At 35.0% G+C, this 72089-nt stretch overlaps 4 protein-coding genes, 1 long non-coding RNA gene and 1 pseudogene across 9 annotated transcripts in view; 2 read left to right on the top strand and 4 right to left on the bottom strand.

The window, feature by feature from the left end:
• Positions 1-1035, top strand: part of LOC132610737 (6,7,8-trihydroxycoumarin synthase-like) — a 2648-nt gene extending 1613 nt beyond the window's left edge. Inside the window, exon 2 of one of the 2 annotated variants that reach the window (XM_060325092.1) lies at positions 646-1035. In XM_060325092.1, the coding sequence (XP_060181075.1) occupies positions 646-836 (191 nt within the window). In that variant the 3' untranslated portion in view covers positions 837-1035. Of the gene's footprint in view, positions 1-618 lie in introns of both variants that reach the window. The other variant, XM_060325091.1, reaches the window with a different exon arrangement.
• Positions 1036-28033: 26998 nt separating this feature from the next.
• LOC132610815 (uncharacterized) lies at positions 28034-32248 on the bottom strand. Its single transcript, XR_009571320.1, has 2 exons — positions 32091-32248; positions 28034-30658 (listed from the first exon to the last, which is right to left on the bottom strand). It is a non-coding gene; the product is annotated as an uncharacterized LOC132610815 (long non-coding RNA).
• A 5364-nt stretch (positions 32249-37612) lies between these two features.
• Positions 37613-38518, bottom strand: LOC132610364 (uncharacterized). Its single transcript, XM_060324666.1, has one exon. The coding sequence runs from the start codon at positions 38516-38518 to the stop codon at positions 37613-37615; it is 906 nt and encodes a 301-aa protein (XP_060180649.1).
• A 2762-nt stretch (positions 38519-41280) lies between these two features.
• LOC132610795 (F-box protein At3g07870-like) lies at positions 41281-43915 on the bottom strand (annotated as a pseudogene).
• Positions 43916-46093: 2178 nt separating this feature from the next.
• On the bottom strand, positions 46094-49664 carry LOC132610563 (pentatricopeptide repeat-containing protein At5g18390, mitochondrial). Of its 4 annotated transcripts, none has more exons than XM_060324882.1 (3): positions 49511-49664; positions 46845-48422; positions 46094-46560 (listed from the first exon to the last, which is right to left on the bottom strand). In XM_060324882.1, the coding sequence occupies exon 2, from the start codon at positions 48302-48304 to the stop codon at positions 46913-46915; it is 1392 nt and encodes a 463-aa protein (XP_060180865.1). In that variant the 5' UTR covers positions 48305-48422; positions 49511-49664; the 3' UTR covers positions 46094-46560; positions 46845-46912. The 4 variants fall into 4 exon arrangements, with proteins under 4 accessions (XP_060180865.1, XP_060180867.1, XP_060180866.1 ...); XM_060324884.1 differs by having other exon boundaries at positions 46845-48329; XM_060324883.1 differs by lacking the exon at positions 49511-49664 and adding an exon at positions 49004-49431.
• A 3539-nt stretch (positions 49665-53203) lies between these two features.
• LOC132611248 (uncharacterized) lies at positions 53204-54310 on the top strand. The gene is made up of 2 exons (XM_060325671.1): positions 53204-53340; positions 53985-54310. Exons 1-2 carry the CDS (start codon positions 53232-53234, stop codon positions 54194-54196), a joined length of 321 nt encoding a protein of 106 aa, XP_060181654.1. The 5' UTR covers positions 53204-53231; the 3' UTR covers positions 54197-54310.
• The last annotated feature ends 17779 nt before the right edge of the window (positions 54311-72089 follow it).

The following is a 72089-nucleotide window of genomic DNA, read 5'->3' as shown; positions in this document are numbered from 1 at the left end:
AGGGGTGTACAAAGAAAACTGACGAACTGCACCAACCTGACAATTCGAACCAAATCGAGATAAAAGTCTGGCTCGTGGTTTGGTTTGACTTGGTTTGCTATTGAGAGAAAAAACCCGATCATATTTGGTTTTGTTTGGTTTTAGCTAAAAAAAGTCAAACCGAACTAAACCAACCCCATATTACATATATACAACTTTTAGAAATATTTATATGTAATGTAATTTATAAATATTTCTTAAGTTTTTTCATAGTTTTAATCTTTTAACATATTATTTCACGCGTGGACGTAAAATTTTGAATGGTTTAATAAGTTTATAGCATTTAGATGTTAGTAACTCAAATAAAGCCCACATCAATACTAATGCTAACAGAAGAAATTCAATTCTAGTGCGAATGACAATAACGTTCAATATCTATTCTTTAGTTTTGCATTGCTTTAGATCGTGACAAAACATAATTTTATTTTTTCTTTGTCATGTAATTAATACTATTAGATGTACTTATTTCAACATGACTTAGTATTTTTAAATTATGATCATTTTTATTATGGTTTATTTATTAACAACATTTATTGTTATGCGATTTCATTATCTTTTTTGTTGAATGTTTTATTACAGTGTCATCATTCATCTTACACGATGCAGCAAAGAATTCCAATAACAAGAATGAAGTACATGTAGACCACTCTGGCGGGTACAATGGCGGTGGATACTCCGGTCGCGGCGGATACCATGGCGGCGGTCACAGTGGTGGCGGTGGATATTCTGGCGGTGGACATGGCGGCCACGGTGGATACGGTGGACATGGTGGTGGCGGCCGCAAGTGCTGCTCCTAGATACAATGGTGAATAGTAATATAGTTACAATCACCTTGTACCAATTGGTGGCAAGATGTAACAGTACGTAATACTATTGCTGGCTATTTCTAGCTTCTTGTAAGAATTGAGAAATAAAAGCTATCATGTTATAAAAACTATCATGTTACGTTTGTTAATTAGATAATGGTACGTGCCATAACACTTTTCCGTTGGTGTTTCTTCTCATTTTTCTTTTTAATCAAACTCCTATGCTTTTCTCCATCTAATTAGGTATAAGTGAAAACAAAGATGAGATTTATATTAATCTGAAAAATTGATGAGTCAGGATCATATAGTTCACTGAGAATGAGATTATACAAGATTAGCTCAAACGGTTCAAGGTGTTCAAATTTATCTCTAGCATCATAGGTTTGATTTCTATAGATAATATTATTTTTTATATTTAGCTTCTTTTATCTTGGAACCTTCCGAATGAAAATTTTGGATTCGTCACTGGACCGAAAAAATATAAATAAGTGTGGTTAGGCTTTGTTTGTCCACTTTATAGTACTTGTCACTCCCATTTGTCCATTTCCAAGCACTCAATCATAACACTCTCATTTTCTCATGGCTGAGCAACAAGCTAGCACCACCGCAACTCCGCCGTGCCGTCCAGCGGGAACCACAGAGCACAGCTGGTGCAAGGCAGTTTCAGGTGGTACAGGTATAACAATATTAGCTCTCTTCTTATCAAAATCACTTGACATTTCACTTCTCCAAAATGCCCTTCATAAACTACAAAATTCCAATCCTATCCTCAAATCTCAACTCCACTATGAACCAGCAACTAACTCTTACAAAATTCCAATCCTATCCTCAACCGTTCGATCTCTCATCAACGGCTCAGATTCTACGACGCATCAAAACCCCTAATCTTAACTCAGTCTCCGATTTTCACCTCATTCTCGAACACGAAATCAACTGTAACTCATGGGCAAATACCGCCATGTCATCGTCTTCAGGTACAGGCAATAAAAGTGCCCGTAACTTTGACTAGTTTCTACAATCATGCAAATAAAATTCATTCATGCATTCGACAAGTTAAACTGTTTGTAAGTCCTATAATGTTCAATTGAAAACATTGGAATCTTTAAAAAGTTATTTACACATTTTATTAGAGAAAATTCAGAGAGTTCATAAAGTGGTCTGCGCAATTAAATCTAACACAAACATCACATATTACTTTTGACGACATGCTCGTATAGTCATAAGTCCATATAGTCATCAAAATGTCATATGACGTGTTTAATCCAACAAATGCTATAAGTACTTTTGATATGTGTCAAAAGTCTTTCTTTTTTAGTCAATCGAAAACAGATTAGACGAAAACACATTTTGCCAGTACTATCTGTACATCCGATCAGATTCTACCATATAAATTCAAACGTAACGATTAAGAAGAAAAAAACAGAACAAAGGACACTTGAAACATATGGATGCCAATTACATTCAAACGAAAAGAAAATCTTACATACTAATCAAGTTCTCACATACTAATGACATGACCTGATCCATAGCAAGTGATCTATGGTGATTTCGGATACATTTATTCATACTTTCCACCTACACAAGTAATAATACTTACTTAAACAGATATCATATAATTAAAACAATAGCCACTATATATGAATCCATGGCCACTTCCAGGATATCCTCTCGTGGCAATGGTATTATACCTCCTGCACCAGATCTCAATCCAGTTCCTGCATTAAATGCAAAACCGGGTCCTCCACATCCAGGTCCAAATTCTGGATATTTAGCGACATTTACCTCATATTTCGTCTCGGATATCTTTATTTGTAACAATAATCTCACATATGAACGTTAGGTGTAGATGTGGCAATTTGAGCCCATATTTAGTAAATTAGCCCATTTTACCCACATGTTAGTGAGTTGGGTCACTCATATTTTAGATGGTTAAATATGAGCTTCAAGCCTCTCTTTAACCCATAAAAATATGGGCAAATATGGGTATCCATTTAAGAACACACTAGACCCAAAAACAACTCATTTTGAAAATGAGAAATTTCTTTCGTACTTCCCACCCCAACACTTACCCCACCACCCACCCCGCCATGCCCCCCCACCCCACACATTTTTTTATTTCATATATTTTGTTTTTCTTTTATAAAATGCTTAATAAAAAATGAGAATTTTTTTCTTACCTCGCACTCCGATCCCTACCCCCACCATATCCCCCACCCCAAAATTCAATTTCATATATTTTACCTTTATAAAATTTTATAAAAAATGGAAAAAAAAAATCTTACCCCCACCCCACTCCTCCATGACCCCCACCCCACAAATTTCAATTTCAAATATTTTACTTTTATAAAACATTCACAAAAATTGAAAAAACAATTCTTACCCCACCCCACTCCTCTCCGACCCCCCACCCCCCCCCCCCCCCCCCAAAAAAAATCAATTTCAAAAAATTTAATTTTATAAAAAAATTATAAAAAAAATTATTACCCCGCTCCCCCCTCCCCTCCCCCCCCCCCCTCCCCCCCCCCCCCCCCCACAAAAAAAAACAATTTTCATATATATTACTTCTATAAAATATTTATAAATAATGGAAAAGAATTTCTAGTCCCCCCACCACCTCCCCTACCTCCACCCCCCCCCCCCCCCACCACCACACACACACAAAAAAAGTCAATTTCATATATTTTAATTTTATATAAAAATTATATAAAAAAATTTCATATATTTTACTTTTATTAAAAAAATATATAAAAAAATTCATACCCCCACCCTTCCCCCAGAAATTTATATGAAAAAAAAATAATTTAACTTGCCAAAAGAAAAAAATTATAAACATACACTTGAAATAATAGTCCACTTGTATAATAGGGGTTATCCATAACCAACCCAACCATTTATCACCCAACCCATACTTACCCACATAAAATATGGGCGGTTTGAAACCCAACCCATTTTTGTTCAAATCATTTTCAATCAAACCAAATCCACCCATTTGCCAGCCCAAGTTAGGTGGATAGTTATGATGATCCTTTTATCTTGGGATAATAGCAATAAATTCTAACTTTCGTTGAACCTTTTATAGAAAATATGTTACAGTTCGAAGGATCAAAAGTGCACATTTCAATTAATTGAAGGTTAAATTTGCTTAGATAGAAATTACAAGAACCAAAATAAGAATTTGTAAATATTTGAGGCATTAAATTATTTTATCTTACTGGAATATCTAATAGTTCATGTTAGAATATATGTCAATATATTCTGATTAGTGTAGATCTTCTATTTATGGACATTGTATATTTAGCTCCTGAATGACAAGTAATTAGGTCCTAGTTTAGAGCCTTACCTTATGTAGCTTAGCTTGTATATATCATTGGTAAGATTGTTGTGAATGGCAAGGAAAATAACTTCTTTCATGGTATCAAATTTCTAGCAAAAGATCCTACCTCTTCCACACCCTAGCCGCCCCTCTTCTTGCTTCATTCTTTCATCTTCTTCTCCACATTCTCCATCTCCATGGGTGACTCAAAGTCCTCTTTCCACCCTGCTCTTGCTGTTTCAAACATCAAGAATCTTGTTCCCATCACTCTTGAGATGGAGAACGTTCAATATGCGACATGGGCGGAGCTCTTCAAAATTCACGCAAGATCCCATAAGGTCCTTGATCATATTATTCCTCCGGCTTCGGGAAAGGAGAAAATGCCTAAGACCGACGAGGAGAAGGAAACACACCATTCTTGAACCCGACACCACGACAATGGAGGCTTGGAATAGGTTGCGTGATATATTCCATGATAACAAACACTCTCGTGCCGTTACACTTGAGTATGATTTCACTCACACACAAATGGACAATTTCCCAATTTTCTCTTTTCGAGAATTGGAAATTTCTTCTTCATGACTTAGCTCATTTTCTTCAAGTTGAACCATTTCTTCAATTTCACAACTCTCGTTGTGGTCACAAGAATTTCCGGGCTCATCTTGTAAATTTGAAATCTCTTCTTCAACTACTTCATTTTGAGGAATAGGCACATCCATGGAAATTGAAAATTTTTCATCCTCAAGTGATTTGTTCATTTCCAAAATGGATTGCCCGACGAGTTCTCGCTCCTCCTCCCTTTCCCGGTCAAAGTATGCTTGGAGCAATTCCATGATACCTTCATATTCGGTACTTTGCCCTTCGTTTGCCATATCATTGTTCCTATCAAACTCAAAAGCACAACTAGCATTTTCGTTAGAACAACTAGGGGGAGGGGAAGTGAAATAATTGGGACAATCACCCCAATGTCCACCTTGACCACCACATATATTACAAATACTCTCATCATAGGATTGAGACGGTGCACACATCTCTCTCCCGGGAGCATATTCACAATCTTGCCAAAAGTGGGGTCCTCCACAATATGGACATGGGTCATCAAAATATGGATTACAACCATCAAACCCATTTTCATTCCAAGATGCCATTTTTTTTTATATATATAATAAAACACAGAAAACACTTATACAAATATTTACGGGTTCGGTTCAAAGCAAGTTAGCTTATTTCCTAGATTAGCCAAAATACACCAATTGTTCCCCGGCAACGGCGCCATTTTTGATAACGTCCAAATCCACCCTATTAATTAGAATGGGCACGGTCGTATGCAAATATAATTTACCCAACTATGAGTCGGGGTCGAATCCCACAGAGAACAATATATAGGCGATTAGGAAAAGTAGGAATTTTCACCAACTACGCTAAAGCCAAACGATGGATAATGTTTTGGTTTTGTTTGAGAGAATTATAACTAATGCAAAAATGTAAACTAACCTAGAAAGCAAGTAAAATGATCAATGGCCACAAGCATGGATACAAGGGAAACTACGCTCAAGTAACGATCCAATGTACTTCATGATTTACAAATAATGGTGAGTTTATATTACTTAGCCTCGGATAATGACTCTAAATTAGCTTCTTCCGAAGACTAACTAGACTACCTAATTGAATATCCCTAAAGCAATTAGGAGCATTAAGAACACCCGAATATGGCTACAAGTGGTGTCGCCTATTCCTAGGTCGATTTCCATTAGATGAGGGTTAACGCCCCAAATTCTTGTTAATTAATCTTTCCCAATCCCGAGTTTGCCTCTTCCAAGTTTAAACCGAAATAAATGGGCAAGTCTTAGGGTTAGCTACTCCCTTAAGAATCATTCAAAATGAAATTAATTAAAGAAACAATAACTCACTTCATTAGGAATAAAATCATTGAACACATAAGCAAAACAAGAGATTCAATCCAAACTTTAATCAAGAATATTTCCATAAACGAAATTAAAGTATTGAAATGAAATACTACACACATAAATATTCAATACATAGCAAGAGTAGAAGAAATGGGTAAAGAATTTCTCATTGGTGTCTCCAAATCTTCTCTTCCAAGGTGTTGGTGATGAACCCTAGCCTCCAAGAACTTGTGTGTTGTGCCAAAGATAATCTGATATTTTGCCCTAGTTTTCTATTTATATGAACTGGAATGGAAGAAATCGTCAAATCCCAGGTTCTGGTTGAAAATTGCCGAAAATCCTTCATCGCGATCGCGCCATGTGTATGCGCGATCGCGTGGATGACGTCAGCTTCCCCTGCTCCCTTAATCGCGATCGCGTGTAGATCCTGCGCGACCGCGTGGAATTAACAACGCGCGTAGGCGCGATCGCGTTACATTCCAGTGCGATCGCGTGGAGTACAATTCCCGCGTGGGCGCGATCGCGTGGGTACTCCGCGCGATCGCGTAGAGTATTTTTCCACGGCTCTTTTCCAGAACTTCCAGTTAATTCCAGTTTTGCAATTGTTTTGCTTGTTTTCCACACTTAGGCTCTAGGGACCTCGTATTACCTGAAACATGACAAAAACTACGTAAAATGACATAGACTTGCTTAAAAACAAGTAAAACTTATAGTTAAAAAGCATTGATTGTGGTGTAAAATCACGCCACATCAACACCCCCAACTTAAAGTATTTGCTTGTCCTCAAGCAAGCCATACAAAACCATGACTCAATCTAACTTCTAGATATTATAGAATAACAATGTCTACATTGGTTTTGACTCTGAACTACCGGCATGCATGTTTTCCTTTAAACGACCACCCCCAACTCTCTACTTTAAAACAATATGCATAACTCAAGAACACTACGACTAACAATGAAGCTTCAATGAATGACATTACATTATCGAACATATTATGGTGCACACAAACGCTACTTTAGGTGGTCACTTTATTTTGTTCAATTCTCATCCTTATGCCCTCACATAGACCAAAGAATGTCCCAACACACATATATACGACAAGAATGGGACGAAGACGAAAGAGAAGAGAAAAACACTCACACTCACAAAGAAATTCATATCTACACATGCAAATACCATATGCTTGCCCTTATTTTCTATGTTTTCATCCTAGGCTCGTTCGGTTGTGATCACATTAGGACTTGTTTCGGCTTGTAATGTAGGTTTAGGGACAGGTCGGATACTTTTTGGAAATTAGTGACTCACCCTCCTTGAACACTACAACATCTTGTCACCTTAATTCGCCTCTTTTCTTTCCACCCCTTTATTTTCTTTTAGTTTTCGACCTCGATGTGGTTTTACTTCTAACCAACTTACAATTCTTTTTGCGTTACAATTTTCTGATTTTTTATTTTTTTTTATTTTTTATTATATATATATATATATTTATACGCAACTACCACATCGAATCTCCACTAGCAAACTCCACCACCCCCCAACTTATGTTTTTAACATGTACTCCACATTAATTCACCCCCAACTTAGGCATTTTGCCTCATCTAACTAGTAGCATCAAGGAGGGAACGGGTGCGAAGATGGATTAATTTCACAAAGGGTAAGGTTTCATAATTTGCTAGCCAAGAAAAAGGTCAAAAAGGCTCAAAAGGGAAACTAAGGGTATTTAACACTTTTGGTAAGGCTTATTTAGGCAAAGTGACTATTTCAACAAAGAAAGCCTAAGATCATTTCACAACCAAACTAACTTTCGCATTTCAAACAAGACCAACCGGGCAAGTTCTAGATTATACATGCATAAACAGAATCAAACTAACACTTCACACACACATCGGCATAAGGACAATAATTTTTACACTTGTGACTTCCGAAGTAGTAATTCATCACACACAACACCCCAATAATCACAATGTCATATAAAGAATCAATCATGTCAGACAATAACTGTTCTAAGTATGCATTTTTGAAAATTTCGAGGGGTCCAAAAATTTCAACAAAACACAATACATGCCATTAGTTGCCAAGTAGTACCAAATAAAACAAAATTACTCTATTCAACCTAAGTAACATCCTAAACATGCCAGTTTCAACAAATTAAAACCCCCCTCAGGAAAAGAACTCTGGCAAAGAAAAGCCGAGGAGGTTCCTACCCCTAACTAAAAAACTTGCAGTGTCCTCACTGCAGTACATCAACACAGAATTTTTTTTTTTTTTTCATACCTCCTAGCACTGCGTGCTATGGTCATCTCTGCTCACCCTCTGAACTGGAGCTGCTGGGCTCTGGCAGGACAAAATCGTGAGCATTCTGTTTGGGCACTGCCATTTTTCCTTCAGCGCGATCGCGTAGCAACCAGGCGCGATCGCGCCAATTTGAGATATTCCTTTAGCGCGATCGCGCAAGGAACTAGCGCGATCGCGCAAATTTGAGCCATTTATTCAGCGCGATCGCGTCTATTATCCGCGCGATCGCGCTGAGTCATTTCAGATTCTCAGAAACATTTTCACAAACAGGTTATGGGCATCATTTTTGGGGCTTCAATTCAATGATTTTAAGCACGTATTTTGCCCCATTTTTTTTTTTTTATCAGCACCCATCTCTCAACTCACATCACTCAACAACAAACAACCATTTATATAACAAGAAATTCAACAATTTTATCATATATTCATGCTTAAACAAGTGGAAGAAAATTTTTCTTTCACAATTTCTAACATGGAAAGATGATAAAAACAACCCTAGGATCAAGACAATGAAAGAATCACATACCTTGTGGTTGCAAGTTGAAGAATTCTTCTTAAAAATTGAAGTCGAATTTGAGAGAAAATTGAGGGAATTTTTTAGAAAAAGTGAAGGAAATGATGGGTTTCTACCGTTTTGCCTTTCTTTACTCTGTTTTGAAAACTGAAAACGCGCCTCTGCGCGATAGCGTGGTGATGTGGCGCGATCGCGTAGAGTAATTTCTCTTCTTTTTTTTTTTTTTTTTTTTTTTTTTTTTACCACGATCGCGTGGGTTCTTTGCGCGATCACGAAGAGTAAAATTCGCCCAAATTTTTCCAGATTCAGAAAATAAGCACAGAAACCAGTCTAACAAATTACAGAAACCAGCAGCTACTGATTTGTGGCTGTTCTGAAAACTCCACCTATTCAAAACAACTCCAAAAATTGTGAAATTTTGCAGATTAGTCACAAATCATAAACTAAACAATTCTAAAAAATCAAATTTCAAAAATGATTAAAAAATTTAAAAACGATGGGTTGCATCCCACCAAGCGCTTAAGTTAACGTCGCGGCACGACGGATACCAACTTTACCGCTTTTCTCGCCATTTGGAGCTTATGAATTTGCGCCCCAACTTTGAATCAAGATTATGATGACGCTCATGGGGCGGTGGCAGAAAAACAAATAGGCCAACTCTCGGATGTCTCATTTTGCACTTTTTGGCCTTTGAGTGAGGAATGCCATTTTGTCTTCTTGGCATAGCAAACTTTAAAATAAAAACGCTTTCTTCTTCATATCCAAAATTCTCTATTGGCTCGGTTAGTTCAACTTTCATATCATCAACCAAGCACAATGTTGAAAAATGGCTCGAATGTGGTCCAACGCGCTCAAATTCCAAGTTTGCATGAATTTTGACATTCTTACCCATTAATGAACTAGAGTCTTCAAAAATGATTTCATGAACTTTTTTATGCAACTCTAGTATCATTTCTTCAATCTCGGCATCATTCACTACTCTAGGATTTGTTGGTTGGTAATTTATGATTAGCTCTTGAAAATCAATAGTGGCCACTTCTTCATTGGAAACCAACTTAAAACTACTATCCATGGCCTTTTGATATTGAGTGTTACATTCCTCAATCTTTGCATTCAATTCGGCCTCCAATTTTTGGATAGCAATTTCAAGTGACTCCATTTCTTGACTTTGCTCAACATGCATTTTTAGATATTCTTCCATCATCCGTGAAAAGCCTTCACGGTGATTTTCATAGGCTTCAAGTTGTTGAGCTTGATTCATTAGCCAATCTTGGCTCAAAATTTCCTCTTTGTCAAGTTTTTCTTCATGGTGAGAATCGTCCAAAGCTTGTAAAATCCTAACATGGAGAAATCCATGTTTTGGACAGTTTCATCATCTCCATGCTGAACTACTTCCCACCAATTGGCCACAATCTTCCCATATTTTTCATTTCTCGCCATAATGCCATTCAACATTTCCTCAATTTTCTCTTTTCGAGAATTGGAAATTTCTTCTTCATGACTTAGCTCATTTTCTTCAAGTTGAACCATTTCTTCAATTTCACAACTCTCGTTGTGGTCACAAGAATTTCCGGGCTCATCTTGTAAATTTGAAATCTCTTCTTCAACTACTTCATTTTGAGGAATAGGCACATCCATGGAAATTGAAAATTTTTCATCCTCAAGTGATTTGTTCATTTCCAAAATGGATTGCCCGACGAGTTCTCGCTCCTCCTCCCTTTCCCGGTCAAAGTATGCTTGGAGCAATTCCATGATACCTTCATATTCGGTACTTTGCCCTTCGTTTGCCATATCATTGTTCCTATCAAACTCAAAAGCACAACTAGCATTTTCGTTAGAACAACTAGGGGGAGGGGAAGTGAAATAATTGGGACAATCACCCCAATGTCCACCTTGACCACCACATATATTACAAATACTCTCATCATAGGATTGAGACGGTGCACACATCTCTCTCCCGGGAGCATATTCACAATCTTGCCAAAAGTGGGGTCCTCCACAATATGGACATGGGTCATCAAAATATGGATTACAACCATCAAACCCATTTTCATTCCAAGATGCCATTTTTTTTTTATATATATAATAAAACACAGAAAACACTTATACAAATATTTACGGGTTCGGTTCAAAGCAAGTTAGCTTATTTCCTAGATTAGCCAAAATACACCAATTGTTCCCCGGCAACGGCGCCATTTTTGATAACGTCCAAATCCACCCTATTAATTAGAATGGGCACGGTCGTATGCAAATATAATTTACCCAACTATGAGTCGGGGTCGAATCCCACAGAGAACAATATATAGGCGATTAGGAAAAGTAGGAATTTTCACCAACTACGCTAAAGCCAAACGATGGATAATGTTTTGGTTTTGTTTGAGAGAATTATAACTAATGCAAAAATGTAAACTAACCTAGAAAGCAAGTAAAATGATCAATGGCCACAAGCATGGATACAAGGGAAACTACGCTCAAGTAACGATCCAAGGTACTTCATGATTTACAAATAATGGTGAGTTTATATTACTTAGCCTCGGATAATGACTCTAAATTAGCTTCTTCCGAAGACTAACTAGACTACCTAATTGAATATCCCTAAAGCAATTAGGAGCATTAAGAACACCCGAATATGGCTACAAGTGGTGTCGCCTATTCCTAGGTCGATTTCCATTAGATGAGGGTTAACGCCCCAAATTCTTGTTAATTAATCTTTCCCAATCCCGAGTTTGCCTCTTCCAAGTTTAAACCGAAATAAATGGGCAAGTCTTAGGGTTAGCTACTCCCTTAAGAATCATTCAAAATGAAATTAATTAAAAAAACAATAACTCACTTCATTAGGAATAAAATCATTGAACACATAAGCAAAACAAGAGATTCAATCCAAACTTTAATCAAGAATATTTCCATAAACGAAATTAAAGTATTGAAATGAAATACTACACACATAAATATTCAATACATAGCAAGAGTAGAAGAAATGGGTAAAGAATTTCTCATTGGTGTCTCCAAATCTTCTCTTCCAAGGTGTTGGTGATGAACCCTAGCCTCCAAGAACTTGTGTGTTGTGCCAAAGATAATCTGATATTTTGCCCTAGTTTTCTATTTATATGAACTGGAATGGAAGAAATCGTCAAATCCCAGGTTCTGGTTGAAAATTGCCGAAAATCCTTCATCGCGATCGCGCCATGTGTATGCGCGATCGCGTGGATGACGTCAGCTTCCCCTGCTCCCTTAATCGCGATCGCGTGTAGATCCTGCGCGACCGCGTGGAATTAACAACGCGCGTAGGCGCGATCGCGTTACATTCCAGTGCGATCGCGTGGAGTACAATTCCCGCGTGGGCGCGATCGCGTGGGTACTCCGCGCGATCGCGTAGAGTATTTTTCCACGGCTCTTTTCCAGAACTTCCAGTTAATTCCAGTTTTGCAATTTTTTTGCTTGTTTTCCACACTTAGGCTCTAGGGACCTCGTATTACCTGAAACATGACAAAAACTACGTAAAATGACATAGACTTGCTTAAAAACAAGTAAAACTTATAGTTAAAAAGCATTGATTGTGGTGTAAAATCACGCCACATCATACATGGACACCGGTGCCACTTCTCATATGACATCCGGGCAAGGTAATCTCACGTCTTATTTTAATTTGAGCAATAACCGTGGTATAACTGTTGGTAATGGTCAGTCTATTCCAATTCGTGATTATGGTCATACACAATTAAAGCCCCCGCATCCTCCCTTAGCCCTTAAAAATGTTCTCCATGCCCCTCACCTTATCAAAAATTTAGTGTCAGTTAGAAAGTTTACAACTGATAACTATGTTTCCATTGAATTTGATCCGTTTGGGTTTTCTGTGAAGGATTTTCAGACGGGAATGCGTCTAATGAGATGTGACAGTCGGGGCGCGCTCTATCCCATCACCACGCCAAATGTCTCGTCTCATTCTACTTTTGTTGCTTTAGCTCCTTCCTTATGGCATGAACGTTTGGGTCACCTGGGCGCTAATATTTTAAGTTTTCTTAGGAAGAATAAAATTATTGACTGTAATAAATCTGGAGATTCTAGTATTTGTCATTCATGTCCCCTTGGGAAACATATTAAATTGCCTTTTCGATCTTCAAATTCTACTACTATTATGCCATTTGATATCGTTCATACTGATCTTTGGACATCGCCTGTTTTGAGTTCTTCTGGTCATAGATATTATATCTTGTTGTTGGATGATTTTTCTAATTTTTTATGGACTTTTCCGTTATCTAATAAATCTGATACTTATTCCACCATCTTAAATTTTAGAACTTTCATCTGAACTCAATTTTAACGGGAAATAAAGAACATACAATGTGATAATGGTAGGGAATTTGATAATAGGCCTTTCTGGGATTTTTGTAAAAAGCATGGGCTTTCTTTCCGTTTGTCTTGCCCTCATACTTCTCCTCAAAATGGAAAAGCCGAAAAAAAAAATTGTACGATCAACAATGTCGTTCGCACTTTACTTGCACATGCTTCGTTACCTCCCTCATTTTGGCATCATGCTTTGCAAATGGCAACTTACCTTCTCAATATTCTTCCTCATAAGCTATTGAACTATCAATCCCCTCTTCGGATTCTTTATCAAAAGGACCCGACCTATTTACATTTTCGGGTTTTTGGGTGTTTATGTTATCCTCTATTTCCTTCAACTACCATAAACAAACTCCAAGCCCGCTCAACTCCTTGTGTTTTTTTGGGATACCCGTCTAATCACCGGGGATATAAATGATATGACCTGTCTTCTCGGAAAATCATCATAAGCCGTCATGTGATTTTTGATGAAACACAATTCCCGTTTGCAAAGTTGCATATTCCCCAAACTAACACATATAGTTTCTTCGATGATGAACTACCCCCCTCGGTCATCCATTATCTTTCTACTGCTCACAAATCACACATTGAGCCCACTTCCCCACCTGCCCAAACCGCGCCCTGTTCTGTGTCCACCCTTCCTCCTGTCAGCATAAGCCAAGTGACGCCACCCTCCACTAGCGTCCATATTCCTCCAGCTGGGCTGCCAGCCTCCACCCCTCCCGTTTCACCTGCTGGGCCGTCTGCCCCAACCCCGTTCCAGGCCTCTACCCATTTCCCTAGCAGCCCATCTCCTCCAACTCTTCCCATACCAACTCCGCAAATTCCCTCACCTCCTCGGCCTGCTATTACCCGCAGCCAAAATGGGATCTTTAAGCCCAAAAAGAACTTCAATCTTCTTTCCACGGTCTCTAAATCTCCACTGCCCCGTAACCCAGTGTCGGACCTTCGTGACCCGAATTGGAAAAAGGCTATGGATGCCGAATATGATGCTCTTATTAAAAACAAGACGTGGGAGTTGGTGCCCCGTCCATATGATGTTAATGTAATTCGGTCTATGTGGATTTTTGCTCATAAAGAAAAATCTGATGGTTCTTTTGAGAGGCACAAAGCCCGTCATGTAGGAGATGGCAAAACTCAACAGGTTGGAGTGGATTGTGGTGAAACTTTTAGCCCGGTGGTCAAACCAGCTACTATTCGCACAGTTCTCAGCCTGGCTTTATGTAAAGCTTGGCCAATTCACCAACTTGATGTCAAGAATGCTTTCTTACATGGTGACCTTAAGGAGACTGTCTACATGCATCAACCTATGGGGTTTCGAGATCCTGAAAAACCCAATCATGTGTGTTTATTGAAGAAGTCTCTTTATGGGCTTAAACAGGCTCCACGGGCTTGGTACAAGAAATTTGCTGATTATGTTCATACTCTCGGGTTTTCTCACAGCACATCCGATCATTCTCTGTTTGTCTATCGGAAGGGTACATCTATGGCTTATCTTCTGTTATATGTGGACGACATTATTTTGACTACTTCATCTGATGAGCTTCGTAAGTCTATCATTACTCTTCTTAGCTCCGAATTCGCTATGAAGGACTTGGGTGAGCTTAGCTATTTTTTGGGTATAGTTGTGACCCGTCATGCAGGTGGTTTATTTTTGTCACAAAAGAAATATGCCATAGAAATTATTGATCGTGCCGGCATGTCTTCATGTAAGTCCTCACCTACTCCGGTTGATACTAAACCGAAGCTCAGTGCTACTTCTAGCACACCGTTCGAGGATCCATCCCTCTATAGGAGCCTTGCTGGGGCACTTCAGTATCTCACTTTCACGCGGCCTGACATTACATATGTTGTGCAACAGGTGTGCTTGTTCATGCACGACCCGAAGGATGAACACATGCACGCTCTTAAGCGCATTTTGCGCTATATTCAGGGTACTCTTGACCTTGGACTCCATCTTTATCCTTCTTCTACATAGACTCTTGTTTCTTATACAGATGCAGATTGGGGTGGATGTCCAGATACCAGGCGGTCTACTTCTAGTTATTGTGTTTTTCTTGGGGATAACTTGATCTCTTGGTCAGCTAAACGACAGGCAACCTTATCCCGTTCGAGTGCAGAAGCTGAGTACCGAGGGGTAGCCAATGTGGTTTCCGAATCTTGTTGGTTGCGGAATCTACTTTTGGAACTTCACTGTCCTATCCAAAAGGCTACATTGGTTTATTGTGATAATGTTAGCGCGATATATCTTGCCGGGAATCCTGTTCAGCATCAACGCACCAAACACATTGAGATGGATATTCATTTTGTTCGTGAAAAGGTTGCTCGTGGACAGGTTCGAGTGCTACATGTCCCATCCCGTTATCAGATTGCAGATATATTTACGAAGGGTCTCCCTTTGGTATTATTTGAGAATTTTCGGGACAGTCTAAGCGTTCGACGACCTCCCGCTTCGACTGCGGGGGAGTGTTAGAATATATGTCAATATATTCTGATTAGTGTAGATCTTCTATTTATGGACATTGTATATTTAGCTCCTGAATGGCAAGTAATTAGGTCCTAGTTTAGAGCCTTACCTTATGTAGCTTAGCTTGTAGATATCATTGGTAAGATTGTTGTGAATGGCAAGGAAAATAACTTCTTTCAGTTCAAAACAAAAGTAAATGTAAAAATAAACCGTGTCCATATCGCACAAAGATGTCGATCATAACCATAACTACATATTTCTTCTTTTTCATTTATATGACGATATCTGGTAGAAACAAATTAGTGTTTGAAGAATTGATGCTAACAGCGTAAAAAATATTTGATGTAGCATCTGATGTTATCACCAAAAGTAGCCAAAACAAGGCCTAGAAGCATCAATGCCTTTGATCCCATTTTTTCTTAGTTGAAACTAAAAATAAGCTATCACTATTACTTGAGTTGTGATAGTTGAGAATGTAATTTTGCTCTATTTATATCATCATTTTGTGATTTTTTTTGAGGCGAATATTGAAGATTACATTAATGCAATACCTGAAAAAGTTTTAAGTTAATTGGCAGCTACTTAAATAGATGAATTTTAGACTCAAGTTTTTTCATTAAGCACCTACAGATAGCGAACTTTATATGAAATAAATATTGCATTTTTCTCTAGGGCAATATATTATCTGGTTAAGAATTGAACATATCATTGCAGATTTTTTTTTTCATGGCAAAAGGAACAGAGAACCTGTGGAATTGTATAATCTAACCTAGTCTGTCCGAGTTATTTACAAAATAATATCATCCTATTATTAAACACATAATAATCAATGTAGCATCATTCATCACATAACAAATTTATTATTACTGTATAATAACCAAATGGCCGGTAAACGTACAGAATCCAACCTTCATGAGTTCGAAGACTCAGCGGATTCGTCTGCGAACAATCAGGTGTCTAACAGAGAATTAAACATGGGGTTCAAGTTCTTGATCAAATTTCGTTGAAAAATGAAAAAGAATGTTTTATTTCTTGATTGCTTGAGCAGTAATGAGAGGTGGTTGGGTGGCTGATCTAGGATGACTTTTTCAACTCTACTGATACGTGATAAGTCTTTGTCATGTTTTTAATTCATAGGCCAGAAAATACATACGTGTCTTTTCCAAGTTGTACTAGACTTTTCCACTTATGGATAACTAGACTTTTCCTCTTATGGATAATTATCTAATTTGCAACTTGGCGGACCTAACAGAGCTAGAATTAATAAAGTAATTTTTACTTGGCATAACTTATTATGTTACATATTTATGAAACATAACTATACTTTTTAATAATTAGGTTTAGTAATTATAATATTATATTTTTACAACTTATAGCTATCTACTTTTCTACCAATTAACTTACCACTCCCCACACCCCTATTTTTTAGCTGCACACTTTCTCTCTCTCTCTTTTTCCTAAATATACATGTTTCTAACTCCCTATCTCCCCTAATTTCGTGCTTTTCAAATTAGTTTCTGATTTCTTTCACTTCCTTTTTTACTTTGTATTAACTGCTCATTAATTTCAACCTTTTACCCTCAAAATTCAACTCTATTTCCTAAAATATGTAAGATTCTCTGTTATTTTTGCATTTTAAACGACGAATATATATTTGAATTCATTTGTTGAAATATCGAATTCAAGTTGAGTTCGTAATTGAGGTAACAACGTTTTCACTGCAATTTTTTTATTTTTTTTTATTTTTCTGAAATTTTGAAAAATATAGTCAAAATATATAAAAAGTATATCTGAAATATAGTCAACAGAAACCAGAATAAGTAATATTGAACATATTAATCAAAATATAATTAAAAAATATAGTCATAATTGAGTTCATAATTGAGGTTGCAGCGTTTTCACTGCAACTTTTTTCTTAGTTGAAATTAAAAATAAGCTATCACTATTATTTGAGTTGTGATAGTTGAGAATGTAATTTTGCTCTATTTATATCATCATTTTGTGAATTTTTTTGGAGGCGAATATTGAAGATTACTTTAATGCAATACCTGAAAAAGTTTTAAGTTAATTGGCAGCTACTTAAATAGATGGATTTTAGACTCGAGTTTTTTCATTAAGCACCTACATATAGTGAGCTTTATATGAAATAAATATTGTATTTTTCTGCAGGGCAATATATTATCTGGTTCAGAATTGAACATATCATTGCAGATTTTTTTTTTCATGGCAAAAGGAATTGGGAACCTGTGGAATTGTATAATCTAACCTAGTCTGTCCGAGTTATTAAATATTATCTCTTGAATATATTACTTTCTGTTCCAATTTATATGAAGGTGTTTGAACTATTTATATGAAGATGTTTGGACTATGAGGGTAATACTTAATTTTGACCAAAAATTCGGGTATAGATTCTTTAAATATTTAATAAAATTTACATATTGAAATATTACACAAAAAATACTATTAGTCAGAATACCTAATAATTCAAAATGTTTTTACAAAAGTTTAAAAAGATTATAATCAAAGAACAAACTGTTTGACTCTCCAAATAATAACACATTCACATAAAGTCTTGAGTTACTAGTGTTAGCAATTTACAAAATAATATCATCCTATTATTAAACGCATAATAATCAATGTAGCATCATTTATCACATAACAAATTTATTATTACTGTATAATAACCAAATGACCGGTTGATGAACAACTTATTAGAGTTGTTAAACGTACAGAATCCAACCTTCATGAATTCGAAGACTCAGCGAATTCGTCTGCGAACAATCATCAAGTACAATAATACAAATCATAAACTAATTACAAATCAGGTGTCTAACAGAGAATTAAACATGGGGTTCAAGTAATGAGAGGTGATTGGGTGGCTGATCTAAGATGACTTTTTCAACTCTACTGATACGTGATAAGTCTCTGTCATGTTTTTAATTCGTAGGCCAGAAAATACGTGCGTGTCTTTTCGAAGCTGTACTAGACTTTTCCACTTATGGATAACTAGACTTTTCCTCTTACGGAATTAAACATGGGGTTCAAGTAATGAGAGGTGATTGGGTGGCTGATCTAAGATGACTTTTCAACTCTACTGATACGTGATAAGTCTCTGTCATGTTTTTAATTCGTAGGCCAGAAAATACGTGCGTGTCTTTTCGAAGCTGTACTAGACTTTTCCACTTATGGATAACTAGACTTTTCCTCTTACGGATAATTATCTAATTTGCAACTTGGCAGACCTAATAGAGCTAGAATGAATAAAGTAATTCTTATTTGGCATAGCTTATTATGTTACATATTTATGAAACATAACTATACTTTTTAATAATTAAGTTTAGTAGCTATAATATTGTATTTTTACAACTTATAGCTATCTACTTTTCTACCAATTAACTTACCAATTCCCACACCCTATTTTTTAGCCGCACACTTTCTCTCTTCCTCCTTTTCCTAAATATACATGTTTCTAACTCCCCATCTCCCCTAATTTCGTGCTTTTCAAATTAGTTTCTGATTTCTTTCACTTCCTTTTTTACTTTATATTAACTGCTCATTAATTTCAACCTTTTACCCCCAAAATTCAACTCTATTTCCTAAAATATGAGATTCTCTATTATTTTTGCGTTTTAAATGACGAATATATATTTGAAATCATTTGTTGAAATATCGAATTCAAGTTGAGTTCGTAATTGAGGTAGCAACTTTTCACTGCAACTTTTTTTATTTTTCTGAAACTTTGAAAAATATATGAAAAGTATATCTGAAATATAGTCAACAGAAACCAGAATAAGTAATATTGAACATATTAATCAAAATATAACAAAAATATAGTCATAATTGAGGTTGCAGCGTTTTCACTGCAACTTTTTTTTTCTAAAAGTTTTCTAAATATATGAAAAATATAGTCAACAGAAACCAGAATAAGTAATATTGAACATAATAATCAAAATACAATTAAAAATATAGCCAAAATATATATGAAAAACCAACTACCTCCAAATCATTCTTGTAAATCACCCTTTTATTGAGGGCGAAACTACTGTTATACTCCTTTAATTTCAAATTCTTTGTCATTTTTTCATTTTACATGCTCCTGAAGAAATATTCATTAGAAGGCGTATTTGATTAATTTTATCTTTATTTATGCCTAAGTTATAACCTCTCATGATAGAATCTGATCGGATGTACAGATAGTCCTGGCAAAGCCGCCTAAGCTGTAGGCAAAGCCGCCATGGTTTTATATTCCCATAAACTGTAGGCAAAGCCGCCATAGTTTATATTCCCATTTGCTTCATTTCATTTACCTCTTCTCTCTATATATATATATTTATCGTGTATATAATGTCCATATCGAAAACATTAGGTTCAATTGGACCCATTAATTATACGCTACATCTCTCTGCTTATGAGCTGTTAAGAGCCCTCATGTTAGTTCGAGTTCTCTAGAAAAAGAAAAAGTCAAAGCATGTAATTATTATGTAACAAAAAGATGATAAATTTAGCGAAACCTAGAGAAAACAGAAAAAGTAAGACATTCCAAAAAGTTACATGAAATGTAACGAAAATGCAACTTTTGTATCCATATGATTTTTTTTTCCCATAGGATTTCGTTAATCTAACTGAAAAGGGATTACATAAACTCTAAGAAGTACCCAACATGTTACTTGTTCGCAAACTAATTTGTATAGGCTTAAATAAAGTTTCAACACAATATGTAAAACCACTTGGTAATACAGATTACACAGTATAACAGTAAAATCTTTAAAAACTAGTAAACGACAGAAACTGAAAAATGAACAGAAGCAGTGTTGAAAAAATATTTTGCAGAATGTAATCGAGCCCACTTAATTCAAAGTGTATCCTTAAGGAAATTATTTCCCTCACAGTACTCGAGGTTGATGAAATATTCCCTCTCAGGATAGAACGATTAGTTACCAGAATAGTAGTACTCCAAATTCCGACAGCAGCGAACCACTCAACGACAGTTTATCACACAAAATAAAAGAAGAGAGAAAGATTAGTTGTTTTGTTGCAGAATATTTTTCGTATCGAATTTTGGAACAAAAAAGGAATTTTATAGCTGTTGGAGGTACTGGTTCTGAATGTTTGTAACCATTCAGATCAGTCACCAGTTTTTGGAGAGAAATTCAAAATTATCCGGAAAGGGGAAAGCGGACCGGGTCGGTCACAAGTCGCGGGTCAGGGTCCAATTGGATTAATTAATTAAATAAATAATTAAAGAAAAGTTTGTCCAAAAAGATAATCAATCAATCGTTGACAAATCCAAAGCCAAAATCCAAAAGTTGAAGCCGAGCCGAGCGAGCGAGCGACGACGGCGCGAGGGGTCCTTACCCCCTCAACCCTTTTAGCGACTATAGAAAGTGTAATGTAATATATACACATCTGTTTTCCTCTCTTTTTCCTACGTAGGATAGATGATTTAACCAAAGTACAAGGGACCTTTTAGAGAACCCTTGAGTCGTGTAGGAGAAATGGGAATGAAAAAAAATGGGTTTGGGTCTCTTATTAACATCTTAAAATCTGACCCATCGGGCAATTCTACGCCCATTTTTACGTTCCGTATAATGGTTTTACGGACCGTATAACTCACCGTAAAACCGTTCCAGTGATTTGGACATTCTGTGCTCATTTTACGGTGTGTTTTACGTCCCGTATAATGGTTTTACGGACCGTATAACTTACCGTAAAACCATTCCAGTGATTTGGACATTCTGTGCTCATTTTACGGTGGTCTGAGTCAATTTTACGGACCGTATAATTGTTTTACGGACCGTAAAATTGAACCGTAAAACTAACCAACGAAATATCATTCTCTGTGACCATTTGACGGACCGTATAAATATTTTACGGACCGTCAAAATGTTTTACGGACCGTCAAATGGTCCGTCAAAATTCTTCTGCTCGGACAGTCTGTCGTATAATGGGCATAACGCTTTGCACAGATGTCCGTTTGAGGCCCATAATATACCGTTGGAAAGATATTTCAAAGGGCTACAACTTTCATCAAGAAAGTTTTCCAAAATTCCAAATTAATAATGGGGTTATGGTCGTTGGAAGTAAGGCCATCTATAAACTCACTTGCAAACATGCCCCGTAGAGTGGTTTTCAACTTTGTTTTGCCCAAAGACTCTTCTCAAGTTTTGATTGGGTTTCAAACACCATTTATACACTACTAAAATTGGGTTCATTATACCCCCATCTTATAATACAAATCTTAACCCGAATGCACGAGGTGTTACAATCAGAATCTACAAGTAAACGAACCCAATGAAGTGGTTAATGTCTCTTAACTTTTTAGGTGTAAACATTAATGATTAGTTTTTAAACTGTGGTTAATACTGTGGTTAATGTCTCTTAACTTTTTACAAGTCGCATGACCTTTTACTTTTTCTGTTAAAAAAATTATAGTGCCTTTTAATTGACTTGACCATTATTTAGAGCTTAATTGGTGGTTTAGAAAGCATAAATTCTTGGAGTCTTTCTTGTATTATTAATAAATTAATTACGCAATGAAGTGGGATTTAACTTTTAAGAATTTCAGCAAAAGGGTCAAAGTTTGAAGACTTTGGTTGTTAAAATTGGCATCTCATTGTCGTCTTTTTACATTATATGGCAAAGAACAGATGAGTCTCCAAAATAGGAGCACAAAAATGGAGATATTGCAACTGCTTTAATCTACTAGTATTTGAAGCCCACTTGTCTCGACTATTCTGATTCACGCTGAATAAGTTTATCAAGGGGTAAATTAAAGCAAAATGCTCCCTACCAAGTTCTTCATATCGAGACCTAAATCAGAACCTCAACAAAATATTGAATTAAGGTTTGAGGAATCTCAACTATTCCACCACACATATCTTATTTAATGGTCAACTCAAAATTTTCAATATATATATATAACTTTTTTTTAAAAGTCATCTTTATTAGTACTATATTAAAAAAAAATATATATTTCAATATCGTCTTGAGTTAGTTCTCAACTTTCAGATGTTAAAAAACATTCTTAATTATTTAGTATTCAGATCATAATCCTTAATTTTAATCTTAATAATAACAATGAGGTCTAAGTAACACAATATTACCATCTTTATGATACACATGCTCCGTGAATGACGTTAGTGTAAAGCAAGCCTTCATGATGCATATACTAAGTAATATAATAATATATTATTTGACCCCAAATTAAAGGTAAAAGCTCTTCATGACATTACGCCTATTTATCAATAAAATAAAATGTTTTGGACGACTTTAAAGTAAGTCTTCATGGAGTCTTTCTTTTCTCCCTTTTATTCTGATTGATGCATGAGGCATTATTGAGTTCTATAAATAGGGGAGAAATGCATGTCTTTTCTCATCAGGAAAAAAACTTGAAATTCCAAATAGCTAGTAAATACAGTCGAGTTTCATTTGTTAATCAAAATGGTTTGCAAAACTAATATTTTTGTTTTCCTTCCATTGGTTATTCTGCTAATAATATCCTCACAAATTGGTGCAAGGGAGATGAATTCTGAGGTGCCTGCTCCACTGACCCAAGGTTTATTTACTTTCCCCATCTATTAATTGTTTTTCATTTTAACATTTCTAGCAAAGCTGTTATTTAAAGAAAAATACGTTTGTATTTTTTTTTAATTTTCCCTTCTCTTAAAAAATATCGACACACAAATTAAGTTCCTCCTTTAATTTAGGTTAACCTAAAACTTATAATACTCAAAGGCGGATTCAAGATTATAGGTTACTATATCGATTTCAAGTTTATATATAAACCCGGAGCTACAATTATGCTTATGCATTCAACATAATACATTAGTATGGCTCAGGCTTATGTTTAAAAAATCCACTTGGTATATGTATAAATAATGTATTCATAACCTAGTAGTAAGTTGCTTTTTCTATAATTCTGTACTCATAAACTCAAAATTCTAGTTCTGCCACTGTCTACTGAGTCTGAGCAAAAGTTATTGAGAGTTTACGTGAACCGATAGATTGTACTGTAGATCACCCACTGTTGATACCGATGGCGGAGTTGAACAAAAGCCAACGAGTATCTCCCTTCGTCGAAAATTATACCATGCAAATAGGGAAAATAAAATATTTTTTGGTTGTATATGAAATGTAATCCCCATGATCACGTGCATGAGAGAAGATATTAGTATAGTGGTAAAGAGGTTCAAGAATTGTTTTATTCCATGTTTAAATATATACTGGGTGGACACTAACAATTTTTTAAAAAAAATTGTATGCATTTCTGGTTCTGCTACTCATGACTAATAAGAAAATCTACATAAATCTTTTGATGCAGCAATGAATGGAAACAACACTATTGAGGCCAAGGGAGTGTCGTTACACCGCAAGCATTTACTGAAAAGTCTTGGTAGAATATTCAAAGCTGGCAAAGCGATATATTGTAACCGTTGCTCAACTTGTAAAGGCCTTTGTGGCTATTGTTGTGAATATAGTCCTTAATTAAGACTATGTACTTGTATTGGTGTGAGTTTGAGAATAATAGGAAAGTTATGAATAGACTCCCTATTCACTTTCCTCCTATTGTTATAGTTTGTATTTTGTTTGGTTTGGTTTGGTCCTTGTGTTGCAACTTGCAACAAGTCTTGGTCAACACGTGTTGTGTTGTAGTTTTTTAATTTTGTGGTACTGTATGTACTTACTATCAATTGGTGAAAAGAGACTAATGTTTATGTACCAAGTGGGTATTCATCTTTGGCTTGATATGAACAGAAGTCAGAAAGGGGTTGAGTGGTTATTGTTTCCTGGGAAAAGGGCAAACAAGTTATGGAAAATATAATAAATAATATGTCCGTTTGTTGAGATTTACCCCTCAAAACTAATGGAAGTCACTTCTTTCTGATCAACCCTTCTATTTTAGGGTCAGGGATTTATTTGACTTTTACTTTTTAAAACGGCGAGAGAAATGGCAAAAGAATAGATTGTTTTAAGTTGTTCCACATTTGTAAGGGGTGAATTTTCTATTATCATATAAAATTTCTACGTATATTTGGTGCATGAAAACAATTCATTGCCGACATGCGAGAGATAGGGTCAGCTGAAGCCTAAAGCCACCAAAGTGGCCCGAAAATAATTTGTATTATATATACGATTTAAAATAAATTATATATATATGATATGTCATTTATCAATTATTACATTTTTTTTATGACATAAGAACTCGCCGCCGCTACTCTTCGGATGCACACAAGGTAAACTCAAATCTTGTGTAATACAATTATTACACATATATATTTTCAAAGTTTATGATACTTTTTAGAAATATGATTGATGTAACTACAGTTAGAGGTTGTAGTCAATTAAATTTATAATTACTTCTTACTTTGTAATATGGTCTAATTCACATTAGCTTAAATTAATTCTAGTTTATAATTTTGTCTTGTAAGATCTTCTATAACTCTTTGAGTGCCTTTTTAGATATTTTTCAAGCTCAAGCTGAGTAGATTAGTAAACAATTAGAATAGAAAAGACATTATTAAGCCTTTAAATATTTTTTAAGACATAATAGTCACTGACGTTTTTAGTCTATTTTTATAGTTAAAGTGATACGAAAATATTTATATGCAGAAGATGATACTCTTACTGGCATGAACCCTGAAGTCTTACTTATATTTTTAAATGTTTCCATTGCTTATAAAATAATTTTGAAAAGTTTTTTGTAACAATCGCTTGAACTAAAACAAAAAAAAAAATTACATCGATGAAATGATCGTAACACAGAATATAAGACTCGTGATTCAGTTAATGTCTCATGAAAAATTACATGAATTGACTATATCATCAACTGAAAAAAAAAACACTTTACTAAATAAATATAAGGCCTCCTTTAAAATTCTGAGGCCACCGGCTCTCTTGAGCCGCCCCTGGCGAGAGATCATGTTAAAAAATGCCATTAAATAAATAAAACTATATACTATCTAATGGGATAGTCACATAATTCAACAAACATCTTGAGATAATCACACAATTCAACAAACATCTCCGAGACAAATCAAACTCCACGAAGTATGTCTTGATTTATAATCAGGGGCACCTCTAGAGTGTCGTCGATGGATTTACATGAACTTAGGAGCTTTTTACTCAATATTTCTATGACTTTGACACAAATTATTGTTATATTTTAATTTGATGCCATTGTAGAAATTCATTAACTCGAAATAAAAATGAGTTCCCATATGTTTATAATTACCCTAAAGTTGATATTTGTCTCTATAATACCATGTGAATCACGTTTTTGAGGACTTCATAGTAAGTCTTCGTAAAGTCTTCTTATTCTCCCTTGTTTCAACTGTTGCATGAGGCATTACTAAACTTTTCTATAAATAGGGGACAAATGCAAGTATTTTCTCCACAAAAAAACTTGAAACTCTCTAAATTCGATTCACTCTCTAAAAACAAAAATGATTTCCAAAAATAATCATTTTCTTAGCCTTTATTTGGTTATTGTACTCATAGTATCATAAATTCTGAGGCCCCTGCTGCCTCACTGGCCCAAGGCTAATTAATTTAGGAAAATTTACTTATCATAACTATCTCTAAGACCTATTTATAAATAATAATTTTCTTTTATTTTATTTACTTTTTGTAGCTAAATATTTTTTTAAATTACACATTGTAACTAGTGTTCTGTATTTCACAAATTCCTCTTTTAAATAGATTTCCTCTCACGTATCAAATCTATCTTCTCGCTCTCACCTCTCTCTCTCTCTCTCTCTCTCTCTCTCTCTCTCTCTCTCTCTCTCGCCTACCCCAGATCTCGTTTCCCCTTATCCCTGCCTCCCTCCCTCCTCCATTTCCACCACCAACTCCTCCGTCAGCACCAAAAGCAGTGGGTGAATTGAAGCAGGAAAAGGGTACAAACCTTATGAATGGTTTCAAACATAAAATCTGTCCATAAAAACAACTCCCAAAGCTTATGTGGTATTCATACCAATAATGCTATATATAGAAACCTGATGATCTCATTGTATTATACTGTTACTTTAATGTAGTAATAGTATATTTTCTAGCTTATTTTCCAGACCTGATCCCTTCGGCACGACTCTGATTTGAGCTTATTATATTCCAGCATTTTCTAGTGTGCCGGCTCATATTTTCTAGAGTGCTGGCGTTTTTTGACGTCCCTCCAGCTGGTCAGGTCAGATCTGGTCGCTTTCCGGCATGCCGGCTCAGATCTGAGCTTATTATTTTTTTGTATTTCAAAAAAAGTGTATTTTATTTTCTTGTATCTACACAGTGTATTTGAAATTTTATTGAAATACATTCAAATATAGTGAATGTTGGATACAACTGAAGAGTGTAGCTTTTTAAATACAGTGTATTTTGTATTTTCGTCAAAGATAATACCAAATATGACTATTGTTATATCCCATTTTAACCGGGTCAAAAGTAGAGTATAACATATTGGTGATTCCTAAATTGTTTGTTTTAAGGAGTCGCCACCTAAATGATTTTAAGGTGAATTAGGACACCTAATTATTAACTAAGGTAAAGCTAACTGAACCTCCGTTAATAATCTGATTAATCAGTGATTCTTGGTAAGAGTTCTATATTATCCTAAAGGGAAGGAGTTAGGCATCCTTTAGAATCCATTAACTACGGTTATCCGGCCAAACTTAGGTTAATTAATTAAGATTAAATATAGTGCTTAAATTTTAAGAAAATAGCTTATACATATTACTAAGGTTTTAAAGGAAATATGATAATGCCATTTAAACTAACTTGTAGAAAAATATAGTAATTTGCTTAAAGGAAATGCTTTCAAAAAGGAGGTTTATAAATGCTGTTAAAACCTTGAAAAAAAATAATAATGCTATTTTAAAATAAAACTTGTAGAAAAAATATAATAATTTGCATAAAAGAAGATTTTAAATGCTAAATGGAACTTAAAGATATTGCTAAGGCCTTAAAAAATATAGTAATTCTATTCAGAATAAGATTTGTAGAAAATAAAATAATTTGCCTATGAAAAATAATTTCTTAAGAGAAGACTTAACAAACGTGAAACTTTAGATAAAAATTATATTATATGAATATTGCGATGTAGAAAAGCCTAAACTTATTTTTATATGATAAAAAGGGCGTGAATTCTTTCTCTTTTATTAACTTTTATTTAACTATATTCGGCTAAAATATGTAAAATTTGATAAATCTTGAAATAAATTGTTTATAAAATATTCTTTAGTTCATATTTGTGTGTTAGTGACATTTCTTAAAACAATATTCTAAAGTAGCAAAACATGATTCCTTTTACTCCAAATATGCTATTGAAAATCAACTGTTCTAACAAAATAAATGTTATAGATACTTTAAATTAACTACTCATCGTATTAAACTAACCCACTAATTCCGCTAAGGTTCATTCTAGCTAAGAAAACAAAATTAAGATGAAGTGTTAGCCAAACAATCAAATACACAAAGATAATAAAATGACGGAAATATAAAGGAGTTCAAATGGGTTTGGCCCATTTGGGATGCTGCTGTCGTCGCTGCTGTTATGGGCTTCGGCCCAGAATTCTTTTTTTTTTTTTTTTTTTTTAATTTTGCTGCAGGTGGGCTGACTCGAGAGGAGACAATGTTGGGCTTTAGCCCAACACCAAATGCGGAAGAAGGATGAGTCCCTCGGACTCGTATGCGGTGGTCATGTATAAAAACGAAAGGAAAAGGATTAGTATCTAATCAATGAGTAAGGTTAAACATGTAGAATATAAATTGAAACAAATCGGTATATACGGTGTATATTCAAGTATACCTCATGTATACACATTTATAAGGATGTATAGAAGGTTAATATTGGAAAGCTTTTGCCCCCGTCTTCCCGATGTTGCACAAGTTCCAAGGGATTTCATGAATCCCAGGCATGACTAACACCGGGGAGGGTTCAATCTTGATCCATAATGACCAATCTAACCTCCTCATTAACGTGTTTTAATGAAAATAGATTAGTAATATACATGCATATATAGAATTCGGACGCAACACATTATAATATACAAGCGAGACAGCACTCAGATATAGGCAGAACCTTCAGACAGCCACAACATTGCATGCCTTAATCAATACAAACAACAACACAGTATCAAACTAACTGCCAGTTTTATAGCCTACGATAATAACTAAATCAGCATTTCAGTTTTCATTAATTACAGAGGCAAACAAATAGAACATAAAGCATTTTATGTCATAAATATGGAGACAACAGTTACAGACAGACTAGTTCTCTAATTCAAATCAAATTTTAACTGATCTGTACCAGGTAAAAACATACACAGAACTGAGAATATGGTCGTGTTTCACCTGATAAATCTAAATTAAGGCGGGGGCCACACATTATCATGCAAAAACGAAATCCAATGAAAAACAGAGAAGAAAAGCAGAGAATCTAAAGAACATGAGGATTATCTAGCCTAAATCTAACAGCCATGAAACTGGCAATTAAACAAATTACATCGAAACGACAGTGAGTAGAAAGAAGAAAATTTCTTGGGAATTTTAAAGCTGTTTCCATGAGACAACAGTAGTTCTTTAAAGCTCATGCTTGTGATCACAAAAGGGAGGGAGATTCAGTTCTATCAGCCAAACTGATGCGTTTTAGTTTAAACTACATGAAAGCTCATCCCATGACAAAATGGCCTGTTCTTAAAATACTCAAAGGAGCCATATTAATACCCCCATGCGATATCTAATCTAAACAAAACAGTGGGAAAGTAGTGTCCGAAACTGTAAATGGTTTAGAAATGTCATGACAGGCATGTAGTGGATGGAAATTCTTTACATATTTCAACCAACTTGTAACTTATCAATAAATCATGGACTAAATCACATTGGAGTCACCTCATATGCTAACAACTGGACTAGATTTGGATTACAACAATGGCAACAGGAAACAGGCCAATACTTAACTCATACGCTTAGTCAAATGGCAACTGCCTAATCCAAACTAAAACACATTTTTTTTGAATGTAAGATTCAGATCCCATCTCTGTTTTACTCTTCCTTTTAAGATTCAGCAACCCAAACAACAAGCTGTAACAATGAACTTATCAAAGCAGCGACAAATAAGACCGAAATTTAAAGAGATTCAGAATTTAGAATTATTTTACTACTGTTTTAAAATCTATGAGCAGCAGCTGACTGGAAAAAGAAGGGATCTCGACATGTCATTTCCAGCTTAGACTATGATCACAGTTTCAACAACCAAATCAAGTGATGTATATCTTCTTTATTAAAACTGATCAGGCTAAATGTAGTACAGCTCTTCAACCAATGAAACAATGAATCTACATTGGCATAACAACTAGTCGCGACTAATCAGATAAACAGCCAGTGAGGAATAAGAACCAACCAAACCAGCATACATAATTCTATTTTTTGATACAACTAAACTAAGCAAAATGTAACTAACAAATTGGACTAATTTAACATCTATAGACATGCTGAACTACTTAGTTTAAACAACAAACACAAAAGCAGTCAGCTAAACTACATAGAATATGGCTTAACTGTGTAAATTAAAGCAACTAACGCAGAAGCATATCTAACTAAGCATGAATCAAACTTAGCATATAAACACATGCACGCATATTAAACTACTAAAAACTGAAATCAACTAAAGGAAGAGTAGCTCACATACTGAAACGAACTAAACTAAATTATCATAAATAAACATGTTTAAACGCACAAATAGAGTAACACAGAAACATGCAAACAGACTTGTCACTGCCAATTATAAAAACATACCAATTATAAAAGCATAATCTTTACAGAAAACCAAGAAAAACTAACCTGAGGAATTTGGGTAGTTTTGCCACTGCCAGTTTCTCCAACAATAATGGTGGTAGCATGAGTCTCCACTGAGTAAAGAATAGCAGTTTTGTACTTGTACACAGGCAGCCTCTGCCTTTGCTTCTCTAAACTCCCATACCCAAATCTTGAAATTCCACAAATAATTACTACTTATATAACTAACGGGATAGTTTCACCGATAATCATTCAACTTTTACATTTATTGTACTAAAACCACTAAACTCTTTCTCTTTGCTTCGTAACCAAAAAGTAACCCAAGTTTGCCTGAGTATTACAAAAGTCGATGATTTTTTTTATTTTTTTTTAGGTAACTAAAAAATTGCTCAATTCTTAAATCACTCAGCTTTGCCTAAATATACCACTAGGAGGAAATAACGAGACATTTTCTATTATCCTTTAGAAAAGTTGACTGACTTTTTTGTTATAAAAAATAGCTTAAAACAACTCCCGCAACCATCGATTTTTCACCTTCTAACATCTCAAGTTTAGAATTCTCCTCACTTTTTCCATCACGGTTTTCTCTTCGATCCTTCCCCTCATGTTTCATTATGCAAATATGGGATACTTGCACTTTTAGTCCCTCAATTATTGATGAATTTTGATTTTGGTCCTTGTTATATTTGACTAAACGCATTTAACCTTTAATTAACTTAAATGTGTGTTCTTGGTCCCTTTACATAAGAAACATGTGATTTTAGACTATTTCTCGAACTATATTACTCTCAAACATTACAAATTCAACATAATACATTGACAAATGGTTCATCACTTAAAAATTCATTATAACTTTGAAGATTCGTAGTCAAAGGGATCAAAACTGCGCATATCAATTAATTGAAGGTTAAATGTGCTTACCTAGAAATCGTTCCACTAAGGGTAAAAGTTTAAAGTCAAACTATTTCTAATTATAGAAAGGCGACATTCTTTTTTAAACAGACTAAAAAGGAAAGGACGTCACATAAATTGGGACGGAGGAATTATAGTTTAGTGGCTTTGGTGCAATAAAGTAAAAGTTGAGTGACCATCCATGATATTAAGAGCCCGTTTGGATTGGCTTATAAGTTGGCTTATAAGCTGTTTTCAGCTTTTTTTAGTGTTTGGCTGGCCAGCTTAAAGTCATTTTATGCTTAAAATAAGCTCAAAAAAATAATTGAACTCATTTGACTTAGTTTATCTAAAGCAGCTTATAAGCTGAAAACAGCTTATAAGCCAAAAAAAATAAGTTGGACTACCCCAACTTATTTTTTTCAGCTTATAAGCTGCAGACAGCTTTAAGCTGTAAGCCAATCCAAACGGGCTCTAAGAGACAAACTCAAACTGAGATGTTAAAATTTTAACATTCATATGCATAACAAAGGAAGCAGTAAAATCTTAACATTCATAACAAAGAAAGCAGTAAAATGCTAACATTCATAACAAAAGATCAGTAAACATAACAAAGAAAGCAGTAAAATTTTAACATACATAACAAAGAAAGCAGTAATATTTTAACATTCATAACAAATAAAGCAGTAAAATTATTGACATTCATAAATGATAAAAAAAAAAAAAATTACCCAGAAGAAGAAGAGGAAGCTGTAGGGTAAAGAACAACGCCACCTTGTTCATCATCTACAATACGAGGTCGTTCTGTTCCTGGTTTCCAAAATTGTGACATTTCTTTTTTACCCCACTTGCTTAATTAATTCTTCTGTATATGTACAACAAGAAAGAAGAAGAGATATTGGGTTCTTACTTGGGCTTTAACCAAACATTTAGTTTTGGGCCTAGTGTAACAACAAGCCCATGCTTGGGAGTCTGATTACGTTTAGCTAAAGCTGCTTAAACATAACTTTTGGGAAGTTACACTTTCTAACAATATTAAACTCATCAGATCTAATTTTTGGAGTCTGCATTCAAGTGACACACAAAAAAAAAAAAAAATAGAACTAAGATAACACAAAAAAAAAGGTTACAAAAGTAAGTTTCATGCACAAAAACTATGCGTGAAAGGATCAAACTGTAACTTTTTGAGTTTAGTCCTTTCACGCATAGATTCTGTGCGTGAAAGTGGCTAATTTTTTTTTAAGCTATCAAAATCAAATTTTTCATATTTTAGGCAAAGATTAATCATATTTCAAAACCTCGAAATATTAATATTTTATATAAAACTTAATATCTTTTTTTTTTTTTTGCATACAATAACGTCGGCTCATTACATCAAGTATACCTAAGCGTTTGGATCGTCGTTTTAGGGGTTGTAAAGTACCCCGAAGTAAGTTTTGTTTGTTTGGAAACTTATCATCTAAGTGTCATATTTTATAGGATTCTGATTTAAGTGTTTTATTATTTAGTCAAGTCGAATGTACAAATAAAAATATTATATTAAAAAATAATTCATCTAATACTTTTGTAACTTTTTTTTTGCGTTATTTTGGTTCCAATTTTTTTCCCCTTTTGTGTCACTTAAGTCGCGGACTCCTAATTTTTGCTTAGTTGCTACTATATGAAAAAACGGGTAAAGTTTACTAATGGCCTGCATAAGAGGTGGTCTTTATTTTTTGGTCCTGCTTAATAATTTAAAAAAAAAATAGCCTCCGCTTTAAAAACTCTCTAGGCAAAGCTTTTATTGGCCCTCGGGCATAAATTGTGGACATAAATTAGTTTAATGAAATTGCCATAAGGCATAACTTCTAGCTCGTTTATAAGGCAAGAGTTCAGGATATTTTGAGATAGTGAACTACTCAATTAACCACAAGTTATGCTTTATTAACAAAAGTTAGAATTTGTGCCTAATGGAGACACTACGCGTCATTTCTATTCAGGAAATGAAGAAGAGATGTTGGATTTTTTATTTTTTTTTGGTTTATCCGAGTCTAACAAGTAAAAGTGAACAAGTACTCCCCGTTCATTTTTACTTGTTCACTATCGACATTACATATCTTTTAAAAAATAATAAATGAAGTGCATAATTTATGGTGATATTATATTAATTGGTGCATATTTTGAATAGATTTGAAAAAATAATTTGAAACGAGTAATTAGTGCTATGAGTAAAACAAGAAAAAATAAATTACCTTTCTTGATATGCTAAAAATGACTATTAAAAGTAAAAATCTATTTTAAATTAGTAGAGAAATAAAAGTGACATTTGGGTTTGTTTCAAAAAAAGCATATTACGAAAGAGTTTCCACCTTCCCTAACGGATATTTCTCCCTTAGTTTGCTGCCTAAATCATCAATCGCTTTATGAACTTAGAGACGTATTTTCTTGTCACATTTCAAGATTTAGAGTATCATAGCTACCAAGATTTAGGGTTACAAATACATTCCATGCTATGGGTGATGGGAGTTACACAGTGAATCATATTGTTCAGAAGGAAGGAAATTATATGGTCAATGTTGAATGTAGTGGGACGAGCATTATGAGTAGGCCTTTCCCTGTTTACTATTTTTTTTCTCTGCACTCCTATTCTTGAATTTCGTATCTTGCTTTACTGCTTGTTTGGATGGTTGTTACCTATTGTGTTATTAGTTTAAATACGGTACGAAATCAATTCCTTGATTAATTATGAAATGTTGTGATTAATATATACAAAAGACTTACCTTATTCTAGGAGATATTCTAGTTGTATATAATATTCTAGGAAATATTCTAGCTGTACATAATAATGACTAACTACAACGGTTACCACACCCTCGCAGTCGAAGCGGGAGGTTGACGAACGCTTAGACTGTCCCGAAAGTCATCAAACAGTACGCGCGGAAGCCCTTTCGTAAAAATGTCTGCAATCTGATATTGGGACGGAACATGAAGGACACGAACCTCGCCACGGGTAACTTTTTCGCAAACAAAGTGTGTGTCCATTTCAATGTGTTTAATGCGCTGATGTTGTACCGGGTTACCTGATAAGTATATCGCACTCACATTGTCACAATAAACAAGTGTCGCCTTTTGGATCGGGCAATGTAGCTCAAGAAGTAAATTTCTGAGCTAGCAGGATTCAGAGACAACATTAGCAACTTACCTGTATTCGGCCTCGGCACTAGAACGGGAGAGTGTAGGCTAACGTTTTGAGGACCAAGAAATCAAGTTGTCACCGATAAAGACACAATAGCCAGAGGTGGAGCGTCTAGTATCCACGTAACCACCCCAATCTGCATCTGTATAGGAAACTAAGTTGTTGACAGTAGACTTGTAGAGATGCAAACCAAAATTTATAGACCCCTGAATGTAGCGCAGAATACGCTTAAGAGCAGCCATATGTTCATTACGAGGGTCATGCATGTGGAGACACACCTGTTGGACGGCATATGAGATATCTGGTCTAATGAACGTAAAGTACTGCAAAGCCCCGACAAGATGACGATACTTAGTCGGATCATCAAATAGTGCATCTTTCGAGGCACTTAGCTTCGGCTTCGTATCAACAGGTGTAGGAGACGGGCTACAGTGTGACATACCTGCCTGTTCCAGGATTTCTTCGGCATACTGCTTCTGTGATAAAAATAAGCCATCTGCATTACGAGTAACAACAATACCCAAGAAATAGCTCAGTGGACCAAGGTCTTTCATGGCAAACTCGGCACTCAAGAGTGCCATAATAGACTTACGGAGATCGTCTGAAAAGGCCGTAAGAATGATGTCGTCGACATAAAGCAGCATATATGCAATATCAGAACCCCTGCGATAAATGAATAATGAGTGATCAGACTTGCTGTGTGAGAAGCCAATGGTGGCGACAAAATCGGCAAACCGCTGGTACCATGCCCGAGGGTCTTGTTTCAGTCCATAGAGGGACTTCTTCAATAGGCAGACATGATCAGGAAAATTGGGGTCCCGAAAACCCAATAGTTGATGCATATACACAGTGTTAGAGAGATTGCCATGAAGAAAAGCATTCTTGACATTGAGCTGGTGTATGGTCCAAGAATAAGATAATGCAATACTTAGCACAGTGCGAATAGATGCTAGCTTGACCACCGAACTGAATGTCTCCTCACAGTCAACACCCTTCTATTGAGACCTGCCATCACCTACAAGACGGGTTTTATGCCTCTCAAAGGAACCATTAGATTTCTTTTTATGATGGAAAATCCACATTGACCGAATCACATTAACATTAGCAGGCCGAGGAACTAACTCCCATGTCTTATTTTCAATTCGAGCATTAAATTCATCCATCATGGCATTCTTCCAATTTACGTCATGGAGAGCACATACGGGATTTTTGGGTAATGGAGAGATGGAGGTAGTGGTCTCGGTGTTAAGGTTGGAGGAATATTTCAAATTGGGTTTGAAAATGTCATTACGGGACCGAGTGGTCATAGGGTGGGGCTGCTGCGTAGAGTGGGCCGTAGGTGATGGAGGCGGGCTAGAAGGCAGCGGTGTAGGAGCAGCAGAAAGGCTGTCCTGCGGCTGGTTTGGCAGCTGCTGGGGACTGGCAGTGGCCGCGGGTGGAGGTGGTAGGGGATTTAAAATGTTGGGAGATGTATTTTCAAAATTTCGTTGCATATGATGAGTGATATATAGATTAACATTATGGTCCAAAAATTCATACTTGTGAGAGGTAGGAGTATGAAGTTTTGAGAATGGGAATGTGTGATCATCAAATACCACATAACGGGCAACGAAAATTTTTTGGGTTGACATGTTATAACACTTATATCCCCTATGATCGGAAGGGTGCCCAAGAAAGACACAAGGAGTGAACCGTGCTTGTAACTTATAAATGGTGGTGGATGGAAAACAAAGGAAAACATAAACATCCAAAAACCCGAAGATGGGAATAGTTAGGATCTTTTTGGTAGAGGAGTTGAGTAGGGGAAGAGGATCCGAGAACTTTCGTTGGGAGAATGTTCAAAAGATATGTGGCCATAGAAAGTGCTTGATGCCAAAATGAGGGGGGCATGGAGGCATGGGTAAGCAAGGTCCGAATTACATTGTTTATGGATCGGATGTGACGTTCGGCTTTTCCATTTTGAGGAGATGTGTGAGGGCCAGAGAGGCAGAATTGCATCCCATGTTTTTGAGCAAATAATTGAAGTGGCCCATTATCAAATTCTTTCCTATTGTCACATTGTAAATTTTTAATGGACCTTTCAAATTGAGTTTTGACAAGAGCGTGGAATGCGGTGAAAAGAGAGTAAACTTGAGACTTCTTAGAGAGAGGAAAAGTCCATAGAAATTTACTAAAATCATCAAGAAATAGTACATAGTACCGATGCCCATTAGTGCTAGATACAGGCGATGTCCAAAGATCGCTATGAACTATATCAAATGGAAAAGCAGTGAATGACATCAATTCATAAAAAGGTAATTTAACTTGTTTCCCCAAAGTACAAGATAAACATAAAAACTGTTTGTTCCTATTACATTCAATAAAATGCTTGCTATGAAGAGAGCGTAAAGTATTGGCTCCCGGATGTCCTAAGTGACGATGCCATAAATCAGGAGACAAAGCGGTGAAGACGGAAGAAGATTTTAAAGGTGAGGCCTGGATGATGGTGGAGAGTGGATAGAGGTCCCCGCTACTGTTACATCTCATTAGTTTGTTCCCCGTCTGGAAATTCTTCACATAAAAACCAAACAGGTCAAATTCAACAGAAACCCAGTTATCAGTGGCAAATTTTCGGACGGAGATAAGATTTTTAATGAGCTTGGGTGCATACAAAACATTATTTAAGGTGAGAGGGGGGTGTGGAGGTAAGAGAGTAGTGTTCCTGTAACCATGAATTGGAATAACATGCCCATTACCAACAATAATGCGATGATTACTATTGCTCGAATTAAAATAAGATGAGAGTGTACTTTGGTCCGAGGTCATATGTGATGTTGCACCGGTATCCATATACTAATTTCCATTCGGTGGAGCGATAGAAAAAGTATGCATTACTGCCTCAATGTTCGTCGGAGTGTAGCCAATATGGGGCTGGGATACAGAGGTCGCGTAGGCCTGTTGAGGTTTGGGCCCGAGAATGCCGGGCTGCATCGCTGGATGGGGCTGTTGTCGTGGAGCAGTCGGGTATGGGCATGGTGGAGCAGCCCACTGTGGCGGCCACTGCCCATATAGGGGGTACGGGAAGAGAACATGGCGCAGCTACCACTGGCTGGTACCGCCAGTCGGCCACTGGTTGGTGCCGCGGCCACCATTCTGGCCACCCCCATCGCGGCCATTGTTGCGATTTTGCCCATTGTTCCTTTCATTATTATTTTTCTTCTTGTTCTTGTTGTTATTATTTCTGCCATGATTGGAACTTGAAGAAAAATTATGCTGAGGATTGGAGTTAACATGTTCCATGTTAGCTAGTTGGGCACCGCCAGTAGAGGCAATAAAAGCAACATTCCCGCCGGCTTCTTTGGAGAGACGGTTTTTTAGAGTACGTTCCGCCAATTTTATTTGGGATCGAACGCTTTCAAAAGGTGGTAATGGGTCTTGATTTTGGACAAAATTCACCGTGCCAGAGTATGCCTCTGGAAGACCACCAATGAGCCGCAAGACAAGGCGACTATTTGCCACCGGAGCATCCACATCAGCCAGCCTGTCCGCCAAGGTTTTCACGTGGTTGCAATACGCATCCGCACTTGAAATGTTTTCGACAGAGACAGCAGTAAGTTCTTCCTCGAGATGAGTTGCCCTGGAACCCTTGTTATCTTGAAAGATGGCCTCCAACCTCTTCCAGGCTTTCGTCGCGGTGTCATCCTTCACCAATATGGTTTGAAGTAATTCAGGAGAGATCGTACCATATATCCACTGCAGGACTGCCGCATCAAGATGATCATAGAGTTCTGGATCAGCTGCCCGCAAGGCATCAATTTTGGCCTTAGTCGTGGCCTCTGTAGGAGGGATAATGTGATGCATCAGGTTATGCACCCAGGCTTGCACTTTAAATAACGCCACCCATGAATGATATGGACCATTTTCAATGTCTAATGTGAAGGGAACGAGAGATTTGACATTGGTTATTGAGAGAGCAGAGTGAAACTTTGCGCCTGTGTCAGTCATGGTGGCTTGAAGACGAAGGGAGGAAGAATAAGAGAGGAAGAAGAAGAGGAACGAAGGGGAGAGAGGAGGTGCGGCTACTAGGGTGGGGCGGCGGCTAGGGTTTGTTGGAGAAGGAAAACCTAGTCTGATACCATGTGGGAAATCAATTCCTTGATTAATTATGAAGTGTTGTGATTAATATATACAAAAGACTTACCTTATTCTAGGAGATATTCTAGTTGTACATAATATTCTAGGAAATATTCTAACTGTACATAATAATGACTAATTACAACGGTTATCAAGGAATTGATTTCCTACAAATACAATGTTTGTTGTGATTTTTACTTAAATTTTATTGTATCGTTATATTCATCCATATGTAATGATGAAAAGTCCTAACTTCTTAAAGGGCACGTAAACCAAAAAGGCACAAATAATTTGAGATGGAGGGATTCCTGAATGCCAGTCCTAAAGTTCAAGCATTCGGCATTCCACCAGTGGCGGACCTAGTAAGAGCCCTGGGGGTTAACCCCCTTCAGTGAAAAATTACATTGTATATACAAGGTGAAAATTATTTTTTTATGTATATATAGTAAACGTTGAACCCCCTTAGCTTCTTCATTTATGGCTTTTTTATATTTTTGAACCCCCTTGGCATAAATCCTGGCTCCGCCACTGCATTCCACATCTCTTATGGTCAAAAGAAGCTGCTATGGTTTCAAGAATAGCCTACTAGGATTAATATGTATTAGACTAATCTAAGAGGTTAAGTTAAAATACAGACGGTCTTTGATGTTATTTCATATGTCAGATTTTCAATTAGTAATTCTTTAATGGTCTTTGATTGTAAAATAAAGTTCTGCTCTAATGAAGAACATGTGGTAAATTTAGTTTGTATTGTAAAAGACATGGCTATGAAAGATTTCAACTCTGTTAGCGCAAAGGTGTAAAAACGCAGGTCAACTCGCATCATAAAAATTAATCTTGGAGATGGTGCAGTTTACAGTAAATAGAGAACCCCAATATTTCTGAAATCTTGTTTTCTTACCTTTTTTGTTTCTGGATATGGTGTTCCTTGATGGGGTTTTTTATGTTGCGAAATGGGGTTTCCTTTAATTTTGTGTTTTATGTGATCTATGTGATCGTACTTGTTTTGTATGCAAAAATATATTTTTGTTGCTTTTCCTGTTACACTGGATTATGATATTCATGATATCTCTAACATTTTGACTTACCACGTACTGCAACTTCTCAGGGATTAAACAGAGGTTGGAACCCCGGTTTCTTGGCTCAATATGCGAGCGATAATGTAGAGGAAACTGCCCTCATAGAAGACCCGAGTCCTCTTCCGGGCCCGGCATGTTCATCCTCATGCAGTGCCTCTTCTTCAACCTCCTCAACAAGTGCCTCATGCTGTTCATCCTCTTCCACCTCCTCAACAAGTGCCCGACGAAGTTGTGGCCGTTAGTAATAGGGATTGTCATTTTCTACTCATTATCAAGAAGGCTTTAAACAAATCTGATGTTGAGATGGACAAGGGCAGGTTCAGTTTTCCGAAAAAACAAGTTTTAAACGACAACTTTCTAAGTGATGAGCAACTAGAAGACTTGAATGGGGGTGCATTGGAAGTGGTTGTTCGAACTGTCCAAGGGACTGCATATAACATTCCAATGAAGATATACAATTCCGGGGGAACCAAGGAGCCGATTAAAGTTTTAACGGGAAAAAAATGGAGGCAACTTGTTGAAGATTACAATTTAAAAATCGGCGAGGAAGTAGAGCTACGGAAATGTGCAAGTACAAATTTTACCCAATTGGTAATAAGGAGGGTATGAGACATTGTTTTGTTGCTGTGTGATAGAAAATAATGAGGTCTTATATCATTTAGGACACATTAAGGAAAAAATGTGCGTCTAAAATTTGCTACTATACGATGTATGGTATGAACTGGGTGCAATTGTGAACTAACTGGTCGTTCGATAGGTGTTAGTAAGGAGATTTAATCTCCATATATAGTAAAATACAGCATTATTAATGTGGTATGTAGTTGCTACTTTTATTTTGTTTAGATATAATAGTGCCTTAATGAAAAACTCTTTACAACTAGTAATGTAGTAATTGTCTTTTTCGATTACGAGTGAAATAACCTATACAAAAATTTCACGTGTTTTATTTGCCGATCTCCCATGAAAATATAATCCGAAAAGCATGTGTGATGAGCCATACAACCGACCTCCCCCACACAACCCAGTTTATGTTATCATCACATGTCTCGTAAACAAATGTAAGTTGCCTAGAATAACACTTCCTAATCAGGAAATAAGAAATAGGCTTAAATGAGTACAGAATGCTATGGTATATAACATGAAGCAAAAGTTAACTTGCAGTCCACATTTTACAGCCTAGTATTATTACATAGAAAATACGAGCGTGAACATACAGAATGCCGGATTATGCCATAATTTTTTAAGTTGATACCAAAATATTTATGACCAAATCAGTAAATTATGCATCCAAATATACATGCCGAAATGAGAATATGAAACAGAGACGCTACACAAACTTCTGCAGCTAAATCAATAATGTCTGAAGAGCTCAATGCAAAAGCATACTACAGAAGTGTATAGCCGAATTTAAGTACAAAGAAACTACAACATGGTTCGACTTGACAAGATATGTCTCAACAAAAATGTTCTATGATTTATAAATGATCATACCTGCTTAGACTATCATCAAGACATATAACAAGTGTACTTTTAACAGGCATGAAAGAGGAAAGGTAGTCTTAACCATGGAACTGAATCCACCAATATTCAATTGATAAATTGCAAATAAAGAGTTAACCACATCCTGCATTTTTTATGTTTCGAGTATTAGGGAAAACATTAACCACTCGTACAATGTTAACCATCATATGAAATAAGATACGAGCCTAATACTTACATAAAAGGATTCATTAGGAACATGAATCCTTTATCCTAATTACATAAAAGGGATAAATATAAATACTTAAAGGGAAGGACATAAAGAGAACAAGCTTTTCGAGTAAATATCAAAACGCCATGACCCAGGCCTTTTCACTCCTCTGAAGCATTTTCTTTTTAAGTCAAAGAAGATGACCATACCCGAATATTGAACTATGATTATTTCTTCATTCCATGTCCTATAAAACGACATAATATTCTTGGACTCGAAGCTGACCAAATTGATGCTATACTCCTTCACCCAAGTGCAACTTATTTTATCCTTGAGTATCCACAAGTCTAGAATTGAACTCCTGCTAACAAAGTCTGGCAGGCAGAGCGTCCCTTTCAAATCCAACAAATTCAGACCGGAAAGAGTCTCAAAAGCTGATGGGCAAGATATAGCTAGAAATTTTTCATTCTCAAAGTCAAATGAAATAATTTGAGGCTGGGCAGAGGCAAGCATTTGAGCCTTTGCCAACCAATACATACATTCATTAACTAACAGCTCTGGCGAACATGGATGATAAGGAGGTGGCTCTGCAATTTCTTTCCATCTACTATTAGAAATGCCCCCACCATTTAGGGTAAAAACTTCACATCTTAGCTGTGCAAGCTGAACATCGAGCGGAAGTAAGCGGGGACCCATATAGAAAAAATGCACCACTTTATATTCCTTCCTTGAGTGAAGATATCCAAACCCAAAATGCTCATATCCGGGGATAGCAGAAGGTGAACAGTTGGGCAATTCACGCAATTGATTGATGGCAGGATTGCACAAATAAATACGACAATTGTTTGAAAGGCAAACCAGACCAGAGCATACAGTCCAGGTGCTACAAGAGAGTTGGAGATCAGGATGAGTGACTGTGTATAACTCCTCATTTCTTCCTTCCATGTCAACTGAAACAAATCGTATCCTGCACCTTTTTGACCTTGGCAAATAAGACTTTGTTTCCATAAAAAGAAGTTGGGGGCCATTTTCCATCAAGTGCTGTTTCTGATGAGAATGAATGAACGAAGGACTAATAATAAATTCATTCCATGACTTAGATATACACCTTGAAGCTTGAAATAGATAATGTTTTAACCGGGCATTTTAGAAAAATAGAGGTTAAAACGTCAGCAGATAGCTTATTGAACTCACTATCATTTGTTGTCTCCTCCTTTATAATAGTACTGCTACATTTCTTACTCCTTCGTATTGATATTTTCGTCTTCTTGTTAGTCTGCAATGGATGCCGCAAACAAATATTAGGCGCACGAGGAAGAGATACTCGCATCAAAGTGATTTTAATTCTATGTTGGGCAAATACAAATGATGCAATACAGCATACTCCTCATCAGTATAGTTAAAAGCGAAAAACACAAAAGAGATTGGTGCAACAAAAGTGTGGGCTTTAGCGAAGAATGAAGACAAAATAAAAAACAGAAATAATGCAAGATGCTAATTTTCTACTAGTCTTAATCACTAAAGTTCAGTCATGACAATAATGTATCACTTTGTTGTGCTTTTAAAGATAAAGTTCATAGCCACGCCTTAGCACCTTGAAGCCTACACTAACGCACCAGGTGAATTGCACTACCTGGGCTTAAGCACGCCTTTAACAACGTATACTGCTTCAATTAACTTTGTCTTTGATTTACCTCAGCAGAAAATGATCCCTCAATCCAATCTCAATTTGCCAATATTGAATACTCATTAACAGTTAAAACGAGTACGCAAGAGATCCAAAAGACCAACCATCAGCTCTTTATGCACTCCCTACGCATCGTGAGTTTATCAAATAATTCATAGGTTAATGTGAGCCGAGGGTCTATCGGAAACAACCTCTCTACCCCCACAAAGGTAGGGGTAAGGTCTGCATACACACCACCCTCCCCAGACCCCACTTGTGAGATTACAATGTTATTGTTGTTATAATGTGATTAGAGTATGGTTCTCAGAATAAAGCAATGAACTTTGCAGCAGATAATACATAAATAGCTCAACACCTTTTTGTGGGTTGTGAAATTTGCATTGACTAACTGAATTGAAGGATAGGGCAAAGGGGTGTGCTTAACTTTTGTTCATAAATTAATTAGAGACTAAATCCCATCTAGTCAAACTAGCAAAATTGTTACTCAAAATAAAAGCAATAAACTTTGCAGCAGAATTACAAAATTAGCAGTATAAGATTTGCAAAGCATGTAAAATTTTAACACAGGACACAAATCTCAGCAGAAACGAAACAAAAATTTGTTGAAATTAAAATATGTTACCTTTTTTTGCGGTTCCAAGTTGTGAATTTTGCGTCGAGTAACTTTCATCTTTTTTTCTTCTATGAAATTGAGGAATTGAAAGAGAGAGAGAGATGGCGGTGGGCTATGTATGTCATTCATTAAGCCTACCAAACACGCTGGAATTTAACGGGCAATTCGCAGAATTCCCTTCTTTTTGGTGTTGTTTAAATTTTGCCTCTCATATTTGAAATTTTTAAAGTTTACCCTTCAGGTAAAATTCATACATTTCAGGTTCGAATCCCTATGCAGTCAAAATTTTAAAAAAAATTCGCAAGACAGAGTTTAAATTTCTCTATGCCCCCACCGGCATACACTTGTGAAGGAATTACCAAAGTTATGTTGGACCCGGCATACTTATGCCTTATGGGCAGACTTAGCATAAGTATGTCAGGTCCGGCATAACTTTGGTAATTCCTTCACAAGTTTATGTCGGGTCCGGCATAAAAGTTTGCCCATAAGTATGCCCCCACCGGCATAAACTTGTTAAGGAATTACCAAAGTTATGCCGGATCCGGCATACTTATGTCAAGTCTGCCCATAAGGTATGAGTATGCCGGGTCCGGCATAAATTTGGTAATTCCTTAACAAGTGTATGCCGGGTCCGGCATACACGCGACCCAAACCTTGCCTTGCAATTTTTTCTTTTAATTTATGCTTGAGCGAGGGCAAAAATTAAAGACCAACGATATGAGAGGCATAATTTAAAGACCACAAATATAAGAGGCAAAATTTAAAGACCACCCCAAAAGAAGGGCAATCCGCGCAAAAAATGGAATTTAACTTCTAAGCCCAAAAACTACTTTATTCGAAAATGGGTCATTGCTACAAATGGAGGTATGAGTATACTTTATCCTCTCCAGACCCTACACTGTAAGATTTCACTGGGTATGTTGTTATTGTTGTTGCTTTTAGAGGTGGCCAAAAATCCCGGAGGTTCTGGGTTCGAAAACCAGCAGAGTCAAAAATAATAATAATTTTGCAAGGTTTTGTTCTTTAATAATAGTTTCTATGAACATATGCCTATTCATGCAAAATTACATAAAACTTATGCCTGATGTGGCGGACTTTGCCTTATAAGGCAGACTATTATTTATGTCGTAAGGCAAAGTCTGCCACATAAGGCAGAATTTTTGCAAAATTCTTGTCTTGAGGTTTTTTTTTTATTGAATGGGGATTCGAATCCAAAACCTCAGAATATTTTTAGCCAACTTTTTAAGCGACGGGAAAAAATTAAAGATCAACCACAGAATAAGGTTAGTCCGCGCAAAAAAATGAATTGTGCTTAATTTTTAATTCAAATATCCTAAGGAGACACTACCTCATGAACCGCAAACACCCCTCCCCTTCCCCCCCCCCCCCCCCCCTCCCAACACCCCCATAAACCAAATCAAAGGTTCACATATAGGGGAAATTAACTTTTACCATCAAGTCTTTTCTTTTTCTTAATTTAGACTTAAAACAGTTTTGAAGTGCCGAAGCTTAATTTAAAAAGAAGCAATTTCGTGGATGGCTAAAAGTGTTGAAGCTTAAAATAAGCAGCTGATGTGTTTGATTTAAAAAAAAATGAAAAACATTGTTTTTGCTAAAATAAGATTTCCTTAAACCTGTTAACATTAAAATAAACTGATTATTGCTAGATTTTAATTCTAAATTGATTTTACTACAACAAAAATTATGTTTTAAAATTATTTTAAGTTATATATTTTATTAGATGATATTATTTAATATATTAGAAGTTTTTTTTTACCTTCACCGAACTGTCAACATATATTATTTACAGTATCCATTGTCAAAGAAAAAGCCTATAATATTACCTGTCATAAGCAATGTATAGAAATTGCTAGTAAGGTAAATCCTAATTTAAGCATGTCATTTGGGTAAATGAACGCATCTTTAATTTCCCATCTTTCTTGCTTAAACATCTTTTTGGCCAGTAAAGAAAAGTAGTGAAAATAATATTTTTTTGGTTTTTGGAATTGTACGTATAATAACTACTTTTCGCTCTACATGGAAACGTAGATTCATTTTCCCCCCTTTTTTGAATGTCTAAAACTGCATATTCCACTTTATCTATGGCAAGTACACTATAATATCAGTACTTTTATAATTTCAACTTTTAAATAGTTCTACCTATGAGTTCCAGGTCAATTAATTGAGTTGGTATAATATGATTTTATAAAGAAGTGTATCATTTTAGCATAGAAATAATGATTTAAATATTACAGAATTCACTGAATTCTTAAACTAATCAGGAGGGAAATGATTCTCCCCCAAAATGTGCAGTTTTGGTTGGAAAATCACCAGTATATAAGTTTTGTGAAAGTTCCAAAAAGATGCAAAACGCGTAGGTGAAATCTAAATCTGAATCTATAAAGTTCAAATTCTGATTTCGTCTTCCAATGATACATTAGAAGCTAGTGTTACTTAAAAGGATACAAAAACAACTCACTGAGAGGATTCAATGACTCCCAAACAACAGCACCTCTGGTGATTTTTTCAAGAGTAATCTACTATTCATTTTATAAGTTAGAATCTATGTTGCTCAGACTCTTCAACAATAACATCAGGTTAGATCCTCCAAAATTAGTGTTATTTAATTTTGGAGGATCTGATAGAGGTGCGGCAGCTTTATTGGAGAGTCTAAAAACTGTTTGACTTCGCGATGATCTTCACTCTATGAAGGCTCTTCGCGCTTTTATCCTAAACACTCAAGTCGCGGCCAGAGAATTTATCTAGGTGCTTGCTTCCATAAGGCAAAAGCCACCAATGAGCTAAAAGGTAGGTCAGACAGTGTAGTACCTCGACTGTATATACCTGAATACAAGAGAGAGAGATGAAGCAAACTGTTAGATCCATTTTTCTGCTATAATGTCTATGCAGTTCTAATGACAACAACCATCACTTGAAATCCCTTATAACAAGTTCACGAGTGAAAGAGAAAGGGAAAGACCTGGCACGGAATATCTCTTGCTAATACAGGTAAATCCAAATGAATGACAAGTAATGTTCATGCTAAATGAATATAAAACACTTTAAACCAAGTGCAAAAGCATGTCTTGGTATGCAACTAAAAGCAAGTTTAGCTACAGAAATAGAACCTTTTTCAACTTTAAGATCCTCAAGTGCAGTAATAGAGAGAACACTTTAGCTAGAGCCACACAATGATTCAAATGCCCTTAACAGATATCTCCAACTGCTCGATCCGTTTGGCAAGATCATGCTTCCCACAATTCTTCAATCCATCAGTGACCATGTCAAAGCTTCGTGACATAGGCAATAAATTTAACTCAGTCATTTCTACCAAATAGTTAGCAGCCTCTACAAATCTACCTCCACGAGCGCACATCTTTATCAGCATGGTATAAAGTGGTCGATTTGGAGGATGCCCTTTCAGTTTCATATCACTGAAAAAGCTAAATGCGTCATCAAACTGTCCTCTCCGGAAGAAAGCTTTTAGAATCGGAGCATATAAACTGGGAAATGGCCGGTGTCCATCTTCAATTGACCTATGAAGAATCTGAAATGCCTCGTCGATCCTACCTATCTTTGATGCAGCATTTATAACAATCTTATATGTCTCAATATCGGGACAAAGCCCTGATCTACAAACATCATTGAAAAGGTCAATGCAAAAGTCGATTTCCCCGGTTTTACATATAGCCTCTGCCAAAGAATTGAACGTTCCGACATCTGGCACGAACCCTTCCTTCGTCATTTTTCTCACAAGTCCTTTAGCTGATTCTAGATAGCCGGCATTGAGCAACCCGTCAATTAGAAGGTCCCTTCCACGTACAGGAGGATTGAAGCCCTTCCGACTCATTTCCTCCAAGAACTCTTGTGCCTCTCTCATCTTCCCAGCAGAACACCAGCCATTTACAAGAATAGAATATGTCTGCTTATCTGGAACAGTACCTTTTCGTATCATCCTCCGAATCAATGCATAGGACCCTTGGAAATTCTTGACCTCACAGAGTGCAAAAAGCATAGCATTGTACACTTCGGTGGTTTGAGGACAGTCGAAGTTCTTGAGCCGATTGAAGAGCTCGACAGCCTGATCAATGAGACCACGCTTACCATAGTGTTCAATAATGAATGAAACAATGGAAGGCGAGATAGGAATATTTTGGGCTTTCATCTGCTGGACTACTTTCCACATTGTCTCCCAATGGGCAGTCCGGGCAAGGGTCTTAAGAAGCTCTTCAAACTCGACGGTAGTTGGATCGTACTGAGGGTGTTGAGTCCGAGCCCAGTTAAAGAAGCGAAATGATTCAATACCATGTTGGCAACAACTTCGAAGGACACGGTACACCAGTTCAGAGTTGACAATACTGGAAATATGCATCTTGTTAAGGGTCCGCTCCAGGTAAATATCTCGTCGAACAATGTTAGATATATGATGGATTGTTGCAAAGTAGTCATCATTGGGCACACTTCTGCTACACAGGTCTATGGAAGGTGTTACAGTTTTAAGACACCTAAAGAAATTACTGGTGTTGTTGGTGAATGGAGCCAAATACAAAGTCCTTTGAAGAAAGATTCTGGCAAACATTGAAAGCATTGCTGAGTAGCAAATTGGTTCAAATCTGCTGGAGGTAAACTAACTCAATTATTTGGAATTCCAGCTGAAATAACTAGGAAAAAAGAGCAGTGAATGCAGCTACATCAAGGCTCGACTCCTACAAAGTTAGAAAAATAAGTGTATATGGGAAACTCAGCAAAATCCTCACTGCTGCTTTCTAATATTATGACAAGATACCAAGATATTACAAAAATGAATAAAGTTGAAAACTTTAATCCAACTATGGAGAAACTAATGCTTATACCGATTGCAGATTAAAAACAACAACAACAACAACAAGAAATCCAGTGTAATTCCACAAAATGGGGTCTGAGGAGGGTAGGGTTCCTGTGAACCCTTGGCTCGAGGAAAAACATTTCAAAGTAGTTCGAAAAAGGAAATAACAAAAATCAAGAAGCCATGGCAAAACACTAAAGAAAGCATTCTGACCGGGTAACTACATCGAAATAATACAGTAATCGAAGTACAAGAAGCAGCAGATAATAACAGAAATCGAGATTGCACAATAATAAATAAAAATAAATAGAATAAGAGAAACTAAAGAGCAAGTAAATCACTCTGACAACGGCAAACTAGTTAAAACTAAGCATTCCTTAAATCCAGCAAAATAAAAAAAACTCGGAGAAACTGAATTAGAATAAAGATAATAAAAGTGAAACTCAGCAAAAATGAACTTACAGGCCAAATCCATAGAAACCAAAAAAATAAATCAAAACAGAATATAAGTGAAGCTGGAATAGGAATTTTATCAAACACCTACAGGGCACGGGGTTATAAAAGAAAAACAACAAACACTAAAACCAAAATCTCAAAATAATGGACAAAAGATTTCCAGGACAAAATATAATAAAAACTTACCCCGCAATATTTTGAGGTCGGGTAAGTTTTTATTGTATATTTTGTCCTGGAATTATAAACTTCTAGCACCTAACTATAATTAATTAATTCATGTTTTCACTTTATTTAACCACGATAAATTGAGGTAGTTTAATGTAAACATTTAGTGCGGGTAACTATTGTCCAAAAAAATAACAACATATGTCCCACAAGTTTGAAAACATTTTATCCAACATAAGGTGACCATTTCACATAAACTTAAGCACTAAAGAATAACATAGCTGTAATGAGTTCAATAAAGAGAGGAAATTAGGATTAATAAAAAGATTAACTGTGTAGAGATTATACCTCCCTTAAGACCATTGATTAAACCATCACTAATTATGCTTGTTATGCAATAATTACGAACCAAAATACCCAAATTTGAACTTGAAAATTAGTGTGTGTCTCTGTCTTCGTGTTTGTATTACGGAATGGCTAGTGTGTGAAAATGAAGCCTTTAATGAATTTGCACAATGATCTTTTTGAGGTCATTATTTAAATTCTCTCCGTTAGTCCATTTTTTAAAAATTTGGGTCGTTTGCGCTTTTGTCCCTATTTATGCTGGTCTTTAGTTTTTGACCCTCGAGACAAATAATTTCTTTGCAGGTCATATAAGTTTATATTCTTTGATCATAAATATTCAACAAGTTATGTCTTATGTCCTTAAAAAATTTAGACCCTGCTGAGCTTAAGTTCTATTTTGAAGGAAAAAAATTAAAGACCAGCTCATTTGAAGAACGAACCGTGCAATTTCTTCTTTAAAATTTGCTATAAAAGGAAACATTTGATTGCTTTTAAAGCCAACTTAGCCACTAAATTAATGGAGACATAATTTAGGGAAAGAAATTGCAAAAAAGAAAGAAAAGATGAAGGGCATCACAAGTTGTGATTTTGAAATTTTGGCTTCAATTAACAAAAACTTTTAATAATGACCTTTGTTGCCATAGCCCATAAATTCTAGTTATAATGTGCATTAAGTTAATTTTACCTATGAGGCAAGAGTTCGGGACATATTAAGTGGTAACAAACATTGAAGATAATGTAATATGTTGCCTATTATAGTAGGCGTTTCAATTGTATTTTGACTTCTGAACCATTGAATATAGATAACTTTTATAGATAATTTTACATATGAATCGAATTTATGGTCCAAATTCACTGTATAGAAGTGTATTGAACTCCTACCTCATCGGCAAAAACTAATTGATGCTCACGACTTATACCAGATGAAAAATTAAGGTCATTCTTTAATTTTGTGAAGTGGGCCCAAAAATCCAAGATCACTCCTTATGGAGGTTATTCTGGCAAATCAGCCGAATTAGAGAGTGGTATCAAAATAGGACCATTTGAACAAAATTTCTTGTCAAAATCTTTTTGGTTAGTTAACCAAGTGCTATCGAGATTCAAGACCCATCTTTATCCACGATCCTTGATATATTGGATTCAAACGAATCCTTGATTTCTATTAAGACACAACAATCAATAAACAAAAATTAGTAGATTCAGTATCGAGTTATATTGTTCGGGCTCTTTAATCGATGGGTGTGCGTGGAATTTTTCAAAAGTAGTGACATTTTTAGATAATCAAATGAAAACCATTAAAATACCATATGAAAATACTATATTATCATTAGAGTTGTCTTTGACCTGCTTTCGGACTTCGACAACAAAATTAGTGACCCACTTGATGGTCTAGTAAATTACTATTGTTGGATTTACAATAAATTGGAGTAACTAGACTTGAAGAGTTATCCTAATTATACTTGATATTTGGCACAAATATCTAGATTTAGTGTCATTTACATTTTACTTCTTAGCACTGTCAGCGCAGTTTGAATGCAAATTATTGTATATGAGCTTATGTTGGTATGTTTATATGAATAGGTACAACAAGGACCAACGAAGGGTAGTCCGGGCAGAAATAGGTGATTCCGAGCTGTGTACGTCGATAGAACGCTGTGAAGGAAGTTCCAGAACTTGACGGCAAAAACCTGACTACTGAAGGGTCTCATACGCTGGCCATGCGCCGCACAACCAGCGCACAAAAATAGCATTCCTGAATCTCAGACAGACCATGCGTTGGTCATGCGCCGCACGAGAAGCACAGAAAGGATGTCATGCGCTGGCCATGCGACGCATAGCCAGCGCACAAGCGGCGCCAGTTATCCTATTCAGAACGGGATTGGGCCAACTTATCTTATTTTTACCCTAGCATATAAATAGCCGTTTTTAACAATAGAATGGCGGCTGGGACGTTTTTTGGGAATTGTAAAACTCTTTCTAGGTTTTATTCCTCTTCTCTTATTTTTTTTCTTGACATCAAAACCTTATGCAAAACATGAATTCTTGTTTCCATTATCGAATCATGTGTAACTAAACACCTAAATTCTAGGGTGGCATAGCCATGAATATTGATGTTTGACAAGTATTTCAATCTTAGTAGCTTGTTCGTATGCAATTGCTTCATTGCTTCTGTGTTTAATCTCTTGATTGTCTGCGCAACAGTCGAGTTCTATCTACTTGTTTACATACGTGCTTGGGAAAGACGTTATTCGATTGGAGAAAAAGTAATGAGTTTGTGATCTGAACATCCCTAGAGTTGGGCTAGGATTTGTGACTAGGATAGGAATATACCTAGTTACCACAATCAATTATATACCGTACGCTTATTGCATTCTTGATAGGTCAATACCATAAGAATATAGGAGGCGATTTATCTCGAATAGGCGAGTAGTGGTTCGGAAGAATACTACGAGATTAATAATCCGGTTAATTAGCTATTGTGAATAAAGTTGCTAAGTTGAGATACTTGATTGACTCAATAGGATTGGTGAACCAACCACGACCCTGGAATACTTCTAAAACCTTGATAAAAGCCATTCTTAATTACTTTCTAAGTACAAGTGCTATTTTACAATATTAGTTAATTACATTACTGCATTTAGTTATAAAAGAACCAACACTATTGTTCTTCACTTGCATAGATAGTAAGCAATAGTTTGTTGTCGTGAAGTATTGGTTATAAGTCTCTGTGGGTTCGACATCCGATTTATATAATCACTTTATTACTTGTACGACCACGTACACTTGCGTGTGCATTTGGACGCAACAATACCGACCCATAATATTCCATTTGATCACAATTTTCGACTTAGCTCGAATTTTATGAACTTGATCCGACAGAAATTTTGTCTACAAATATAAATTTCAGACATGTAATTTACACATAAAAATTGCGCAGGATACATGTAAACAGAATGTAATTTACACATAAAAAATTGCACTGTTTACAGAAGTACTAGAAACTAGTCGACGCGTATGATTTACAAAGGAGCCGTTTGGTCGGTGAGCAAGTTATTTCGGGATTATAATATGTGGATTAAATAATGAGAGGATAATTTAGGGATATATTTTAATTGGTAAATATTTAGTTCATTGGACTAAAAATAGGATGTGCATGATGTAATATAAAGCATAAGGTTGGTTTAAACTAGATAAACTTTCATTTCCCAATTATTAATATTGACTAATTTTTAAAACTTTGGGAGAACAGCTTTGGAGAAGAGCCATTTTGTTGTTTCATCCCGTGAATAATAATCTCAGAATTGTTATCTTACGACTCACAGAGAATGCGGGATAAAATAATACCACAATTGTGGTATAAAATTTGCTAATCGTGGGTTTAAAAGTTCTAGTAAACATGGAATAAATTAAAGCAATTCCACATTTAGTTCCGAGATTATTTTTCCTTTATCTTATCAACCAAACGACCCATAAAAGACATTTGGTCATCAATTAACAGAGATGGTATAGTATTGTTCAAAGTATAGGGAAAAAAAAGATATTAATAAATTTAAAGAGTTGGCGGCTAAGTTATAGGGCAATTCATCGTGTGGAGTTTCACTTTTTTTTAGAAGTTTGGTAAGCCAAATCCTATTTGAAGTATCTATAAATTGGAGAGAAAACAATAATGTTTGATCATCCACAATTAAATATCAACAAACCTTTTATAGTTAAACTCATCCAAATGCCATTCAAGGCAAATGCTTTGCTTGTTTTTTCTTTGGTTCTTCTAATAACATCATCAGAGGTAAATGCAAGGGATATGGTTGAGCCTTCACTGCCATTACTTGAGGGTAAGTTGTTTCGTATTGTATATAATTTCAAGTACTAATTACAATTTCATACGACAAATTAAATTAAGTGTATAAGGGAGGATGGTTAAAAAAAACTTTTACTATACGAAATATCTTAGTTACCATTCATTTTATATCGTCATGTATATCCTTGTCATGAGCAATTGTCTCATACTACCCTGATGCTAACAGAACTTAGCCAAATATAAAATATGGTAATTTTTACTATAATTAAAAGTAGATGGATAAATTTGAATCCTTTACGTTGAACTCACGTGATCTAGCTATATGTTGGACCTCATTTAAAATCAAGAGCAGATACGAGACAATTTACTAGCATAACAGTATATAAAATAGCCCTAATTAAAATATAATTAAGGCGAAAATTAATTAAGATATCTCATATAGTAGATAGGTATTTGACTCTTGCATGCATTTGCCTTGTCTAAGTAACTATTGATCCCATCATAACAAAAGGGTGGTTTTTGACTATGGAAAAAAGAAACAAATACAGTACTAATAATTAAAAATAACGTGGAGAGGAAAAAGCTATGTATTTACTATATGTAATTTTTTAATTTTTGTACATATTTCGTGTTTTCCATTATCTAATAGAGTACTACATATGAATATTTTTGGTACAGCAAATGAAGTTCAGAACACAGGTGAGATGAGCAACCCAACACTCATGAAAGGTGGTTGGGGAAAATTTGATTTTGTTTATAATGCAGCGTGTTTCGCTTGCCAGTGCCCAAAGAAGGGTAATGATGATGATAACAGCAACAATAAGGACGACAACAATAATAATAACAACAGTGGTAATGTAAGTGAGTACTGTAAAGCCATTTGTTGTTAGAAACAAAAGGATAGCACTGAATGCTCATTTTCTTCCAATCCACTACCCAATATTACTTTATAATACTTTATGTAATATTATAAGATTGGTTGAATAAAGGAGAACTTTGAATTATCCTCACGTTATTTTCCACTTAGTATGTAATAATAATAATAATAATAATAATAATAATAATAATAATAATAATAATAATAATACGAGTTGTTATGAAAAAAATAAAATAGTACGAATTGTAGTTCTGTTTACTCATTCTTATATGTGTAATATTGTATGTGAGAGGCAAGATCATGGCCTCTTTTACCTACTATACCAGTATAATGCAACTATGTAAGATATAAGTTTGAATTAATAAAGAAAAGCTCTGAGTGGTTTTCCACATTCAAACGATTTGCAGTGTTTATTTTATATTGTCTTAATTTGTTGTTACGATGGGAAGAAAAATGGGTAAATACTTAATTACTCGTAGCCCATGTATCAAACTCTGAAATTTAATCTTAACAATAAAAAAAAGTGAGAATATAAATATATGTGTGAGACAAGTAATTCATATAAAACTCGTGTTATTGAAGTCTATATTTATACGTGAACGTTTTCTTTTTTTAGTTCAAAATCATATATAGTCGTGGTAATAAATGAAATAATAGCAATTAGTCTACAATTCGTATACTGTATTCGTAAACCAAATGTGTCATACAAGGATTGGATCCCCTCCAGTATTAATCGCTCCAATATTCTTCGGTATTGGCTTAAACGAAAACCATCTGTCCAATTTATTTTTTAAGGGTTTAGATTTATTTAAGTTACTAAGCTATCAATGGTTTCCTATGAAGAAAATTAAAGTTACTCCAAATTTCTAGTTGGCCTCTTCTCTAAAGGTCTTTATAATCAATAATTGCCTATTAGATTTAACGTCTACTGCTTGGGTTATTGATATGTCGTTTTTCGATCGCCACTAAACCAATTTCGAAGGTCATCCCCACCAGAATGCCCCCAAAAAACCTGCATATAATCCATCTTACACTAATTCAATCCATTTTCCTCTGTATTGCTAAGATAATATTTAATGCACCCTTACGCTCCTTTGACACTTAAATTTTTCTTACTGCTTTTTCAAGGTAAGAACTTACCTTCGCATGCAATGTATTCAAATATAATATAGAGTTATAAAACTTAATCATAATTAATCAACATATACTTTTACATCATTAAATCACTTAATCATAATTATAAGTTGTCAAATTTAATGTAAACATCCGGTGCAAATAGTTTGTTACCCTTCTTCAATGCCATGAATATCTAGCGCGACGTTAGAAGTTAGAAGAGTGTCAAACCTAAGCCTAGAATAATCTCTTTCATCGGAAAATCGATCGCCTCATATCAAGTTATGGTGGAGATGCCAGCTACCTCCCCATACTATACCAAGAGGTCAGGACAGCGTTGATGGCGGCATTAGAGACTGAGGTGAATCTAAAATTTCTATAATATGGGTACACTACAAAAGAAAGGAGAAAAAATGCATTAAGTGTGAATTGATATTTGCACCTCTTCTTCGTAAATAACTAAGTTTTTTACCAAGTACACCATTAAGCTTTTCGTAGCACAAGTGCCATCAGTTAATATTATATCAAAATATCTAATTTTGCAGAAAGACCATGGCCTATGGGTTCGCGTGCCCCGGACATAAATACACATAGATTCACCCAGGTTAAACACACTAACGTATCTGCGCACAAACAATATTAAAGAACTCTATTTCTTAAAAAACGAAAGGATGCATTGATTTATTTACACCTATAACACCTGATTTTGAACTTGTAATGGATCATGCCTAAAGTTTAGTCCCTAATAATTCAAAAATAAAAATGACAGTTATACAAAGCTATTGCTTGAAAACCTAAAATCAAAAAAACAAATCACGGATATTAATTGTAACACAAATCGATCACGAATATTAATTGTAACACAAATCGAACTTTCTTTTTCAAATAAAGTATTTAAAATAGTTTTTTTAAAACCACAGTGGTACAAAAGGAATTACAAAACAAAAAGCTCTAGCTAACAGCAAGAGAGAGAGAAAAAAGTGGGGCTAATTAACAATTTTAAAAGGCTTTGGGTTTTGAGTCTTTTTATTTTGAGGATTTACAATTAGTTGACTTTTGAGTATTTTAAGCATTAAAATGATGGCTTATTAAGTAATTTAATTTAATTTTAATTTGGAGAAATTCTCTGGACATACATCCTACAAGAGAACACTTAAACGAACGTAAGAAATGTTGAGACTTACCACTCAATGATACATCCTAGTTAGAGGCTGTGCCATGAAATTTTATGGATTCTACATTTTAGGATACTGACACTAGGTGTTAGTAAGGATTTTAAATTTAATTTTTGTACATGTTTACTAATTTTCTAAATATAAATACAAGATCTGGACTAAAGTTATTAAGTTTGGCCAAAGGTGTACATCAGATTCTAGCCTCGCCTGTGCCTAGCCTTCCCTATTCTTGTCAAACTACTTCCATGATGAAAAATTTAAGCTCCATTTAGTGGTGAATCAATTCTTTTTTTTTTTAGCTAATAGTAATATTCAATGTATAAAAAGTACTTTTTGATCCGTATATATTGTATAATTCTTTGACCGACAATTTTTAACTGACCAACCTTTATTATACGTGGCTATGCTACTCACGCGCCCCACCTATACCTCAAACATATCCTTAATAATTTGCCTTTTTTTTTTTTTTTTTTTTAAGTATATACAATGCGACATGGTAAAGATATCCTTAATATTATTCACATTGACGACATCTAGTGTGATTTTGTTTAAACGATTTAAACTTAATTAATCTAACTCGTGCAAACCACAGCGGTTTTATCTTTAAACTGAACAATAGTTGTGTGTTCAAACTTGTGCTAAGACCTAACCACATAAATGCTGCCAAACCCCTTTGCCCTCACACCAGTAATTCAGCCATGCTGTTATGCCTTCATTGAATTAAATAAACGTTATTCATGGTCATATATGTAATATTCTAGCAATTATCAGTCGGTAATTTTACCAATTGCCAAGACAATCTAAAAACGAATTTAGGATTTAAACTTATGATCAGACAACGTATAAAAAATACTAACTAAGTAAATAAAAATGCATTCTCTCTTACATAATACGTCACCGGATTAATTAATAGCAAAGAGATGGAGTATATAGTATCGTTTGAAGCAAAACGGTAAAATAATTTTTTTTTAAAGGACACCTTCGTAATGGTGCAGGGTTAGGCATAAATCCTTACCCGTGTATATCAATGAAGAATAATACATGAAAAAGGACACAAACCTCTGCCTCCAATATAACAGGTGAAATGGCAGGTGCCATATAGCAAAAATCTAGCTCAGAATATTGTTTTTGTAAGAGGACTCCTCTTTTTCAAATTGCAACTTGTATGAAATATATAAAAGTAAATACAAAGCTGGAAACTAAGAATAAGCTCGACCAAGATCAAAAGTAAAGTTTTTGTTTTGAGCTTCGAATAAAAAGCATGTAATGCCGTCAATGTCATTCTTCATAATGTTTTTTACTCTTAGAGGGTGATTTAAATTCAGTGTGAAGAAAGTATTTTGTCTGCTGCTTTAATTTCCAGGTATAGTATTATTCGAAGTACAAATATACTCTAATTAAGCCCTCAATCTAAAACAAAATAGGATTGACCTATATATATTTTCATTGACCATATCTCTCCATTTACAAATAGCTCAGACCAACACTATAAGAAATAAAAACAAAAATAAAAAGGAAAAAGTTAACAAATTTGAAAAGGTAACCAGCTAATTAAAAATGGGAGAATTCAGTGGTGCTTGGAGTCGTTTGAAATTTTTCATTTTTTTAGTGTTAGTCTAGTTATATTTTCTAGAGAGAACTTATGTTTGTTGAGAACTTATTTTGATTTTACGTGTTAAAACGCCGTAAAATGAACCTAAACCGCCACTAAACAAGTGTTGTTTAAATGGGGTAAAAGCGTCGCTAAATGAAATAAACCGCCGGTAGGATTCTTGGTCAGAGTTTTAAGAAATTTTACGTCAGCTACAAACCGCCGCTAAACAAAATTGAACCACCGCGGTTATTCCAGCGGTTAGTCTAAACCCCCGGGAAAGGGTTTTACAACAACTAATCAGGCGACAGTTCTAAACCATCGCTATATTTATTTTACGGCAGTTTAAACCGCTGCGAAATTAAGGAACAAACTGCCATTAAGAAGCGTTTTTCTGTAGTGTGAACATTTTCTGTGGTGTGAACACCCTTTTTATAAAATAAAAATAAAAAGTTCAGTTACTAACAAAACTTCTTAAAAGCAACAAGCATCCCATAACATTAACTTTTTCCAAAAGAAGGTTATCTTAAAGTTGCTCAAACGAGCACTATAGGTCTGGTCACTGTCTTTCTGATATCTTTCTATAAATAGGAGAAAATATGCAGGAATTTTAATCATCCACAAATACCAACACACATCTAATTTTAGAGTTCATTGATCAAAATGGTTTTCAAGACAAATGTTTTGCTTATAACAATTTGTTTGTTTGTGCTTATGATAATGTCTTTAGAGGTTGATGCAAGGGACATGCCTGCTGGCCCTTCACTTCCATTACTCAAATGTAAGTTTTCTACCTTATTTTTTCTGCTTCTACATTCTCATGCAGCTCTTTAATTTCTCTGTGGAAATTAAAGGTTAAAATTGCATTGTACAAAGTAGTGACGTAGCTAGAATTTTCACTGACATGAGTCAAAATATAAAGAAGTAAATACAACGAAGATATCAAGGAGATTCAACATACGATTCTTTTTACCTATCTGCACAATGTAATTATCTAGTGAATAAGGTGTATCAATAGACACCCCTTGGACGAGGATGGCTCCGCTTTTGGTATGGAGTATCTTTATCATATGTCATATTTTGGGGTCGATCATTCGTACCTTTACCACTAGCAAATCACCTCATATTTATCCTTGATTCTAACATAGCTCCTAATTAAAGTATAACATATGGTAATTTAAATCATAATAAAAAGTAGAGGGGCCAATTTAGTTTCGACCTTTCCTCGAAGTGATTTGACATGTGAAGTCCACGCCATGGTAGAGCTCCGCTAAAGTCAAGGGTAAACACAAGATGATTTGCTAACAATAAGGGTATGAATGACCTTAAAATATGACGACTGTTGATTAATTTGAGATTTTTTTGTTTAGACTTTTTCCCAAAAAAAAAAAGAAAGGAACAAGGACGAACACCACCCCCCCCCCCCCCCCCCCCTTGTAAATTTGCTATGCTGACTTCGAGAACATGCATCTTTCAGTTCCCATTATGAGTTTAAGTTATAATATTGGATCATCCAAAAGATATTTACTTATAAACCTCCTTAAAATGTAAAATTTATAATTTTAAGAATAAATACAATAACTAAACATAACCCGATATTATAAAAGTTCATCAACCAAATGGTGTAAGAATTCCTTCCACTTTTATCTACTAAGAAGATGCTACTTTTACTTGTACATGTGTGTGCAGCAAAAGAAGCTCAGGACACAAGTGGGCCATTGAATGACCAAATTAGGCCCCAATGGATTGGGCCTCTAATTCAGATAGGAAAAAATCTGGGTCAAACTGCCATATCTTTGTGCCTAGATTGCGATTGTTGTTGGCCTGAATCATATTCCCCCTAGTTAGTACTATATTACTAAAATAAAATAATATATACTCTTGTCAAATAACATGAGACTAAATAAAGGAAATATCTGAATGGTTTGTCCATTCACTTTGTGTAATGCGATTTGCAGTAAATGTCTTCTTAAATTTCTAAAAGCATGCATATAAAGCAAAATGTAACAGTTTCTTGCGTGATTGATTTCGGGTCATTTGCACTTTTGTCCCTCTTTGGTGCTGGTCTTTAATTTCTGTCCTCTAAAATCAAACTTATGCCTATAGGGGCATAAGCTTTTTAAGATCTGACATAATTTGTGAATATTATGATGCGTGACTTATGCCGCTACTGACATAAGTTCGATTTTGAAGGGTAAAAATTAAACACTAATCCATTTGAAGGACAAACCGTGCAATCACTTGATTAATTTCACGTGTGGCTTCAAATTAAAATTTTACCACTATAAGGTAAAAAAATGAATTTGGGATTTAATTCAACAGTAAAAGTTATTCCAGGGGGTGAAAATTGCACAAGTACATTTAACGAAGCAAATTACCTCATATCCATATTATTGGAGGACCCTAATTAACACCCCCTGTATGCTCATGACTGAACATCTGGAGAGTGAACAATATAATATGTGGGTTCAAAATCAGGTCTACAAGAATCAAGATGGGCATAACTCTTATGTTATGTTTAAAAAATGCTTAGAACTTAAGCCTAACTCAATCCTAGAAACTAACTCATGAAGCTATGATTGCTTAAGACCATATAAAGACGAAGCAAATTACCTCATCCCTTACATATATATGTGGGATACTAAAGCATATTTGTAGTCATTAAAGTAAGACTTTATATATCATAAAACTGTCTTTTTCAATATTAATTGAACTATATATGAATTGTTCGAAAAATTATTAAATTAAAGAAGTAGAACAAAAACACGCAACCTCTAAAAATTGGGCACAAAAAAAAATCAACTTTACATTTTAATTTTGATCAAGGGTAGAGGGAGTAGTTTATCGATGAGCCTTAATAATACATGAAGTCGACGTGATCTTGCTTGTTTAGTTATTTTACAAGGCGGTAAACACTTATAAACAATCAAGTAATATAATCTTAAAAGTTAAAATTTAACTGAGAATATAAATTATTTGATACATGATTAAGTAAGAAATGTGCATAAAAAATAAGTGTCGTATATTTACTGATTTGGTATAATAACTGAATGCATTTAAAAACTTTAGCCATTACAATTTACAAGGCTATCCTTATGGTTGAACATATTGACTTTATCACAACAGAAATAGTTAGAGGTGTTCAACTCTTATTCGACATTTCGAAATTTTATGGAGTTGAATTAATTGTTGGGTGCAATATTGGAAGGAGAAATAGCACGAAGGTATTGGGTGACAAATCATCTTTGTGCTGTTACGTGTATCGCTAATAGAGATGTTGAATTCCGATGCAAATCGAGGTAGCGGGATTGATATCAAGAGGGATGGTGTTGGATATCTTGAATATGAAATATTTCAATCACCCGCGAAGAATTCAAAGTGTCATGGAAGATTCGATTAAAGAGTTTTTAAGTCCATAACATTCTCAAATAGATTTATGAGGGAAGTGATGACAAACAAGGAGGTCATCAAGGACTTTGTAGCATTCTTCTCACCATGATCATGAGTTTGGAGGACTTGAAAGAAGCATAGAAGGAAGACTTCATAGCCACCAATATGTTCAAGTGATTATTTTTATAATTTGGTCATTCTTGTAATCTAGCTATTTTTGCAAGACTAGTACAAACAGTCTTTAAGTCTTTCATATTAGGGTTAGCTAACTTTGAAGATAGAAAATTCTATTTTTTTGAGTTTACTGAAGGATTCTCTTGTATCTCTTCAATGAACCTCTCTTGGATACTCTAAAGTAAGGATTCCATGTGTGAGTTCCTTTCTTTTCCCCCTTGATTGAATCTAATGATGAATGTATTTAAATTGTTAGATTATCCCTTCTTTTGTTTTTCTAAAGCCCATTCGCGTTAGAATCCTTGTATCTTTATCTTGCTTGTTTGATTGTGGTTCATTTTATTATTCCTCCATATAGAATCACATCAAATTCTAATAAAATTGTGTTTGACTGCAAATTAAATTTTAAATCTTTTAAATAACTGACCTTATTTTCACATACGATGTTCAATACTCGCTTTAAAATCTGACAGTTGAGTAAAAAAAAAAAAAAAAAACTAAAGGAGATTTGTGCTCAAGAGAAAATATGTCGGAGTAAAGGTGATTATTGTTTTGTATTCGCATTGTAAAATTTCATTTGAGCGTAAACATCCGCTATTAAAGATGATTCTATTTGCAAGATTTCAACTCGAGATTTCTAATTAAGAATAAATTATCATCCCACCACAATCCCTGATAACAATAATTGACCTTTGTAAGTATTTGGTTGTGTAATTACATAATCTAGTAAGGAATTTTTACTCATTGTAGCTTCTTTTAAGACCTAATTATTAATATTAACTACCCTTTTATTTAATTATATTTAGTAGCTAATTAAATTTTCTAAATTACAAATGGTAGCTATATAAAAAATACATACCCAAACACATATATCTTTCTTTTTTTCCCAATTACTATCCATTTCAGATTTTTTATTTCTCAAAACCCTAAAAAATCTCTCTTCCCTTCTCTCAACCACCACACCATGACCGCACCTCTCTCTTCTCCCTCTCCCTCTGTGCTCAACCTTCCCTCTCTCTCTTCTCACTCTCCCTCTGTGCTCACCCCTCTCTCTCTCTCTCTCTCTCTCTCTTTTCACTCTATCCGGTGAGACGATGGCACAGATCTAGCCGTTTGTATTGTTGGTGGTGGCGGCAATGGCACTGGTTTTGAGATAGCGGCGGAGAAGATGACGTGGCGGTGGAGAGATTAGGGTTTTACTAGTGGTGGAAAGATTAGGGTTTTTTGGTGGTGGTGGTGGTGGTGTCTCAGATTAGGATTTTGGTGGTGGTGGAGAGATTAGGGTTTTTGGTGGTGATAGTGTCTTAGATCTGGCCGTGTGTATTTGTTAAAAGCTAAATACAAATAATACATTCAAAAATCTACATCTCACAAATACACTATGTTTGAATGTATTTGTCTTTGTATTTTTTGAGTGTATTTTGTTAATAGCCAAACGCACTGTTTTTGAATGTATTTGTCATGCATTTGAATTTTTTTCTCTTGTATCTGAATGTATTTGTTGAAATCCATTCAAATACACGAAAATTTGAATATATTTGGCTTCATATGTAGTTGGAATGTACACAATGTATTTGAAATACATCAAAAAAAACCACTGAAATACATCAAAAAAAAATAATCAGTAAAATACATTAAAAAAATAATCACTGAAATACATTAAAAAAAAAAAGACACGAAAATACATTATAGCAAAAAACACAAAAATCACTGAAATACATCAAAGCAAAAAAAAGAAATCACTAAAATACATCAAAAAAATATATTAATATCTAATTTAATAGCTCCACCGTTAAAGGCTAAAATGAAGGATCCTGTTTTTTTTTTTTTTTACACCATGTTCTCATGTATTTGTTGGCAACAAATACACGAGAAAACATATACTAGTTTGCTAAAATGTAGCTACAAATGGTAATATTTAAAAGGATAGCTATAAATGGTAGGAAACTACAATAAGGTAGTCATTTGAGTAAGTTTGTCATCTAGTAATTACACATTAATTTTCAAACAAGCCCATAAGAAATATTTTGCGCAATTAATGAAATTTCCTTTTGTAAGGCTATACAATACTGTTTCTTTAGAGGATATGGCTTAGCAATATCCAACGTAATTATTCCAAGATCATGCCTTTTAATTCAAATCTTAATCCAAAATCTACAAGATGCCAACAATTCAATGCACCTTCAATAAATAAATAAAAAAATAGTACATCCCAAAGCAGGAAGAAAAGGCAATTTAATATGTGTGCACATTTAACTAATTTGAGAAAACCACATCGGACTTATCCGTAAAATAAACTATAGTTGTTTTATCAATTTTGTGCTAAGACCTAACCCCTTAAATGCTGCCCAACTTTTAACCTCACACAACTTTAAATTAAAGTAAATAAGCCATGCTGCTATGCCTTCATGTTCTTCAACCTAAACCTTTAAATTCATCGTGGTTTGGATTAAATCTCAAGTAAAGAATATATTAATGAAAAGTTAATTCGATAAGTTTAACCTGAAAATACATAAGAACTTTGGAATGAAAAGGAGATATAACTCCAATTCTTTCGAAATAAGTAATCAATCCTAGCAGTTGACTAGTGAATCCAATTTCGGTCATTATTTTCTATTAATAACAGTGCGAAAAGAAAGTGTAGCTCACTAGCTCCTAGTTGTTCAAGGATAATAACATTGAGTTTTTGGACCCTTTGACTTACGATTAGTTAATTAAAGTGACTCAACAAAAATGAATTAGGTTGGAAGACAGACATAGAGAGTAGGTTTAACAAGCTAAATAGAATTATGATTGATTTATCACTAAACATAATCGTTAAACCAAATTAACTTATCTCTTAAGTAAGTGACATGATTTTTCCGAGCTAATTAACGCCAATATCAAATCACCCTCTAATGTACTGCGGGTATATATGATTGATTTATAAGTTATAACTAAACTTAATTGTTAAATCAAATAAATTATTCTCTTAAGTAACATGATTTTTCTTAGTTAACCTGTTAACCATTAGCCAACTTAATAGTTTCCTCTCCAAAATTCAATTCAAGTTATAGGTACTTATTTTGAGAGGTCTCCATTGCCCCGCATCAAGAAATTTTGTGCACCATCTTATGCAACTGCAAGTGTTTCTCCTTAGAGTTCACAATTGTCGTGCAAAGATGTTAATAATGAGAAAGACTTTTTTGTTATGCATCTAACATTTCATATTTGGCCGTTAGTTAAGTTAGAAGTTGGAATGAGGAAGCTCAACATCTACTATACTAGACAAGCAATTCGAAAAACTTGTAGTATTTCTTCAAATCTGGCAAAATAAAAAATAAAAAACTTGAATATATACAATTCAGATAGCGATTGACCGTTGAACTCACTCCCTCGCGAGGTGGATCCCGTGGTTGTGAGCTGGAATTGTCATAGGTTATGGCTATAACAATTGTAAAAAGGTGGGAAAAAGTTCACACCAAATTAAATTAATGAAGGAGCTGATAGAATCAGGAAGCATAATACATCACCAAATTAAATAGCAATGGTTTGTTATTATGCGAAGGTAAGGTGTACGTAGTATGTGTTATGCAAAGCCGAGGTGCAGTATATTATTTGAGGTATAATAACAATAACTAAACTTCAATATCAAATATAATTTCGATTATATGAATATTCACTAATCATATAAATCCACTTAAAAAGAGCTCAGGCCAACACTATATAGAATAAAAATATAAATAAGATCATAGACTAATAAAAATATAAATAATTAAGAACAAAAAATTAAAATGGAAAAGAGAACAAATTTGAAAAGGTGGCCAACATGCTTGGAGTCGTTTGGATTTTTCATTTTTTTTAGTACTATTGATTTGGTTAGGTTTACTGTTTCGTAGAAGCTTTTTTTTTTTTTTTAATAATAAAAAATCAGTTATTAACAGAATTTCTTAAAAACAACAAGCATTCCGTAACATTAACTTTTTCCAAAAAAGGTTATCTTAAAGTTCCCCAAAGGAGCACATAAGTTTGGTCACTGAAATCTTTCTATCTAAAAGTTTCTATAAATAGGAGAAAAAACGCAAGAATTTTATGAACACATTTAATTTTGGAGTTCATTGATCAAAATGGTTTTCGAGACAAATCTTTTGTTTATAACAAATTGTTTGTTTGTGCTTATGATAATGTCTTCAGAGGCTGATGCCAGGGACATGCCTGCTGGTCCTTCACTTCCATTACTCAAATGTAAGTATTTCTACCTTATTTTTGTTGCTACTACATTCTCATGCAGCTCTTTTCTTATGTGGAAATTAAAGTTTTTAAAAGTTGCATTGTACGAAGCAGTGACAAAGTCAGAATTTTACTGATAGAAGTCAAAATATGAAGAAGTAAATACACTGAAGAAGTCAAGGAGATTCAACATATAATCTATATATATATGTATAATTTCTTTTTACCTATCTACACATGATGCAATTATCCAGCGAAGGGATATTAATTGACACCCCTAGGACAAGGGTGGCTTCGCTGTTGATACAAAGTATTGTATGTGATATTTTGGGTCGATCATTTGTACCTTTACCATTAGAAAATCACTTCATATTTACCCTTGATCCTAACAGAGCTCCTAGTTAAAGCAGATGGTAATTTAAATCATAATCAAAAGTAGAGAGGCAAATTTAATTTCGACCTTTTCCAGAAATAATTTGACGTGTGAAGTCCGCACCATGCTAGAGCTCAGCTGAAATCAAGGACAAATACGAAACGATTTGTTAACCATAAAAGTATTATCGATAGCCTTGAAGTGTAAAAAAACGTCGATTAAAATTGAGATACTTTTTATAGTAAATGAGTATATTAAGATCTTTTTCAAATTACAAAACATGAAACACGGAGGAAAAATCCATGTTTTTACTTTGGGAAGTTATATACATGTTAATGTAAGAAATTTTATCTCATTATCAAGTCACCAAAATACATCTATAAGTAAACATTCTTAAAATGTCAAATTCGTAATCTTAAGAAAAATTAAATTACTGGCACCAATAGCTAAAGGTGACCCAATAGCATAAAAATTCATTACCCGGACAGTGTAAAAAGTTCTTCCCACCATTTACTTCCCCCATCTCAAATTATTTATAATTTTTTTTGTGTTTTGTTTTACATGCCCAATATGAAATATTAATCATGACGGGTATTGGCCCTACTTTATTCTTATTTGTGTCTAAGTTATTTATGTCTAAGTTATAACCTATCTCATGTAATGTTTACTCTATTTATGTGTCATCTCCATTAATGACAAAATTCTACTAAGGGTAATGTGGAGAAAAAATAATTAGTTATGTCTTGAGCATCTTAAATGACAAATAATTTGAGACAACTATTTTTAGTAACCACGACAAATAATCTAAGACGGGCAATTTGCAGGATTTCCTTTCGCTGGGGGTGGTCTATAATTTTTGTCCCTCAAATTGGTGGTTTTTAATTTTTGCTCTTTGCCTTTGCAAATTCTGCCCATGCAAATTCTGCCTTAAGATAGAATTTCGCAAGGCAGAATTTGCATGGACATAATTCTGCCTAAAGGCAGAATTTTGCGAAGGCAGAGAGCAAAAGTTAAAGACCACCAATTTGAAGGACAAAAATTAAAGACGACGCCAAATGAAGTACAATCCGCGCAAAAAATATTTTTTTGCGCAGATTGCCCTTCTTTTGGGGTGGTCTTTAAAATTTTCCCCTCATATTTGTGGTCTTTAACTTTTGTCCTTCGCTTAAAAAGGTGGGCGAATATCTGAGGTTCTGGGTTCGAACCCCTGCTCAGGCATAAAATAAAAAAATAATTTCGCAAGGCAAGGCTGGGGGGTGTGCATGCTGGATCCGACATACACTCCTTAAGGAAAAATGTCGGATTTGGCATAACTAAAAGTCTGTTCGATAAGGCAGAACTTTTCCTTAATGTATAGCTTAGTAATGCCTTATGGGGCAGATTTTAGTTAAGACATAACTAAAAGTATGCCCCATAAGGTGGAACTTTTTCTTAAGGCATAACAAAAAATTTGCCTTGAAAAGTAAAATAAAATAAATATATGCCTCAAGACAAAGTCTGCCGGAGGGGGCAGAGCGAAATTCAAACTTTGTCTTGCGAATTTTTTTAAAATTTTTGACTAAGCGGAAATTCGAACCCCGAACCCATGTGTTTTAGGCGAAGGACAAAACTTAAAGACTAGCAATTTGAGAGGCAAAATTTAAAGACCACCCCAAAAGAAGGACAATTCTACGAATTGCCCCGCAAAAAAAAAAGATTTAAGATGGAGAAGAGTTTGTACTAAAAAGAATACTATCACTTGTATTTGGGTTCAGCAAATGAAGCCCAGGACACAAGTGGGCCGTTGAATGACCCAATTAGGCCCCAATGGGTTGTGCCCGCAGCATGGTGGATAGGACAAACTGTAGGCCCAAGTGTCGTGTCTTGGTGCATAGAGTGCAAGTGTTGTTGGCCTGATCATATTCCTCCAAATTAGTATTACTACTAATTTATAAACTTAGTCAAGTAATTGAAATTAGAATAAAGGAACTTCAATTCTCACTTTTCTCATAATATATGGAGTATATAGTACTTGTTACATAAGTAAGAATAAAAATAATAGCATAAGTTGCGGTGTTTACGCAACTCTTATGTGTTATGCATGTCTTTGTACTTCCTACAAATTTAATCCCTATATAATGGAAGCTATGAGACTAAATAAAGGAAATATCTGAATGGTTTCTCCATTCCCTTTTCAATTATTTGTATAATGCGATTTACTGTGTTTGTTCATGCCAATTAATTCGTACAAGCATTCATATAAAGTAAAATTTAATAATTTCTTTCAAAATTTAATAGTTTCTTTCGTGATTAATTTCACGCAACGCTTCCAAATTTTTAGTATATTTTAAGAAAATGAAATTTGGGATTTCATTCAACCATAAAAGTTAATTCATGAGGTGAGCATTTCTCAAAACCATATAAAAAAATAAATTATGCCTTCCTACACTGATGTAGGACCCTAATTATCACCCCCTGCATGTTTTGGACTATGGAAAGTGAACAATATAACATGTGGGTTCAAGATCGGGTCTACAAGAATTAGGATGGACATAACTCTGATATTATGTTAAAAAATGAAACTTAAGCTTAATTCAACTTTAGAAAAAAAAATTGAGATCAAATTTGCCCTCCCTATTAGGATACTTGATAAATTTGCCTTTATATGGATGAAAGTTTGACTTGGACTCCACAACACAAAAAAATTAGCCACGTCGGATCCACATAGGCTCCACGTAAACTCCCAATCCCGATTCTCTTAACCCAATTCTCTTTTGAAAATGCCCCTGCAGCATCTGTTTTGTCATAGTGAAGGTTTCTTCATGAATTTTTCAGAGCAATTTTGAACAGAAGAAAACATTTTTTTCTCAGAATACATTCCTAAACGTATACCGAAAGTAAGATCAGAAAAGCTATGATCCTGCAAAAGTGATAACAAGACAACAAAGTAAATTTGTGCAGTTCAGCTTTGAAAATCCATTTTCAGTTCTCTTCAACGAAAATCCATTTTCAATTATGTTGAATAGTTTTTGAGAGGTTCGGACAAGGAGGCAACAACAATGAGTTAAGTTAGCTCCGTCGAAGTTCACCTAAGATAGATGTCATGTTCAAGAAAGCTTTGTTGGTCAGATAAATTCTATGTTTCTGGAGAGAACAACGAATCCTTGGTCATATTAAATATTTGTTGTTGTTGCTGCAAAAAAATTCTTACATGCCTCCTATTTTATCACATGCATTACGTGTGTACCTCGATGCGATTAAAACTTCGGCTTTTCACATTACTACATGGTGCCTTAGTGTCAACAATAGTCTAAACGAGTTAAGAGAATTGGGATTGGAAAACGGGTTAAAAAGAGAATTGGGTTTGGGAGTTTACGTGGAGCCTATAAGGATCCGACATGGCTAATTTTTTTGTGTTGTGGAGTCCAAGTCAGACTTCCATCCATATAAGGGTAAATTTATCAAGTATCCTATGGGGAGGGCAAATTTGATTCCAAACTTTAACAGAGAGGGCAAATTTGATCCCAAACTTTGACGGAGGGCAAATTTAAATCATAAATCATACTTGGAGGGTAAATTTGACCCTTTTCCCTGTATAAAAAATACATTTTGATCGATACACTTCATATAATTTTCCGACATACGTTTTCGTACTGACCAACCTTCATTGTATGTGACTACGCTACTCACTCCATCTATACCTCAAACATATCCAGATTTCAACTTTTTATTTTTATTTTAGACTTTTAGTGCCAATTCAACTTAGTAAACACATCCTTAATATCATGCATATCAACGACATCTAGCATGATTTTATTTAAACGTTTAAAAGTTAATTAATCTAACTCGAGCAAACCACAGTGGTTTTATCTTAAAACTGAACCACAGTTGTTTGTTCAAACTTGTTCTAAGACCTAACACTAACTACATAAATGCTGCCAAACATTATTTTCCCCTCACACAACTTCCAATTAATTAAAGCAATATAATATTTCAGCCATGCTTCTATGCCTTCATTGAATTAAAATATGAATTTCATGGTTATATATGTAATCAAGCATTTAAACTTGAGGTGTTCAAAATTTAATATTTAATAAAATTTTAAGTATTACTTTTCACATATGTATATCACATTCCAAGAAAATACCTGGTTCGATTGAACCTATAAAATACGCAATATCTGCCGACATTGGTATTGTTAAGTCTAGCATTCTGATTCTGATTTATGAGGACTAAAATGTGAACGTACAATAGTATGTTGACGCTCAACAATGGAAGGGCAGTGGACTTTGACAATAGGAAAAGTCAACTTGATCTTGCTTGTATTACCAGCGCCCACAATATTATACAAAATCAAGTAATTTAACTTCAAGTGAAAACATATATGACTTAACTATAATTAAGCGAAAAATACAGTATATGAATTGATGGTAAGCGCACATGATGGTCTCTAGTGCGTAGCCTTACTCAATTATACACTAACTTGTGGTTTCGTACATTGTTAGCTGAGATATCCCAGTACTAACTGTGGGATTCATATAAATTTATCCCAAATAAATTTATTCTTTGTACCAAATAAAGTATAAAATGCATCCCAACTTTAAAGATGGGATATCACATATTATCCCATTAATCCTGGTATAATTTCGTCTATGTACCAAACGACCCCTGAACATTTAGCTAGATACTCAATAATATTCCTCTTTGTAGCTTTCCACCAATAGTGTAGGCGATTTGTCTGGTATATCTTTTGCTCTCTGGATACATGAAAAAAATGTGTGTTATGCGTCGCCTAGCTAGTATCATAACACATGTCATTGTCTTGAGTATACATACTCATCCCCCGAATAGGAGTGCATCATTTTAGCGAAGGTTCAACTTCTTCTATGTCATCAAATACCTCAACTCCTAAGCTTATTTTGCATTTACACGTTTAGTACAAAAATTGGATGCGTTTAAATTTTTACAATTACAAGACTATCCTTGTCTATGGTTGAACCTATTAACTTATCACAACATAAATAAATTAGAAACATCCAACTCTTATTTGACATTTCGAAATTTGATGGAGTTGAGTTAATTGTTGGATGCAATATATTGGAATTGGAACGAGAAATAGCACAGAGTTATTGGGAGGAAAAATCAATCTTGTGCTGACACGTAATGAAGACGTTGAATTCATATGTATGTAATCTTTTGACCGCACATTATATAGAGCATTCCTGGCAACTCAAAAGAAAGATTCTAAATCTTTTAAATAACCGATCTTTCTTTTCACGCAGTATTCGATACTAGGCCTGTGCACAAATCGGTTCAATTCGAATTTCCGAACCGATTCGAAACAATTCAGATAATTTAATTTGGATAATACAATTCGATTTCGATTTACAAATGTAATTGTAAAATATTACGGTTTAACGGTTTGGTTACGGTTTGCTTCAATTATCAACCGAACCGATCCGAACAAACCGAATTTATATGCCACTAGTGACTAATATGACTAATTTGGTATATGTAATGTTGTGTTGGCGGATTTGTATGCTTGCATAAGTTGTCAAGCTCTTGTTTTGCTATTTATATGCTATTATGCTTGCAAGTTTATGATTTTTTCTTGGTTAATGTTTTGGTTATAAGGCTGCAAGTTTAGGATCTCATTATTTTTTGTTATGTTTACTCTAAAACTGAAATGAAATAGTTGCTTGTTTAAATTTCGAATAAACCGAACAAATCGATTTGTGTAACTGAACCGAAATAATAAAAAACGAATCAAATTGAACCTAGAATGGATCTAGTTTGGTTGAGAATTTTAGAAAATCGAAATTCGAAATTTCAACTCGATGATGGCCAAAATCGAACCGAACCGATTCGTGCAAAGGCCTATTCGATACTCTCTTTGAAATGT

The sequence above is a fragment of the Lycium barbarum genome, chromosome 9 (assembly GCF_019175385.1).
Source record: "Lycium barbarum isolate Lr01 chromosome 9, ASM1917538v2, whole genome shotgun sequence".
NCBI lineage: Eukaryota > Viridiplantae > Streptophyta > Magnoliopsida > Solanales > Solanaceae > Lycium > Lycium barbarum.
The sequence above is the reverse complement of the archived record's forward strand: the minus strand, read 5'-3'. Positions and strand labels throughout refer to the sequence as shown.

Bases quoted from the DNA above. Each gene is read 5' to 3' on its own strand.
- LOC132611248 (XM_060325671.1), top strand. From the start codon at position 53,232: ATGCCATTCAAGGCAAATGCTTTGCTTGTTTTTTCTTTGGTTCTTCTA. The intron at 53,341-53,984 runs GTAAGTTGTTTC...TTTTTGGTACAG, and splicing joins TTCACTGCCATTACTTGAGG to CAAATGAAGTTCAGAACACA.
- LOC132610563 (XM_060324882.1), bottom strand. From the start codon at position 48,304: ATGCTTTCAATGTTTGCCAGAATCTTTCTTCAAAGGACTTTGTATTTG.
- LOC132610364 (XM_060324666.1), bottom strand. From the start codon at position 38,518: ATGACTGACACAGGCGCAAAGTTTCACTCTGCTCTCTCAATAACCAAT.